This window comes from Acinonyx jubatus, chromosome B1 (genome assembly GCF_027475565.1).
Source record: "Acinonyx jubatus isolate Ajub_Pintada_27869175 chromosome B1, VMU_Ajub_asm_v1.0, whole genome shotgun sequence".
Classification (NCBI taxonomy): Eukaryota; Metazoa; Chordata; class Mammalia; order Carnivora; family Felidae; genus Acinonyx; species Acinonyx jubatus.
Window position 1 is genome coordinate 198,475,412 of NC_069382.1, and position 69,115 is coordinate 198,544,526.

Genomic DNA, 69,115 nt, shown 5'->3' on the forward strand with positions numbered 1-69,115 from the left:
TTAAGGTTTTTTGAAAGGGACCAGTTACAAAGTAAACATACCAAAACAAGACAGCCTTTTATTAAAAACCTGAAAAAATGGTCTTAGCTGGGAAGACTACTCGCCATATAGATATAAATTCTCCTGATAGTGATCTATAAATTAAACAAAACCCCCGAATTCCAAAGAATGGTTCATTAATCTGGGGAAGGGAGAGCTCGCAAGGACAAAACGATACCAAAATTAAAATGTGCATACTTAAGAAAATGAGCAACACGGCTTTACCTGCTCCAAAGGATACTGAAAAGTACGAAAGCCACAAGAACAGAAACGGGAGGAGCTGACGTCGGAAAAGGCAATAAACTAGAAAAAGGCAGAAATAGGCCCTGGAACATCCACGATTCTGGCATTTGATCCAAGTGGCCGTTCTGGTTGGTCCATGCAAGGGGCCAGCTAGCCTGGATCCCCACCTCACACCGTACCTCCAAGTGACTTCCTGGTCAGTTAAATACTGTGACGCACACTGAGAAAAATAAATGAAAATAGCAACAATCTTGGTGTGGGAGAGAACTTTCCAAGCATGACCTCAAAGGCCGGGGCAGAAAAGATTCTTAGTTTTATGTACATAAGATTTCAAATTTTATTTTAAACATCATGTTAAAGCAGAAAGAAAAAATTAATTAAAAGGCAGATGATAAATAAGGAAGAGTCATATAGACCATACGTATATGCTCAGGCTTACCGTCCTTAATATGTAAAAAGTACGTTTAAAACCAACAAAATATCGTAAAATCGAAAGGCTCCGTTAGGCAAAAAAACCAAGCAGGGACAGTCATCACAGAACACATAGAAACAGTCTCTAAATGGATGAAAAGACCCGTGCAGCCTCAGCGGGGGGCAGAGAAGGGTGCACCTGCCCAGGAGGTGTCAGGGCTCCTTACCTCTCAGACTGGAACCAGGACACTGCAGGGAGGGGCGAGGGAGCAGTGTGGTAACAGAGACACCCCGCACCCCAGGTGCCGCGTGCGGGCCAGGCCTGTGTCTGCTTCTGCATCAGCCCATGTCAATGCCGACAAACCGCAGAACTGGCAGACTTTGGTGCGTGCGGTTTCACCAGGGACACACGGGGATCCGCCCAGGCGATCTGGCCCCGCCTGGCTCTCACCCTATGCTTGTCCACCCTGGCGCCACCATCTGGGACTCACAAACCCCACCCTCAAGGCGCTGGTCCCAGCGAGCCGGCCTCCAGGGGCGGACCCGTGCACGGAGCCGCTCGGAGCAGAAGCCCTAACGTCCGCGTCCCTCAGGAGGCTTGTGGACTTGAACCTTCGTGCTGCTGGATAGGGGAATGCCCGAGGTGTGGCTTTAAGCGGGAAAGGGAGTGCGGCAAGAGGATGACCCCGTTTCTGTTAGGGGAATCACACGCACACGGGCGAGTGCAGACACAGAGGGGGGCCTCGGGAATGGGGCGCCCCAGGGATGAACCACCCACCAGGCCCCAAGAGGTGGGCACAAGTCCGTCAACGTTCGTGCCTCGGAGTGGCGGGGGCCGATCCGGCCAATCAGGACCACGAGGGACCGAATCCTTTGCCCTCTGGCCCCAGAGTAAATGAACACATGGCCAGGGGTTATCTCTGAGAGTGGAGTTGTTTTCTTTGACGGTTCCCAGTGCCCAAGGGCCACATGTCGGCCGCACGGCCGGATTTCCAGTCTGTATGACGTGCCAGCTGCCGTGCTTCAGGGACAAAGACATTCCTGATGGACGGACGTGACAGCAAATCCTCAGAGAAGCTGCACATGTGACACCAAGAGCCAATGTGTGGTGCCCTTAGACGCAGCACCCTCGACCCGGACGACCCCTTTGGGGCTGCTGGCAAAAACCACCCACCGCCCGCCGGGAGGCATATTAAATTCGGGTGCCATTGGATTGCTTCCTGCTTAAAACCAGGACACCGATTCTAGTGAGCGCCTGCTCCGTGCCAGCCCCGTGCTGGGCCAACGATGTTGGGACGGCCATGCAGGGGACCTCGTGCCCGGGCCACCCCGCACTTCCTGACTGTTTGGCTCATGGCGGTGATTTAGGCGTTTGGGGGTCAGCGGGCACGGTAACACGACTCCCCTCACACGGTCGTCTGAGGGTCCAAGGAGGTGGGCACAGCAAAGTCCCTGCACGCAGTAAGTGCTCATCGGAAGCTGCCCCTGTTACCCACTGATGTGCTCCTGGCTGCCCTGGGGGCTCGGGGAGTGGGGCTGAGGCTTGAGAAGTCAGGGTCACCACCCAGGGGGTTTCCGAAGCTGGAAACAGAGCTCAGGGCCACTCTGGGCTGTTTGGGAAGGTAAGACTCCGTCCTCGTCCGCTTGGTACCACCTGTGCTCCGCGGGCGCCTGGGTCACGTGGGCCTGCTGCGCTCGAGCCAAGGGGCAGACCCCCGAAACGGAGAAGGGCCCCCAAGCCCGTCACCTGGAGCCGGGACACAAAGTGACCGGGTGGGTGTCTGGCAACCTCTGACCTGGCCCCCGCCGGAAGGAGCTCGCACTCACGCGCGGCATGCGGAGCTCCGAGCCGCTGGCTGACTGTGCCACGGATCACCCCCCCCCCCCCCCCCCCCCCGCCCCGAGCAGCAGACCACTAGACAGCAACGTGCACGCGGCCGGCGGGTCAGGACTTGAAACTGACCAGACCGGTGTCACGCATCTTTTTTCTTTGGAAACACTTCCTTGATGGAAACTTCTATGTTCGCATAAAGAAGCCATGAAATAGATTTTCTTCTCCTTAAACATGTAACACTACGTCATCTGGGTATGATTAAAATACAATTTAATCACCTGATAAAGTCACATTAGTTAACAAAAAGCATCACGCTGGCATCATTAAGCGTTCAGTGAAGCAGAGCTTTGTAGAAAAATCAGAATGCAAAAGGTCATCCGACCAGAGAACCTCTTAATAATGAGCGGCTGGCGGCCTCGTCCGGCCCACGCTCCGGGGCTGAGCCCTCCCAGTGAGGTCGGGAGACGGGACGGGCACAGGACCGTCAGACGAGTGTTCAGAAGGCGGCAGCCATTTCCAGTATCTTCCGGAACCAGCATTTGAGGTCAATGTCCTCATCAGCTGGATGAGCTCACTCAGACTCAGCTGAGCGAGCCAGTGCGCCTACAGCCTCGACTTCAGACTTTCCACGTGGGTCTTACTGGCAGAAAACTCTGCCCACCAAGATGCCCGCTCCAGCACTTGGCCCTCCTGAAGGACGGCGGTCCAGAGGTTTTTATAGAGCTGCGAACAAGGAGCACACGCGTGAACAACATGCAAGTTTCCTGAGGACGGCCGAGGGGGCAGACGCAAACCCCCTCGTTAGCTTTTGCTGAAAACACAGGACGTTCTGTCACCTTTTAGAAAACTTTAAGGGGATCTAATTCACGCAAATCTTTGTCTCTAACCGAAAGCAAAGGGTAGAACGCGTTTACGAGGACGGCTCCTCACGCCTCCTGCCCAGACTCTGCAAGCGTGAGCTAGCCCTCGGCCCTGATGTGCCCTGTCCCCACGCAGCTGCCGGCGGGGCAGGAGCCCGGCGTGCGCTGTCCCCCTCTGTCCGGCTTGCCGCCTCCTCCGGGACCTCCACGCTCAACTGCCTCCCGTTGGGCAGCCCCGCGGGACGAGGAGAGCGGCTGCCATCCCGGACGAAAGGCCGTGAGTGTCGCGGGAGCTGGTGGCTGGTCCCTCGCCCACCCCAAACCGGGCTCCCAGGCTGACCTCCAGCCCGCGGAGACAAGGAAGGGGCCTACGCTGTGCCTGGCTGGGATCGACAGATTTTACTTGGGAGAATCACCTGCAATGTGCCTCCGACACTGCGCTCTGCCCCCTCCCAGACACACACACTCGGGCTCGCCTGGTGACGGGCTCCGTGGCCGCTTGGAGCTTTGGGCTTCGCTTAACGATCGTCTCTAATAACCTCTGGCGGCTGTGTTCGTTCACTCAAGACGAACGTCTCACGTGGCAGCACCTGGCTAAGGTGTGCGCCACAGAAACCACCCCGACAGGTGAGCCTCGGGTCGGCTCTGGTTCCCACCGTGGAGTCCCCACACCGCGGGACGTGCCCCCGGGCACCGGTCGCTCTCCTGCCCGTCAGCCTGGCTGCCTCTGCAGGGCAGCCGCACGGGCTCGAGTGGGCCAGCCGCACTGGCGCCTTCTGTGAGCGCCAACGCCCCCCTGTGCTCGGGGCCCCGGGGGCGGCCACGTCCCCGCGCTCCGTGACGCCACCGCCCCTGCCGTGTCTCCTCTTCACGCGCCCCCCACGGGCCCGGGCCAGCCCTCTCCCGTGGCCTTGTCGGCACGTCCTCCTCCGTGCGCCTGAGGGGGCCCTGGCCACACCGGGGACCCATTTCGGCCTCCTGCCTCCTCTCCAAACGGTAGATCTGTCCCCAAACCCTGGCTCCGTTGCCCCTGGTGGGGCAGCTGTGGGCAGGCCACCTGGCTTCTCCGGAGGGTGGGTTTCTCCCCGGCACGATGGGCGTGCGACATGCACCGTGTGGGAGGGGGCCAGACGCCCAACCCTGCAGCGCGAGGACCGCAGGCCTCCATGGGGGGCCACTGTCCCCTGCCAGCCTGAGTCAACGGGGGACTTCTGTCCTGCCCACCCCGGGGCCCAGTGCACCATCCCAACCCCACGCGTGGCCTGGGCCGTGCCCCTTTCCCGGATGTGATCTTGCAAAGAACCGAGTCCAGCGTTCCCCTGAGCACACGTGCAGGGGTGCTGTCCCCTTTTGTCCGATTTCCATCGAAACAGAGCCTGGGTCAGCGGCACGTGTCCCCACAGAAAACACATGGTCTTGGGGGCCGGGGGTCAGGCGGGAGTCATTCCTATTCCACTGCTCACAGCCGCAAGACCTCAGGTAAGTGACTTTAACACACTGAAACGTCCCCGCGGTAACACAGGGGCAAACACGGGGCCGCCTGTTGATAGCGCAGTGCTGGGAGGTGCTGAACAGACCTGTGAGCATCAGCCAGCACACAGGGTTATGAGCTGGCTCAGTAACAAGCACAAGGATCACAGGGCAGGACAAGGTGGGGCACACGCCTGGGGGTGGGGGCACTTTGGTTGGAGCCAGAGAAGACCTGAGAGGGGGCATTCTGCTTGGACCCAATGAATGGAAGTGGTCCAGGAACAGCAGGTACAAAGGCCCTGGGGTGGGAAAGCTCACACACCACAACAGAGAGGGATGGTGAGGCTGGAGTCCAGAGGGCCGGAGGAGCACGGCATAAAACGACCTCGGAGAACCAGGCAGAGGTCAGGCCGCCAGGCTGGGGGTGTGGGAAGGGCCGTGCCTGCAGTTTCCGGTATGAGGGCTCAACAGAAGAGCAGCCCGACGAGATCACTTTAAGAAATCATCCTGCAGCACGGCGCGACAGGACAGATCGGGGAGCCGAGGGGGGCTGCCGGGAAGTGAAGGAACGAGGGGTGAGCGCCCGGTGGCCAGAAGGGGTCAGGAGCCAGCACGGCAACAGGCCCCCGGGGGTGTGAGCGTGAGGGCCGCACGAGGGCCTGTGCTGACCCGGCGCCCCGGGCCGACGAAGGTGGTGCGGCCGCCCCCATCTCAGAGGAAGGCGGGCTGGGGGGGCAGGATGGCTAAGTCACCCCAGACATCTCCCGGCCGCTCCCTCCACCGCCGCCCGAGCGTGACAAGTCCCCAGAAGGCGCCAGGGCGCTCCGGGCCCACGTCAGCATCTCGGGCTCTGCCACAGCCACCGCCGGCCCCCGGAGCAGCCCCCGCTCGCGCTCGGACACACGGCGGTTCCCGCCGGGCCGCAGGGGGACAGCTGCGCTCACCTCGCCGTCGGCTCTGCCAATCGGTGAGTCCAGGATAAAGTCGGGAGGGGCGATCACGTCCACCAGGGCAACGGCGTCGTCTTTCAGCTGTTGGGAAACAAAGTCCGTATGCCTGGCAACCCCTGCAAATCTCCATGGCGACCCCTAAGAAACAGAGCCCGGGCCGCCTGTTGCCACGACCCGCTAGCAACGCTGACCACAGCAGGCGCGCGCGCGGCTCGGCCAGTAACGCATTATCTTTTCGTTGGCCTGGACTACAGATCCCCCGGGGGCGCGTCTGAATATTTTCACCACGTTGCTAATCACTCAAGACTTCCAGCGTGTTAACTGCTTTTCAGTAAGGTAGGGGCCCCTCGTAAAAGCGTCCTGCAGGCTCGCTAACTGGCAGCCGTCCTCCGAGATTTGTGTCTGAATCCTGACCCATCTGGGCAGCTGCCGCCGCAGCAGAGGAAAGTATGTCCGGAAAAAATGTGACGGGGAAGGTGTTTATGGGGGCCCGGGAAGGCTGTCCCACGAAGGCTGCCGGTGCACAGCGCTTTTATGACTCTCCCCTCGTGCAAGTCACCTTTCACTGGGACACGTGGAACTTATGTGAGGAGCCTCCCAAGAACTCTCTTGAAATGCAGAAGCGTTTCTTCCCCAAAATAACCGTGAAGTGTCCCGGCTGCACTGACCGGAGCCCTGGAGTGGGGCAGCCTCTGCGATGGAGGCAAGCAGGCGGCCAGCGCGAACAACGGAGTCCGCGAAGCAGAGGAAAGGAGAACACCCGCGGGGCTCAGAGGCTGCTCTTTAGCGCCCCCGCCCGTCTGCCCCGCGGCTGCGTGCCCTCTGCCCCTCGGGCCTCGGATGAACAAGCCTGGAGCCGTCCGCGGAGCGACCCCCTGGTCCAGACAAGGAAACGGTCCGGCTCGGGGGCCGTGCGTGGGGCCTCCGTCTCACCGCGCACCTCGGCCGAGGCCGCACACCCGCCCACGATGCCCACGTGAACCACCGGGCGGGGCTGGCGCCCCTCCGCCTGCCTGACCCGGGCCTCCCCGAGCGAGAATGGGGACCTGGCCCTGCCAGGCGGTGGAGGGAGACGAGGCGTCGGCTGCACACCGTGCACGTGACCAGCTGGCCTGCGGGGGTCACGGTCACCGGGCGGGGGGCTCGGGGGGCTCAGCTGTTTGAGAGCAGAGGAACACCCGCCGCGCTCTTTGTGAACGGCAGCTGGCCCCCGCGGAGCCCACACAGGAAATCCCTGTGGTCGCTGGTTCTGCTCGAGGAACAGTAAACGTGGCCACAGACGCTGATCCAGAAACCAGGAGGCAGAGGGACCACACTCACGAGGGGTCCGGGGAGAGGGGTCACCTGGAACTACATCAGCTCCGAGCACGGAGAGGGGACAAATGAGGTGGCCCGTCACCGGCCATTGAGACGTCTGATAAAATGCTGGCAGGGCCTTGACTTAACTGCCCAACGTCAGGAAGACAGAGGACGCAGCTACCTGCGGGGGCCCGACAGGGCAGCACCAGCACGTGTGGCCCTTTAACTGCAAATTGGTTCAAAGTAAGGACAGACACCCTCAGCCACACCGGGCACACTTTCACCTGCCAGCCGCCCACGGGGCTGTGGTGATCACAAGGGACAGCACGGCCCCAGGACACGTCCACCCCCGTAGACGTTCCCACTGGACGTGGTGCCACACGAACATAAAGCGGGGGCTGGACCCACCTGACCTTTCTGGATGACAAAGGTCAAAGAGTACAATACACAAAGAAATAACGAGGCACCTGGGCGGCTCGGTTAGGCGTCCGACTCCTGATTACGGTTCAGGTCACGAGCTCATGGTTCGCGGGATCGAGCCCCAGGTCGGGCTCCGCGATGCGCTGACAGCACGGAACCTGCTTGGGATCCTCTCTCTCCCTCTCCCTGCCCCTTCCCCACTCGCTCCTGTGCACTAAGTACCTAAATAAAGAAGTAAATAAGCCACGAAATGAATTTAAGCTGGCCACCGAGTACCTTGGAAGGCTCGAAAAAAGAATTACCAAGGTAGCTGTAAAACAGCGTATTACAGAGTCTGGATTCTAAGACGCTCCCTGAAAATCACTCTTTGCCTAACATTTTTGACACGGGCATATTTTCCCATTCTGGCCCAAAGTCGCACGCACGCTCGTGTGTGTGTGTCACCAGGCAGTGGTTACCTGGAACGCGGGTGAATCACAGGAGGGTGATCGCGACTCACCTGTGCGCACAGGGCCAGGATGGCGTCCTCGATCATTTTACCCGCCTGCTCACCAGAAAAGTAGCCACCTGTAAGCAGAGGGCGGGTCACACTGGGCACGGGCGCCCTGCGGCCACATGGGCCCCTCCGGGCGCCCCGCCCCGCCCCCGCCGCAGGAGGGCTCCCTGCCACCCAGGCCCGGCTGCAGCCCTTTCCCAGGAACACGCTGGCCGGGGCCAGGGCTCCCACGTCCCTGTCCCATCACTGCGCATGCGCCTGGAGGCCGCGGCCAGCGGTGGCGTCTAGTGGGCCCAAGCATGCGGCCTGTGCATTTGAGAGCGCATTTGCTGCAGAATCTCTTCTTTGCCTTTTGTGATGGAAACTGCCCGTCACTGGGAGTTGTGTCGTAAAGCACGCGGTCTCCTGCCTTGCACCTGCCGCACCCCGTTTGAACCGCCCTCCCCTCTGCTAGCCTCGCCTGAGCTCTCGTGGCCTCCGGGGGCAACACCAGCCCCGAGGGGGAACCTGGTTCTTGGCAAGGGGAGTAGGGCACACAGGCTGACTCCTGGCCAGGCCGGATGCACGCACAGGACACTTACAGACACAGCATTAACGTGTCCGGAGGGAGACTGGGGAAAAAGGTCTAAAGTCTCTCCTTGGAAGGACAATAATGAAAACAGTTGAGAAGCTCAGGCTTGCCCCATGTTCACCAATCTCCCGGGAATCAGCCCACACACCACCTCCTCCAGGCTGCCCTCCTGGGTCCACAGGCTGGGCGTTCCTGAGGGTGCCTCCCAGCAGCCTGGGCTTGTGTCTATGTAGGACCTATGGGACTCGAGGGGTGGGTAACCAACTCCCTGTCTGGCTAACGTGGGCCTTCTGGAATATTCTCTGAACTGGAAGCGGACTTCAAAGGGACCCTGAGTGAAAGCGAAACTACGTCGGCAACATCGTCCTGATGCCACTTTTCTTGCCACGGGGCTGGAGCTCCTCATCTGCCCACAGGCTCACACAGCCTGTGAGGACCGCTCAGGACGAGGAGCCAAAGCCTCCCGGACAGAACAGGCTGCACTCCGGGGCGGGACGGGGCGCGACAGGGCGGGGAGGCGGGCTCAGGGGCGGCCGCAGGGCCTCACCTCGGTAGAGCAGGGCCGTGTGCTGGTTCAGGGACCACAGGGCGTAGAGAGCACTGAGCCGCCGGAGCACGGCCCGCAGCGGGGGCGGCACGCTGGGCTGGTGCACGTACTCGTGGAACGTCCGCACCACCGTGAGCTCCAGGAACGCCAGGGCCAGGGAACGGCAGCGGTACACCTTAAAACAGAGCACGGCCCGGGGCCACCGACCCCCGTGAGCGGGCGGCCGGGGCTCCCGTCACAGCGGTTTCTGGTGGAAGAAACCCTCGGGAGCACAGACGAAGGTCTGAGCTCCGGCGCACATCCAGACCCGGGGACGACGACAGCAGGTGAGGCGGTGCACGGAGGGGCTACACGGCGTGAGCAACGCCCCAGCGGGAGCGCTGCGGACAGGCCCGCACGCCAGAATGCCCAGCTCGAAGCTGGCATTTATGCTCTCCGAGGCCTCGGGAAAGCCGGCGTCAGCAGCCCCGTCTGGAGCACACAGCCACAACTGCGCCCCCAGGAGGCACGAGGGCACGCCGTGGGTCCCCTTCCGCGCCCGGAGCCGCGGAGAAGTCGCCGGGTGACCCGGGCCAGCCCCTCGGGGTGACGCTGTGCCCCCTCTCCCGGGCTGCTGAGGAAACCGATTCTCCATCCCACTCACACATCTGTCCGGAAGTTCGGGGACGGCTGACGGGCGGCCAAGGCGTGGGGCCGCCCCCGGCCGGGTCTCATCTGCGGGCACGGTGCTGACACTGGCTGGGTCTGTGAAAGCAGGAGGTCACTGCAGACCTCTGGTCCCGGTGTCTCCTTTTTTACCCAGCATCCGAAGTACCTGCCGGTCATTGTTAGCTTTGCTCGTCAGCTTTTCTTTCTCCATCTGCACTCGATCATCCGACCGGATTTTTTTTAACCCGAAAAACTGCACTGGCATCACCTGACCTGTTATAACCAGCAGGTGGCGCCTTCGCACGGCAGCCTCGGGGGCGGGGGGGGGGGGGGGGCCGCGTCTACGCGGGACGGCTCCGCTGGCTGGGCGTCGGCCACTCCGCGCGTCACCTGAGAATCTGCGCAATGACGGCTGTGGAGCCCACGATGTGGGGGCCGCACGTGCTAGGTCCAGATGGCTGGGGAGGCAGGACGCCTGTGTGAGGGAGGCGCGGCCCAGGGGGAGAGGCCTGTGGCCTCTGAGACTCGGTGGGCCAGAGGGCAGGTCTGCTTCCGTTGGCTGCGGCCCCAGACCCCCCGAGGACCGCTGCACTCAACGTCAGGGGCCCTCTGCTCGCTTGAGTCTGCCCCCAGGGACGTCTGCCACCTCAGACACATCTCCGGTTCTCAAAACTCAGGGGCGGTGTTGACATCTTCGTGGGTAGAGGTGGGGGCACTGTGGAGCACCACACAGAGCACAGGACAGGCCCCGTCCCACCGAGAACTGTCTGCCCACGTGTCCACACTGTGGGGGGCCCCTTGCCTCTGGACGGGTCCGGATGGAGCCCCTGCTCCCCCAACCTCCACTAGCCAGGGGCGTGCGGTGGGGCCACAGCTCTGCTGTTCAGCTTCCAAGCGGTCCTCTGACCCCCCAGCGCCGTGCTGTTTAACCGTCCCCTTTGGGAGTCTGATGAGGCACACCTCGGACCCGATGTGGCCGAGGGCCACCTGTCACTACGCAGCAATGGACCTGGGACCCCGTTTGCAGAGAGCGAGCACTCAGAGGCAGGGCCGGTCACACGTGCAGGGTCAGGAGGGGTGGCCCCTGCCCCCAGCCCTGTCCCCTCTCCTCAGTGTCCCCCGTGCCGGGCTCCCCTCTCCCCCGAGCCCCACCCCTACCCCCACGACGTATAAACCAATCGGGGTCCAGGTATTCATTTCTGCTGTGCTCTGATCACTGAGGACATCTGCACATTAACGAGCGACGGATACTTCCGGCACAAAACTAACTCCTACCTGTCCCGGTGTGGACGTCGGCACAGCTGAGCCAGGGCATTTCTCTTGGCCTCGATTTCCTTACGCATCAGAGAGGCCGGCACGAGACGAGAATATGCGAGGAGCCCGTGTGTGGCCGGGGGAGGAAAGCTCATCTGCGTTTGCGAGGCAGACGGCTCCGGGAGGGGGTCTCTGCAGCCCACCTGTTCACGTTTTCTCACTTTGAGCCCGGGAGGGGATTACTCGGCCCAAAGAGGCAATAAACGCAGCTATTCGAGAGCCTACTGCGAGCGGGCAGGTGGCAGGTTAGCAGAACGTCCGCGGTCTCTGGCGGCCTCCCCCGCCGAGTCCCGGCAAGCTCGTGCTGGGACGACACGAGAGCAGCCGGCGTCTGCCCCCAAGGGCACAGCAGGTTCGCTCCCTCCGTGACCCGCCGGTCACTGTCCTTCGACCCGCGTGGCCCCGGTTCAGGTTAAGCAACTGTCGTGCCTGCTGCCTTGGGCCAGCGGCTGGGTCCCCTCCCGGGAGCCCTTTCCCTCACGGGGACGCTGTCTGTGGGTCACGCTGTACGTGCCTCCCCAGTCTGCGGTCTGTCTCCTGATCTCTGTTTATAGAAATAGTGAAAGTTGACGTAGTCTGATCTGACGGGTTTTTTCTACAGCTTCTGGGTTTCCTGTCTTAAGGCTGGTCCCACGCCCAGGCTGCATCAGCGTTCTCGGACACGTTCTTCTCACGCCGTCCTGCTGCTCCAGTCATGACACGGGAAGAGACGGCATCTTCTCTGGGACACACGGACGCCCAGCCCTGGCCGTGAGAGCTCTCGGCTGTCGGAAACGAGCCAGTGCTCGCTCTTAAAATGCTCCGTGATCCAGACCAGGTGCGGAAAATGCAGACTGCTCCTGGGCCATCACCTCTCTTCCAGGCCTCACGGCTGCTCCCCGTGCTACACCCCAGCTTCTGAGTGCCGGTCAGCTCAGCAGCTCTCCCCAGGCACCCCCCCTCTGCTGGACCCAGAACCCAGGCTGGGCCAGCTGGCCTCTCCGTCCTTTTCAGCCATGCCGCTCACTGAAATGCTGCTACGAGGTCCTTCGGTGAAGGTCTAAGGGTGAAGTATTTCTAAAACAGCTGCGCCCCTGCTCGGGGCCCGCCGCCAGGGTGTCGGGCACAGGGGCGGAGGGACAGCACGGAGACCCACCGCCACCCCCGGGGAAGCGCTCTGGCATCCGGACGGAGGTGCCTTTTGTACCCTCCTCCCCTCCAGAAATGGAGGACCTGTTCCATGTCAACAGTGACGGCCTGACATGCAGAGAACGGAGGGACGCGGGACAAGCTAACGTGCTGCCGTCGCTGTCCAAAAGACTAAGCCTGCCGTGGCCCCAGCCGTTCCACAAGGATCCTTTCCCTGCCCCCCAGTTTTGGTCATTGTGACACGAGCTACAGTTTGCTAACTGCAGCCACCTGCTGAATTCGCTTCCTTGAGGCCCTGGGGCCGACCTGGGTCTACTCTTCCAGGCCTTTCCAATCAAGACGCCATCCTGTTCCCTGAGCTCCACACCTGGGCAGGTGTGTGCGGCAGGTCCCGGGAGACACCACCCGCTTTGCTTCTGGCCGCGTCCACCCGAGCGCGGAAGCCGCCGTCCCAGTGTAACGGGAAGGGGCGGGGGCATCTGCAGATGCGCGGATGAGGACGCCGAGTTCTCGACGCAGAGCCTCACGAAGTGAGACCAAGGAGAGGGGACGCCATCAGTTCTAGAGACTTCTTGTTTCCTTCATCCATGGCCTCCCCAACAATACCCTGGGTCATGACGGGCCAGCTCCTGACGCCAGGAGGCGTGTTAGAGCAGGCTGCCTCCATACCGTGGATTCCGGAACCCAGGAGCTGGCCCTGACCGAACACGAGAACCAAAGGCACCCTGGGACCCAAGGCTCCTTGAGAAGGGCAGTAATGACCTGAGAGCAACCAAGTGCAGGGCCGGTGGGACCTCACGTGAGTCACCAAGCTGTCGCTGGTCGGCTGGGAGGGACCAGGGCTGGTGCCTGGCCCCAGAGCCCAGTGTCCCAGCTCCAATAGTGACAGCTCTGGACACTGAGCACTTTGTTTGTTTTGTTAATTTTTTTTGAATGTTTATTTTTGAGAGAGAGAGACAGAGCATGAGTGGGGAAGGAGCAGAGAGAGAAGGGGACACAGAATCCGAAGCAGGCTTCAGGCTCCGAGCTGCAGCACAGAGCCCGACGCGGGGCTCGAACCCACAAACCACAACATCATGACCTGAGCTGAAGTGGGACGCTCAACCGACTGAGCCACCCAGGCGCCCCGAGGACACTGAGCACTTTAAACACGACACCCACAATCCAGCAAGGTCCCTGCAGCAAACTAGGGTGCAGACAGGTCGTGCACCTGAGGGCACAGGGGCAGGAGGGCCTGGCCGGCCACCAGCAGGACATTCAGCTTACGGGGACAGGGCAGCACAGAAATCCAAAGCAAATTCAAAAAGCAATTTTAAGAACAAGCATACCTGACTGTTGTTTCTTGCTTCAAAGTCACTGATTCCTGATCTCTTCTCTTGGTTTACCTTCTGCACACTCTCTCGGAGCAGGTAACAGACCAGCCACTCGTATGCCGCCAGCGGGACTTCAAGACAAGACACAGAAGAGAAAGTAGCGATAGAGCACCCACGTGTGCAGAGCACTTACGCGGGCGGGAGGGGCAGAGGGTGCACAGTGATCTTCGTGGCGAGAGTGCGAGGCGGGCCCGGTTCACGGACACGGAGGCACTGGGACGGCACGGCCTCAGGCTGGGACAGGCACCAGGAGGGCACGTTCTGGCTCCGACTGAGGCCATGGGGCCACAAAGCCACTTTGGGTTGGCGGCAAGTTCTGGGTGACGAGACAGGGCGCATCGCCTCAGTGTCACTACGGATCTGCACGGACGAGAGGACGGCTTCGCGGCAGATGGCGGGCAAGTGGCGGGAGGAAGGGGTGTCTGTTCACTGGCCAGCACGGCCCTTGGTCTCCCTGGGACTAGCGGGCAGCTGAGCGGGGGCTTCTCGCTGGCCCTCCCGGGGCCTCAGCCTACGCGCCTTCCTCCCAAGGAGCTCTAGGCAAGAAAGGAGGTGCCACCACAGAGTGTAGACAGACAGGCACGTGCTGGGAGGGGCCGGAAGAGGGAAGGCCGCAGGGCGCCCCCTGGCCCGGGAGCCCTTCTGCTCAGCGGTTGCCCTCGGCGCGGGGCCCCCAGAAGGGACCACAGGGACCTGGCCACGCTGGGTCCGGCCCCAAAGCCTGGGCGAAGGGTCCTGGGGATTCCTCCTGCGTCACACAGCCCACTCCCGGGGAAGGCAGGCGGCACTCGCCGGGGCCCTGCCGCGGACACTCGACTGTCTCAGCACAACTGAGAGGTCCGTGAAAGAACAAATAAACTCACTCACGGGGCCGAGACAAAGCTCACACGCCGAGCGCACACGGCGGCCCCGGTTCCTCTGGGGCCTCCTCGAGCCCGTGCCAGAGTCCGGCCAGGTGTGGGGGCTCCGCGGGGGCCCCCAAAAGACACGCTCACGTCCTGACGCGAAGCCTGCAAGTGTCTTTCTTGGGAAAAGGCAGACGTGAGCAGCTAAGGATTCTAGAGACTCCCCTGGAGAGTGTGGGCCCTAAATCCAACAAGTGTCCTATGGGGTCAGAGGGGAGATACACATATGGGGGGGCCATAGGGCATGGAGGAGACACGGAGTGATGCGACCATGAGCCCAGGAGCGCTGGGGGCCCTGGAGGCTGGGAGAGGCAGGAAGGACCTCCCACCCCCAGCCTCTGCAGCGAGCGCAGCCCTGCCCCACCCCCTGGTCCCGGGGCATCTGGACATACCCGCCGGGCACTTGGCTCCACGAGTGACACCAGAACCCCCCCGTGTCATCACCCCTCCCCTCCCCTCCCCCCGGGGGCTTTGTTCTCACCCAGCCCTCGGTCCAGCAAGCCCCTCTGGGCCGGCCAGCCACCTTCCAACCACCTCTCTGCCTCCCCCGACACTGCCTCTGCTAGACCCCCGTTTCCTGGCCGATCCCCCCTTCCAGGGTGGGGCCCCAACCTCGGTGCGCCCAGAAAGCAAGGCTCGGCCGACTGGCACCAGCCCCCGGGCTGGCGTGGCAGGGTCTGGGTGTGGCCTGCTCTCCGTCCATGCCCCCGCACCCGGTGCTCCTCCTCTAAACCCGCAAGACCCCCCGCGGAGCCTGCCGCCGGGGAGACAGCCGAGTTCTCCCTGCTCCGTCCCTCCCGAGGGAGGGCTTGGAGCGGCGGCCCCCAGTGAGAGCGCACCGTGGGCCAGGCCCCACCCAGAGCAGCGTGGGGACGACTGTGTACTGCAGGGGAAACTGAGGCTCGGAGAGGCCAAGTGCCCAGCCGTAGGTCTCGTGGACTCCAGAGCCTGAGCTCCGTGACTGCGGCCCGGAACCCGCTGAACGGGTGGTAGGTGAGCCTCTGCCTGGTGTGCACACGGCCGTCAGAAGCTGCCTGGTGTGCAGATCGGCCAAGGAAAGGAAAGAACCAGGCCTCGTGTCAGGTGGCAGCACAGGTCCTCAGAGGCGCCGGGACATCTGCGAAACCCGTCCTCGGCACACACGCTGGCCTGCAGGTCAGAGGAAGCGGGGAGATGCGGAAGGCAGAGCCGGGAACCCCGCCCGCCCCTGAAGGAAACCCTCTGCGCCTTCCCGGCAGGCTGCTTCTGCATCGAAGGGTCTCGTGTCCTGGTCCTACAGAGCTTGAGGGTCAGGAAGATTTCACGTACTCTTTACCAAGGACGCAGCCGACGCAAGCCAGGGCCCACGTGTGGGATGTGATGACAAGGGGCCGGCCACGCGCCGCACGCTGCCTCCTCCGTGTGCGGAGAGGAGCATCGGCATTCGGGGTCGGGCGCTGTCGCCAAAGGAACTTCAGCTGCATTGTTTCCTCCTGAAAACGCAGGCCAAGGCAGTCACAGGGAAAACACGACTCTGTCCGGGCACGTGTCCTGCTGCGGGTTCGCAGGTGCTGCCTCGGGTTTCGGTGTCCGCGAGGGGCGGTGGGGGGGAACCCACGCGGAGTCCTGGGGACGTCACGCAGCTGGCAGACCGCTTGTGTTCCATCTGGTTTCACGACGGGTGACGGTTTCTGGGGAAAAATTCTGGTGGCGTTGATGTCGCAAGAGGCATTAGGTTATTTTCCGGCGCGTTCTGTAGCAACGCTGGGCTGGGGAGCTCTGCCATCATCTGAAATCGATCTTCAAGCGTGTCCCACCGTGTGTACAAGGGCAGACGGAGACCTGTAGGTCACTTACTGTCCGGAAAGCCGTGACAGAACGTGGCGACCGATGAGAAATCAAGCGGTTAGGGCAGAAGCTTCCTGGATGACGATGGAGGAGAGCCAGCTGGGAAGCCAGCCGGCCTGGGTCCTACTCTTGCCCCGGCTGTTGACGTGGGCTGGGCCGGCCGGGACCACCCGGCCCAGCCTCCTCTAGGGAGACGTGAGCAGTGCGTGCCCCGCAGGGCCAAGCGGACAGTGTGCGGCCGGTTCCAGCACCCGCAGCTGCTGCGATGTCTCGGGCTCTCGGTCCCTGGCGGGCGGGCAGGCGGGCGGGCAGGCGGGCAGCAGGTCCTGTACCCAGAGGACCCAGCGGCCCCCGGGCCCCAGGGGACGCTCACTCTGGGGTCTCCTGGTGCAGCTGCCCTCCTCCCACGCCGCAGGCGCTCAGCTGACAGCGGTCGGGGGAACAAAGGGCATCTCGCAGTGAGTCTGGGGAGGCCAGAGCCACGCGTGGCTGCGTTTACCGCAGTGGCCGACGGGTCCCGAACGCAAGCACGGCAGGAGCACGGTGCCCAGCGTCCCCACGAGAGCCTGTCCCTGCCCACCCGGGGACGCCTGTGCTTCTGGAAGAAGTTGCCTTTCCCCCTGCGGCTGCTGGGTTAAGAGTTGGCTACGTGTCCGGCTCTTGATTCTGGCTCAGGTCATGACCTTACGGTTCCCGGGTTTGAGCCCCGAGCCAGGCTCTGCGCGCTGACCGTGCAGAGCCCGCTCCGGATTCTCTCTCTCCCTCTCTCTCTGCCCCTCCCCGCTCGCTCTCCATCTCAAAAATAAATAAACGTTTAAGAAAAGAGAAGAACCTGGAGAGGCGGGTGCCGCTATTGCCCCGGGCGTGGCCAGCGGGCCGAGGCGGGCAGGGCCGGAGCAGACCCAGGCGGCCGGGCGCCCCCTCGCTCTCCCGGCGGGTGGGCTGCACTTCCAGGTCCCGGGAGGCTCAGAGGAAGAGCGGCTCCTGCCCGGCCCCCAGGACGCGTGCTCCGAGGTCCGCCTCGCCGCCAGCCCACAGAGGCAGTCCGCGAGGGCGTGGAAACCGGCGTTTCCGGGAGGAATGAAGCAGGTGCGTTCGGTGCTCGTGGGTCGGACGACGGTGAGACCAGTGGCGTTTCTGCTGTGGCTTCGAGTGCCGCGTGTCTGACACGGGACTTGACAAAAAGCTGAGCGGGGCCCCGCGGGAGGCGCAGGCCCGGCCACGAGTTCCAGCCCTGTTCCTGTGGCAGTCTCCTCCGGGGGCTTCTGGGGGCTGGTGCTGGGCCTCGGAGCACAACAGGCCGGGCCTGACCCGGGCTCGGCGCGGAGACCACGGACGCGCCGCTGGACCTTCCTGGGCCTGGGCGCCGGGGGAGCGTGGGGACGCGGAGGGGACCGGACAGAGCGGGGACGCGACCAGAGCCGCTCCGCCCCACACTGCCCCCCACCAGCACCGCCACCGCCCCGTCCGGGACACCCATCTTCTCTCGTGTTGCCGTGTTCCCATGGCGGACAGAGCGGCCTTCGCCCCAGAGGGACGTTTCAGAGTGAGTCATCACGGCGCACACACAGACCCGTCAGTCAGCCGCTCTCTTCTCCAGAGTCCCGTGTTTCCCCCAGCCCTGGATCAACGCACACGCTCCGCTGGGCACATCCCCCCCCCACCCCATGGCCACCCCGCCCGTGTCACTGAGATCTCAGACGGGCTGTCCTGGGCAGTCGAGCCCAGTGTGTGGGCCCCTGCCATGCAGAGCCCCTGCTCCTTTGCACAGGCCCGTCCCTATTGGACCATAATGCCGCGTGAGAGCAGGAACCCGGTCGCGGCCGGCTCTGCCCCCCAGCCAGGCTGTCACGGCCACACAAGACGAGCACGGGCACCAATGGTCACGGCCGCTGAGCCTGTGCAGAGGCCGAGGGGGGTGAGCACACGGCAGAGCGGGGGCCGCGGAGGTGATGCCAGTGTGGCCGGCACGTGCAAAGGCCCTGAGCAAAAGGGCCCCAGCTTCCTGTGAAGACGGCTCAGTCACAGGGGCGGCCGGCGGGCAGGAGCCCAGCTGCCCAGCGAGGCAGGAACCCAGAGCCTCTCCGTCTTCGCCCTCAGAGGGGGAGGCAGCACCCGACTCAGGAGTCGGGCCGGGGAGGTGCTGGGTGAACACGGGAACCGACCAGCCGCCTGCAGGCCCTACCAAAGCCCCCCACTGCGGTACGGTGTGCCCCCCAGGATCACGAGGGGAGGGAGATGGGGAGAGAGCGTGCTCACCTGACGACTCCAAGCAGCCGGCGACACTGGGGCACGAGAACCTCTGGTCGAGGATGTCGGGATAGGCTTCCAGAAAGTCCACGGTCCCCAGAGGGCTCTCAAGGCGAGCGCCACCTACAAGCACACCCAGGACCCGGAGTGACGGACGCCGTCCTGCCTCGCTGACCACCCCCCCCACCGGAAGGTGGTGAGTCACTGCCTGAGGACACACGTCCTTCCTGCAGACACGGGTGGATGAGCTGGCCCGGCGGGGCCCAGACGGCCCAGCTGCACCAGCAGGGGCGGGGTCTTACCCTGGAGGCGGAGCTCCAGCAGGCCCAGCAAGTAGCCGCTGGTCTGCTGCAGCAGGACGTTGTTGTCCCCTTCGTACGTGCAGTTGGGGTCGTTCTCGTTCCTGAGGTCGCCCAGGCGGTTCACTGCAACGGACCACACACTTCATCACTTCCTGCACTCGCGGGACAGTACTGCCACCATCCCCCCGCCCGACCGAGACACCGCGCTCCGAGGCCGCCGAGGCCCCGCTCCTCCCCAGCCGGGTCTCCACCTCCCAGCCTGGCCGCTCTGCCTTTAAGGGGACACACACAGCCACGCGGCCAGGCCCCCGACGTCCACGGCGCGGCGCTCGAGAAATGCCCGGCGTCGCCCGCGTCTCCCTCTCCCCTGCTGACCGCGGGCCTCGCGAGGGTGGCTGACAGGCACGGGCCCCTCAGGGGAGCTGCCCACCCCGTGGCATTTTTTTACACAAGAAACGTCAGGTATCAGAAGACAACGCTCAGCCTTTTTTTGTTGTCTCTCCCGCCAACCACGGGACTTCGTTCCTCTGCCTGTTTTACAAGGTACGCTTTCCAGACCCTCCTGTCTGGGTCTCCGTCCTCCGACGGAGAATGTTCTCCACAGGCCAGGCTGGGCCGGGAGGAGCCAGAGGGAAAAGCGGGGGCCTCCCAGGCTCACACGCTGCTGGGAACAGGGCCAGAGAGGGCGCATGAGGTTCTGTAGCTGCCGCCGGGCTTGTGGTCACCTGTGCCACCCTGATCGTTTTCCCCCGACTTGGTGCCCCAGGCCGTAGAGAGACCTCCCTACAGAAACAGTCGGGCGAGGCCACGGAGAAATAACTTGCAATTGCTATTAAACCTAGACAGGGCCCGTGACATCTGCCCCGCTGAGTCGGGTCTCGCCCATTGCGGCCTGGCGTTTACACACAGGACACGGACACAGGAGTTTCTTGTCGTCTGCACTGCTGCACGTTCAAGTTCATTATCCCACTTATGGCCCAACACGGCCAACTGTTTACAGGGACTCCAGGAGTCGTAACGACAGAAACTACAGAATGCTGCACAGAGGACAACATGGGTGAGTGACACGGCACAGCCACGGTCGCCTGTTCGTCAGCAGGGAAGGGGGAGGCGGAGGCAGCCGAGGGACGGCCGAGGGCCTCCCACGTGACAAGGAACGGGACAGATCCTCGCCGGGAGCACGTGATTATCCACAGCCCGTCACTGACATGCTCGAGCTCGGCAAGAGCCTGCAACGCTTCTGAAGGTATCCGCTGAAACAAGGCTGCCGCGTTCTGCTGTTTGGGAGGCGCATGGCCTTCTGGGAGTAACTGGATGTTACCCGTCAATTATTGCAGAACAGGGGACGCCTGGGTGGCTCAGTCGGTTAAGCGTCTGACTTCAGCTCAGGTCACGATCTCGCGGTGAGTTCGAGCCCCGCATGGGGCTCTGTGCCGACAGCTCGGAGCCTGGAGCCCGCTTCGGATTCTGTGTCTCCCTCTCTCTCTGCCCCTCCCCTGCACACGCTCTGTCTCTCTCTCTCAAAAAAATGAATAATCGTTAATTTTTTTTTTTTAATTATTTCAGAGTGGCACACGGGAAGCTCACAAATGATCATGGCATCTGCGAGGTACTGCAAGTTCTAACGGTGACGTGGCCCCCGGCCACGTGCCACAGGCCCGACACGGTGCCAACCACTTTACGTGTATTAACTCACATAAGCACCGCACGTGCCCGTGTCGCGGCACGCTTCTGTCGACCCTGGTTCGTAGGTGAGGAAACTGAGGCACAGCGAGGCTAGCTGGCGGGCCCGTGGCCGCGCGGCTCGTGACTGGCAGGGCAGGAGCTGGTCGGAGGCTGTCGGCTGCCTGCTCTCCTTACCCCACAGCAGCTGCCCAAACGACAGCCGATGCCAAGAAAAACTCTCTTTTCCTATGTTTGAGAATTTTTCACCAGAACAAAACGTGCTGCTAGTTTCCTGCCAGGTCAGTCTCCAGAAAGTTACGACTCAACGAGCGGATCACGTGCTTTGTGCTCTGGTTGTCGGCGGGCCCTTCACAGCGTCTCTCCTCAGACGTGGCGACATGAGGCCTCGGAGAGCGCAGGGATGTGTCTAGGCCAGGGGGTCAGCAAACTTGCTCTGGAAAAGGCCAGACGCTGAGCCTGAGCTCAGGCTCGACGCAGACGACTCGACTCCGTTCGTCGTGCGAATGCGGCAACAGAAAACCCATGGACGGATGGGTGTGGCCACGTGCCGATAAAACTTTATTCGCAAAAACCGGCAGTGGCTGACTTTGGGCGCCTGGCTGCAGTCTGCGGACCCCTTGAGTCAAAAGGAGGGCTACGGACGGGAAACGGTCACGCCTCTCGAGACCTACCCGCCAGATAGCCGTGTCCTCCGCACGCCTCTCGGCATTCCTGAATTCCCCGCTGTGCGGTCCACGAAGCCAGGGGCTTGCTGCCCGACACCAAGGCGTGGATCTCACGTCCGAGCTCTGCCTTGGGAGAGGAAATCGACAAGAAGAGATGAAAAGAGGCTGACCTCTTTTCATCAAGAGATGACCAGAGGTCAGAGGTCAGTTCGCCCCTAGCATCGAAGGCTCACGTCCCCTCTAGTCTAATCTAAGACACGCGACAGCTGCGGGAGAAAGGAAAAAACAAAAACCACCTTAACCTGAAAAGGGGGGTTCACCTCCGAGTGGCTACACTGTGGTACAGACAGTTCCATGGCAACGAGCAGATGGACCGGGGCTCTGTGCAGCAAATAGACGCCAGGGGCATAAGGGTGATCACAGACGCAAAGCACAGAAGCAAGGAGTCCATCACGGCTCACTTCCCGGGAAGCTCGTGAACCTGAAACGGAGCACTTGCGGAGGAAGGAAGAACCGAAGGTGGGGTGGGGAGGGCGCGCCCCTCTGAGGAGAGGGGCGGGCGGGCCCGGGGCGCAGGAGACAGCATGGGTGACAGGGAGCCACAGTCGTCTCTGTAAGGGTGTCCCGGCCAGCGTCTCGGGGCGGGTCTCACCCTTTCCTTCTACCTGACGGCTCACAGAAACAAGAGAGATGAACACGCACCCCCGCTAAATGAGATGGTCCGTTTTGCCAATGTTTTCAACTTGAAAACGTCAGGGCCACTCCCAGGCCCTGCCGTGCGTCGGTTAAACCGCTGGGTTTCGGAAAGAATAAAGCGTGAGTACTCTTTAGAACGTTACGAACGGGACGAGTCCAACGTCAGCTGCAGAAGCTTCAGTGACTCATCCCCGTGCTCCCAGGGCCTGTGCTTTGCCGAGCAGCGCACCCTGCTGGCCGCCTCCCGACTCCCGGATGTTTACGCTGAATGTTCCAAAACGTGCTAATTTGATACAGGCTTTTTAGGGTGTTGGACTTCGCACCGATCGGCAAGATTTCTGACCTGTTTTCAAACCTGTTTTCTCGTGATTCACATTTCACTCGTGCCCGGGAGGCGACGTGAGGGGCTATGGAAAGTCCGTCGTAAACCGTTTACACAGGAATCAGCCAAGGATGACTCGACACAGTGCCTGAGCTCAGCGGACGCTCAAATCTGGCATAAACCCTTGACTGTCCATTCAAATCCAGTCAGCTGGATTTAGCCTTTGCAGGATTGTTTACGAAAGGATCGGAGCCGTGAAATCTACTGAGGGGCCGGTATCGTGGATTGTGCAAACTCATCACGTTTTCAAAAGCAGAAGGCCAGCTGAGCTCACGGACTGGAATTAGGAGTCACGTCAGCCCGTCCTCGAGGAGCAGGAATACGGACGCACACCCGAACGGTCCACACCACAGCGAGGATTCTGGGGGTCCCGAGCAGGGGGGCGGGGCACGGCTAAGGACACGCCTCACGTTCGCCCCACGAGGCCGCCACGGACGGACAGATGTCGTTCGGGAAGACGGGTTGACGTGTGCCGTTCAACCTCGGCGACGGCTAACGAGGTTCGACACCACGGAGAAAAGAGAATCGCCTCTCACCTGCCTGGTGCTGCGGTCCGTTCCCATGAGGCCTTGCTGAAACTCCGCCAGGTTCAGGAAGAGCCATTTGGAAAAGTGGTCTAAGGCATACGCAGCCGCCAGGTAGGGAAGGAGGCGCCATCGCTAAAATCGACGAGACGCTCACGTTAACACGGCACGGTCCTCCCACAGAGCCCGCCCCCGCTCGCAGACAACACCCTCCTCCTCCTGAACCCACCCCCTTGGCGGAGAGCCTCCCCCCCCCCCCCGGGCAGAGACAGCACCCCTCCCTTCGTAGGGAACCAACTCCTCCTCAGAAAACGCACCCCCGCCTCGTAGGGAACCCAGCGCCCCCCGCCCACTCGTAGGGAACCCAACTCAGCCTCACTCAAAGGTGCTCTTTGTGTAGCAGGCTCAGGGGTCTCACCAACGGGACCACTGGGAGGGTGACTATCGGCCCCCCCCCGCCCCGCCGGGCTGCACAGGTGATCGCTTGTGCTTTGAATGCCCACCAGGGGCCAAGTGATGACCCCTCAGCCACCTGGGAAAGTGAGGCCCACAGGGGGCCAGGAGTCCGCCCGGGCAGGGAGGGGGTCTCTGCACGCCCAGCGCCGCACGGCTGGAAGGGCGTGGAGGAAAAAGCGGGAAAGGACCCGGCAAACGGGCACCACCCCCACGTACCGCTTACGGAACAGAGGCCCACACATCCTGCCAACCACTCTCCGTGGACTCGGGCATTTAATCCTCATTGCCACCCCACGAGGAGGTGTCATCGGTTCTGGTCCGTGAGGAACCCAGACCCCGGGGAGGCGGCACAAGGCGGCCCTGCCCAAGGGCACGCGGCCAGCCGGGTGGAGCCCGAGCCTAGTGGCCCGAGCGGGCTCCCGGACCGTGATTCACCCTCGATGACCGGCAGTCGGGCGCGCTGAGCTCGCAAAGGCCACGGGGCTCGCGGGGAAAGGAACGGCGTGTGCCACACAGAAGTGAGCCAGACATTCTGCTTCTCCTCGTTTGCTTATTACGAAAACAGGCACGCGGCCACGGTGAGAAGTGGCAGAAGAAACAGATTCCCTTACGGTTCCCTCAGGCTCTCCCTCCAACACCCCTGCGTTTCCACAGTGCTCGGCCCGGGACGGGGCCGGGCTTCGCTGCCGGACTCGGACAGGAGCCCCGTCTGACCCTCAAAGCCCCCACCTGTGAACTGGGAATTGCGCCCTACCCGGTGAAGGCCAAGCGTGCCAGGAAGGCATGTGAGAAGCGTGGAGGCCGGGCGTGAGAAGGGCGGATACCGCACAAGCACCGCGTGCTCCTGGGATAAAACCGCGCCCCCTTTGGCATCCAGGCCGCCTCGTCCCCAGGGACGGGCTGGACGAGCATCCCTCCCGCTACTCAAAATGCTGTCACCACAAACGGCCCGAGCGCCCGGCTGCCGCGGCGCATTGTTCCCGCGGGGTCGCTTCTTCGGGACGTGGTGAGGGAGCCAGAGAGTGGGGCCCGGGACGAGCCGCCACCGCCGGACCCCGCGGAGGCTTTGCGCGCAACTGCGTGGGAGCCTCACCAGCACACGCTTCTTCCAAGGGCCTCATTCGGGCTACCGCACACACGCCTTTTCCCGAAAACGCAGGTTGGAGAAGCCTCCTGCCCAGCGGCCAGGCTCCTTCCCGTCAGTTGCCCTGACCGTCGCCTGACGGGGTCTGACGGCCCCCCAGCCGCCAGAGCGCAGCGGCTCAGAGACCCACAGGTGCCCCCGCGACAGGAGGGACAGGCCGGGACGCCCGCCACAGCCGTACCTGCGTCTGATACTCGAGCACCGGTACCTCCTCCTCGTCTGTCGGCCCGAACTGACGCCGCGTGGCCGAGAAACGAAGGGCTATGGAAACGGCCAGCTTTAAGTTCACCACAGACATGGCCACGATGACGGCCCGACCTATGGAGAGGTTGTTCAGGGACGCCCCAAAGCGCTGCTTGGCGTCCTACAGGGAAAGCACACGTGGTGAGTGCGAGCGGGACTCCCGGCGGCCTCGGGGACAGCAGCACGCAGACGGCTGCGCCCAATGGTTCCCTGGGCGCCCCCCGCCGTGCACCCCCAGGCCAGGACCGCCGGGCGGGCCGGGCTGCGGAGGTGCAGGTGTCATAAGGCCCCCAGCAGGGACCCTCCGGCTGCAGGAGGAGGGATGAGTGCCCCACAGGGCGCCACCCCCAGCCGCCCGGAGCCCCCCAAGGCTTAGCCACGCCCGGCACGAAGCAGGGACCCAGCGCCGAGGCGTCTCCACTTGGTGCCAGCGTCCCGTTCCCGTGACCCCTGGTGCCCCAGAATCCTCCCTCCCCGTGGAAGACGACCTTCCTGATGGCGTCCTTTCACGTGTTCTTTCACGACAGCTAACGGCCTCACGGGCACCGTGTCAATCCACCGCAGACCTCAGGGCCCCGGGCACCGTGTCCCACAGTGGTGGTGCCGTGGGCACATCCCGCTGCCAGTCTTAACTCGTCCGGGCACCCCGACCTCCCTCACCTCTTGCCGCCTCCCCTGGCTTCGCTTCTTTCATTCTTCAGACTTTTCTTCCGCAGTTACACCCACGGTGGAACTGGCGTGGCCACCTCGCGAGACCGCGCCTGCCGGAGGGCATTCCCCACACCCCACACGCGCACGACACTTTGGGGGTCACCACGCCGCCTCCTCGCACGCAGAAACCCGGAGGCTCAGGGAGCTTCGCTCCATGGGAGCCAGAGCTGCGCCCTCTGCCAAGATCCCGGGTGCGTCTCTGGGAAACGTTCTCATGTCTCTGCGGCGTGTCTGACGCGTGGGCTCCCGTGACTTGTCCCTGGTGCTGCACGGGCCCTCGGTCGGGTCTTCCCCCCGTCCTCGGACGCTCCTCGCCCCTGCTGCTCCCACACTTGCCTCCTCTCGCGCTGCTTCGGCCTCTCCTGCGCCTTCCGCGGACCCCTCCCTCGGGCCTCCCAGCCTCTGACCCGCACCTGCTCCGTTCGTCCCCTCGTCATGTGCCTTCCGTTCCTTCGCCGTCTGGTTAGCGTCTAGCGAACGGTTGATGTTACTCTTTCCGTTTCAAAGAGACTCTGGTGTCGTGCTGATTTCTCGTCCCTAGCGCCCCTGCCACGCTTCCTTCCAATCCTGCCGTCCCGACTCCAGTCAGGTGGTGCGTGTCCTTGGACAGAGTCCTCCTCCCACGGGCCCACCTGACCTCAGACACCGGGAGGCGACCAACTGCTCCAGTGTGTCCGTGACCATCGTGTGTCTATCAATCAAAGGACTCCGGGATGTGGTGAGCCCCGGACACCAGAGAACACTGTCACCCCCATTTGGGATGGCCGCCACACGCCCTTAAACCCTTTGGGGGAACAGCACCAGCAGGGGGCAGCCTCCCTGACCAGCCCTGGAGGGCTGGGGGGTGAGCAGCGTCTGGCATCATGCCCTGGGGGTGCAGGGGACCCAAGTGCCACCTTCCTTGTTGGTGACACTGGAACCTGAACCGAGAGGGGTTTGCCACTGGCCAACCCAGCTGGGGCAGGTCTCCGGGCAAGCCCCGGGAGCGTCCTGTGCAGCAGAGGGCCTTCCACCCGCGAGCTTCCCCACCTCGAGACACCTGTACCTTAAAGGGGGTGACGTAGGTACCCTCGGGGGTGACGTCTCCAGTCTGGTTCAGGAGAGCTTGGCGAGGAATTCTCACCTTGTGGAACATGGCAAATCTGTGGGGAGATATGGCAGGACTTCTGGTGACACGGGGCTCTGGCCCTGACATCAGTCTCCTCTCCTTCCAGAAACCCAGTCAAGTAAGAGCAAAGGAAAGCCAAAAGGGTGCCAATCCCCCAAAGAAAAAGAAAATGGGAGAAGATAACAGAGACAGGAAATTTCAACGAGTTTTTCTAGCTAAGAAGCTTCAATAGAGGCTGCCTGGGTGGCTCGGTCGCTTAAGTGTCTGACTTCGGCTCGGGTCACAATCTCACGGTTCGAGCCCCACGTCGGGCTCTGTGCTGACGGCTCGGAGCCTGGAGCCTGCTTTGGATTCTGTCTCCCTCTCTCTCTGCCCCTCCCCTGCTCTCACTGTCTCTGTCTCAAAAGCAAATAAACATTAAAAGAAAATGTTTTTTTAAAAAGGTTAAATGAAAAAATGTGATGTGCGTGAGGCGGGGCTCTGGGCCAAAACAATGGCCACATATTGGGGAATCACGAGCCAGGTTCCTGACGCCGCTGGGACAAAGCTGGTCGGTCAAGAAAAAAGGAGACAACTGACTTTTTTCAGGTTCTCACCCTTCAATTTCATACCAGAATCCACGATACGATGTGAAAAATCAACAAACTAAGGTTTTGAACTCTCGTGTGACACAAAAGAACACCGTTACCGTATCAGTGATCCAAAAGCAAACAAATCCGTTTCTTCTGAAACTCTGAGAAGAGCCAACTCACTCTCACGTCACTTAGGGAAGCTATTTTTTATGGCTGTCAGGTTGGGAAAGCCTATTCCTTTGTCTAAGGGACAAGGTCAGGCAGAGGACTGGATGTTCCATAACCTGAACAAAAACCCCAAACCACCTTGTGAATATCGAGAGCTCCCATGGCGACCAATCTCATGACCAAGAGCACTTTGAGTGCCATCCAGAACGCTCTCTGGCTCACCCACGGGAGACGGCGGTTTAAAGCATGGCGTCATCGAGCCAGAGGGGAGCAGGGTGCCAGTTCCGCCCAAGCAGGGTCCTGGCCACCTCCTCCCTCCGTCTTCGTCTAGCGCCCACCCCCTCCGGCCCGGCTCACTGACACAACCACCGCTGGGCTCTCTGCCGGGCCACGTCCTCAGTGTGTCCTGCACGCGGGAGCACGGCCCTTTCCAAACTGCTGACCAGAACGGGGACGCCCCGCACAAGTCCCTTCAAGCCCCCAGCCCCTCAGAGAGATGTGGGGAGCCCTCAGACAGGGGCCCTGCCTACAGCCGGGGGGCACCCACCGTGACCCTCAAACAGGCCAGGCTCTCTCTCCCGTGGTCCCCGCACAGGCGGCCCTCAGAGCCTGCCACCCCCTCCAGAGGCCCGTCAGGACTCTCCTCTCACCCCCCTGCAGGGGGTACCGGCCCTCTCCCTGCACCACTGCAGGGCGGCCCCATTCTGCAGTGACTGCCTGCTGTCCGCGTCCTTGCTCAGCCACCTACTTCTCAGTGCCAGTTTCTGTGGGTCCGATTCACCCTCTTATGACAGGGCCATCGGGCCTGGCACCTGGCGGATGCTGAGAGAGCCACGAGGCGGGCCGACAGCAGGTGACACGCTGTCCCCTGGGTGCCACTGATCTCTACGCCACTCCCCGCGTCCAGGCCGGCCTTCCAGGACCCCGGGGAAGAGCAGAGACGGGGCTGTGCGCAGGGCGGGCAGGAGGGGCGCCCTCCCAAATTCCTTAGGAGGCGCCCAGGGGATCTGCAGGTGAGGGATGCTCGGCCCCTGGGGACCTCCAACCTCCGCGGGCCGCCCTCCCGAGCACGAGACGAAGGGGAGCGGCAGACGGGCCCCGCTGGGAGACTCTGAGGCCCTGCCGGGATCGGCCGCCTTGTCCGGGCCTCATGGGGTGGCTCCGACCGGGCGCAGTGGAGGCCACGGGGGGCCCAGACGAGGCCCAGACGGGGCCCCCCCCAGGCAGTGAGGGCAGCCATCCGCCTTTTAAGAGCGGACTCAGCGCCAGCACCCCCGGAGAGCTCCAGCTTCTTGCTTGAAAGCTGAGGAATGCTTCTTCGAGCACGACTGAAAACTCCAAGCGCCCTTTTTAAGGAGTGGAAAATCTTCCCCTGTTGTGCCACAGGAGCTGGAACAAGGCTGAGCCACATTTCTACTTGTGCAAGTATTTGCTGGAGTTCGACCGAAAGCACAATCTCACACACTCTCGTCTGGGCACGTGCGGACCACAAAATCTGTTCCAGAAACAGATGGTGGCCAGCCCGCGGGTGTGGGCGTGACAGGGGCTGTGACGTGAGGTGTGTGACCCCAGAGTGTGTGCAGCACAATGTGTATATGACACAGGGTACGTGGCACACAGGGTGCATTGGACACGATCTGTGTGCATGTGAGAGAGGGTGTGACACAGGGTGTGTATGTGACACAGCTCTCAAGTGACAGGTGATGTGTGCGTCCCAGCACGCTTTCCTGGCCCCACAGGCGGCCAGGAGGGTGAGGACAGCACTGAGGGTCCTGGTGGCTCCCAAGCTGGAATCAGCAGGCACCCGAGAGCCGAGCAAGCACCCGCGGGTTAATGACCCTGCAGAGGAGACCGCAGCCATCGGGGCCGGGCACACACTCACCCGTTGTCGACGCCGTTCAGCCCAAGCTTCTTCCCTATGTCGCCAACCATCACCCCCGGCATGGGAAGAAGGGTCTTGGGGTTCCGGATCTGTACGAGACACAGAAAGCTGCAAACGGCAACTGTTAGGACCACACAAAAATCTCAAGAATACGTTACAAAACCCCGGTGACTAAGCCGTGGGCTCCCTTCATGTCTCTGCAGGGGGTAAGTGGTGCCCTTCAGAAACGTGACCTCGTCTGGGATCTTTGCAACTGTAATTAAGTGAAGGATCTGGAGACGAGGGGGTCCTGGATGACCCAGCTGGGCCCCAAATCCAATGACAAGTGTCCTGTAAGAGACAGAGGAGGGGAGGACGTGGGGAGAAGAGGGTGCAGCCACCAGGGGCTGGGACGAGGCAGGAACAGGATGTCCCCTAGAACCTGGCGGGGGGCGGGGGGTTCGACACGGATCTCAGACTCCCGGCCTCCAGGACCGTAACCTCCTGTTGTTTTAAGGCCCCGGTGCGTGCCGTTTGGCTACAACGGTGCCGAGCCAGCAGCTGAGGAGTCCCCGCAGCCTGGAGGCCATCCGGAACATCCATGTCACGTTCAAGTCGGCCACAGGGCTGGCGCCGGGCTGTAGCGAATGACAAGATGGCCGGGTGCGGGGGGAGAACCATCCCCAGACTGGCTTTGGACGACCGGTAGACACGCTTCCCTAAGTACAGGTGCGGCGAGCCGACAGTTCTCACTGGGCGAGCTCCGTGCAGGGACACGGAGCGTCCCCCCCGAACACCTTCACGGGGGCGATTCCGCACCCGCTGTGAGCCGGCACCCTCCCCCCAACCGCCGGGGACGAGGGCGCCTGAGGCCGGCTGGCTGTCCCTCCCAGAGGGCGCCCCAGGCATCCAGCGCTCGGGTCGGCCCCACCACAGGAGGATCACCCAGCCCGAAGGTCAACAGCGTCTGGGAGCTGGAATACTGAGTCTGCACTATTGGGAACTTTTATTTTAGAGGAACACTCTTCTGCCTACACTGATCATCACGATAACGGTATTTTGGGTACAACAAAGGCTGAACCCCCAATGCAAACACTCTTCCCCCTTCCGACTCTTCGGTAAGACCCAGTGACACTTCAGGCACTACCTTTTTATAACATTTTAAAATAGAAAGTCGCTGGAAAGAAAGTGCACATGGAGAGAAGAGGCTCTAAAAGAAAACAAGCTGGTGCGTTCCGGGTCACCGCACAGAAAAATACCGCCAGGGTGGTTCCGGTTCACGGGGAAATCTACGATGGTGCAGTGGCCCCAAATACCACACCGACCTCCCAGTGAAGGAAAGGAGGCGGACTTGAGTCCACGGCAGAACGCGTTAATGTCAAACTCCTCAAATGAACCTGATCGCGTGGATTTCCGTATCACGGTGCCACAGTCTGCGAAGGCTCCCCGCCTGGTATAGAACCAACCTGCGACAAATCGCGCCGTATCGGCCGCGACCTGTGAGGTGCGTCACAACCCTAGAAGAGTCTTGTGATCACTCCTTTGAAGCTCTCTCCCTCCACGGGGACAGGGAAGCGCCCCCCCCCCCACCCCACCCCCGCGAGCCCCGGCCTGACGGACACTCGGCCTCAGAAATGCTCCCCTGGATGGAGGCACGACACAGTCCTGCTGAGTCCCTAGAGCACGGTGCGTAAAGAGTCCAAAACACCACGGCGCTCCCGACCACGGCACAGAAAGACTGAACAGGGCCGAAAGCTAGCCAGTTTCCCCCTAGAAGTTCAGGTCGGGTACAAACACACACACCCAGAAATAGCAGGGGGCGGCCTGAGGTGAACCTGGTCTGCAGTGGCTCCGACGTGAATTGGAAAATAAGGACACGAGCAACAAGGGAAAAAGGAGCTGGAATTAAAACCCTTTGCGCCTCCAAGGACACGAACAAGAAAATGGGAAGACGACCTACGGAATGGGAGACAACCACCTACCGGATAAGGGGTCGGCCTCCGGGACGTGCGGAGAGCTCTCAGACCCCAACAACAGAGACAAACTGCCCACTTCAGAAATGGACCGAGGGCACCTGGGGGGCTCAGTCAGTGGAGCATCCGACTCCCGATTTTGGCTCAGGTCACGATCCCCGGGCTCGGTGCTGATGGTGCAGAGCCTGCCTGGGATCCTCTCTCTCCACTCCCCTCCTGCTTGCACGCACTCGCACTCTCTCTCTCTCTCTCAAAATAAACAAACTCAAAGAAAGAGAAGAAAAGAGACTGAACGTATGGCACCGATGGACGGCCTCCTGACCAGTGACACTGGAGCTCTGACCCACAACCCGCAGCAAACAGTGCAGGCGGCCAAGCAAGACGCCTGTGACGGTCGGTCAGAGATGGGGTCACTTAGCTCGGCGGGGAGCTAACAGCTTCTCCTCTTGTCCTGCTGCCAGCCCAGCACCAGCCTGAGAAAACCAAGCCCATTCCCCTGGCCAGACTCAGTCACTGCCCCAACCTCCCAAGGGACAGTGGCCAAACCTCCCCCTCCAGGCAGCTCCGAGCACACAACCTTTGCCTTTCCCATAAGGGAGGTCTTGGCTTATTTCCACAGGGCAAGGGACTTGAACAGACATTTCTGCAAAGAAAACACACACGTGGCCAACTGGCACACGAAAAGATGTTCAGCATTGCTGGTCACGAAGAAAATGCGAATCACGAGGCGCCTGGGTGGCTCAGTCGGTGGAACGTCTGACTCCTGACTGTAGCTCAGGTCGTGACCCCAGGCTCGTGGGATCGAGCCTCCCCCCACCCCACCCCCGCCCCCGTCGGGCTCCGTGCTGAGTGTGGAGCCCGCTTGGGATTCTCTCTCTCCCTCTGCCCCTCTCCCCTGTGCACACTCTCCAAAAAGAAAAAAAGAAAAAGGAAACGCACATCAAAAGCACAACAGGGGCGCCTGGTGGCTCAGCCGGTTAAACATCCGACTTTGGCTCAGGTCACGATCTCGCGGTCCATGGGTTCGAGCCCCGCGTCGGGCTCTGGGCTGACAGTTCGGAGCCTGGAGCCTGCTTCGGATTCTGGGTCTCCCTCTCTCTCTGCCCCTAACCCACTCGCATCCTGTCTCTGTCTCTCTCCAAAATAAATAAATGTTAAAAAAAAAAAAAAACAAAAAAACAAATACCACCATGCCCACTCGTGTGCGTATTTAAGAAAAAAAGGAAGATACGTATCGGCGAGGATATGAGAAAATCCGAACCCTCATGCGCTACCGATGGGAGTATAAGTTGGCAGAACCGTGGAAAGCAGTCCAGCAGTTCCTCCAACAGTTAAACCTGGAATCACCCCAGGACCTGGCACTTGCACTCCTGGGCGTGGACCCCCGAGAACGGAGAACACGTGGTCAGACAGACAGGTGCTCATGAACGTTCACGACAGAAACAAGGTGGAAACAGCCAGAATGCCCACCAGCAACCAGGTGCACGAACTGCGGTCCATGCACACCAAGGCTTACCGCCCCCCCCTTCAAAAGCACGGAAATTCTAACACATACTGAGCACGTTCTGACAATGTGGATGGCCTTCAGAAAACAGGCTGAGGCACAGAGGTTCATGTTGGAGGGTTCCTTGCGTGTGGAACATCCAGTGCAGGCGAATCCGTGGAGGCAGAGAGCAGGCGAGCGGTTGCCGGGGGCAGGGGGGTGAGGAAGGGTGCGGGGAGCCTTCCCGGAGACGGAAACGCCTTAGGACTAGACACGGGTGCGGATGCCCAACACTGGGAAGGCACCAAAGGCCCCTGAATTTCGGTTCACTTCGTATTACTCGAATTTCACCTCAATGAAGACCAAGGGACATGGCTTACTTTCTTCTCTTCCGAGAGGCCCCTCACCCGGAAGGTCTTAACAAGAATGCCAGAGTGGGGTTGGGGTGCAGGGCAGCGGGGCTTCGGTCAGGATCCAGGTGGCCAGGACAGGAAGGCCCGGACAAGCTTCCGGAAGCTCCGGGTTCAGGGACACCGCAGCAGCCCCGGGCGGTCGGGAGACAGGCCCCACCAGGGAGGCAGGAAGCCCAGGCCTGGCTATCGGTCCCAGGCGCCCCCGTGGCAGTAGCTGCTGCGTGTGGCCCGGGAACAGGAGACGTCAAGGCCCCGGAGTCAGACTTTAGGTCGGCACGGGAGGCCACATCGGACGTGCTGGGTCAGAACCGCAGGAAGGCGGGGCCGGGAAGCCCAGGTTTGTGAAGAGTGTCTGGAAAGATGGCGACGTGGCCGCCGGAGGAACAGGACGACTCTGCCTCAGATGACCTCAGGTCTAGACCAGGGTTGACCAAGCCCGGGCCACCGCCATCGGGGGCTGGATAATTGCCTCTTGGGGGTGGGCAGGCCGTCCTGTGCGTTACAGGGCGTCCGCCGCGTCCTTGCCGCGTGCTCACTGGACGCCAGGGGCGCCCCCGCCCCAGCTGCGATGAAGGCGTCTGCCGGTGACGCCGAGCGCCCGTGGGTGAGACCACCCCGCCGAGAGCCCCCTCACCTGCACCAAGAAGGAATGCAGGCCGTGGCAGCGGCCCCCGGGCGTGTACAGCTGGGCAAACACCACGGCGTGGGTGGCCGTCTTGCCCATGTTGCCGACCCAGAATTTGGCGGCCTCGAAGTCCGGGGAATGTAGGATGAACTCCTGTGCAAGGGGGAAAAGGAAGGTTAGAGCCGTAGTCCAAGTTGCAATGAACAAGTCAAACACGTGCAGAATCCCACGTTCTCTGCTCAAAGTCCCCGAAGAAGAGCAGAACCGAGTGCACGCTTTAGCTCCCGTGTGGCACGAGGGGGGCCCGTACACGGAGCGTATCCCTGGGTGTTGTGACTTAACGAAGACACTGGTACGGAAAACCACTCCGGGGTCAGACGATGAAATACATGCCAACTTCTCCGGAAGCCGGCCGGTGCCCACGGAGCGGTCACCGCGACACTCGTCTTCCGCGGCCCCTCCTCTGGGTGCTCCTCCCTGACCCCTCCCTGGGCTCTGACCAACGACAGACCTTCTTTTCCCACGGTCTCCCCCCGCCTACGAGCTCCATGAGGGCCACGTGCCCAGGAGCACAAGGCACCTCAAGACATCAGGGTGAGTGAACCCGGGGGTCACGGGAGGGGCCGGGAGGCTTGCCGGGTATTCAGCAAGGCAGGAGACGAGCAGGGGAGACACGGGGCAGGGGCCCTGGCTGGGGGCCGGGAGGGTCCATGAGTCGGGTGGGGTAGGGGAGCCTGTGAGCGATTCCAGGGTTGGGCAGGGAGCTTGACAGCTGGACAAAGCCAGAGTGTGACGGCGAGCTGCCTCCCGTGTAACCTGCAGGCCACTGCGGGCAGAGCCCAGCGGGTGTCCTTCTCCCCGCAGGTGGGAAGCTGTGAAGGGCACACGGGGAACCCCCTCGTGCCGCCCAGCGGTGTGCACGGGGTCATGGCCTCCAAGCGCACCGTGTGACTACCTCGCAGATGTTGACGCCCCACTGAAGAAAAGCGGGGGGATGGGGGACTGGAGTCCCCCCTCTGCAGGCGACCTCCCTGCATGTGGCATACCGCCACCATCCCCTCCAGGTCTCCATGGCCCCCTGGCACACCTAACTTCTTGCGGCTGTCCGTCCGTGTCTCCGCTCCGACACGAGGGATCCCCCAGAGCAAACATTCACGTGTCACGTTCACCGCTAGCTGCCCGGTCCCTGAAAGCAGTGCCCGGCACGTAGCAGGTGCCCGACCAGCGGCCCACAGAGGACTTCGGGCTCCCAATCTCCCCCGCTCCGACGTCTTGCTCACTTAAGTACAGGTGCCGAGAGGAAGCAGGTCAGAAGCAGGCTGCCCCATGGACGGCCAGGCTTCGCCCAGGCCCCGAGGCCACGTGGGATCCGCCCTCTCCACCTCCCCACTTAGCACCGAGAGCCCTCGGCACCAGAGGGCAGAGAAAAGAGACGGGGCCGGGCCAGCAAAATCTGGGTTCGGATAAAGGTACCTGGTGGCTAAAAGGCCAATAAAAAACCGAAGAGGGCTGTCGCTGATGGCTCTCTGCCATCTCTCCGCCATTCTCTGGCACACGGGACCACGGGCACTGCACCACGACCACCTTCCCCTTGGCCCTGCCCTGCCCCGCCTCAGCCCCCCTCGGCTTCATGCCTCCGCTCTGCTGGCACACAGCCCCTCAGCACACAGTGTGCACGGAGCCCACATCACTGAACGCACGAAGGAAGGAATGAAAAGCAAATACACAAGCACAGGGCTTTACTTTCCGTTACACGGACTCTTGCAAACCACACTACCGACAAGGGGCAGGCGAAGGGCTCCTGGAACACTAGGGCAGGTGCAGAACAAGCAGCGGGGACCACGGTCCTCGGAGGAGCGGACGAGACTGACCCGGCGGTGGGAGAGGGGCCAGGGGGTGGGAGCGGCACAGCACAGAGGGCACGGGCGGAAGCTTCCCGACCCGTGTGCCCCATCCTCTCCCTGCCCTCCCTTCCCTCCGCGCCACCAACCACCCGATAAATCATGATCCCATTTGCGGACACGTGTCTCCCCGAGAGCGAGGACAAAGCCTGCGAGTGCACCGTGCTGGGACCGACACCTGCACAGGGACGTGCTAGACGGAGACGTGGACATGGGAGGCAGCGGCCAACGGTGCAAACGCCACACACGTCTGCACGCAGGCCACGGGATGCAGGAGGGCGGTGGGGCCGGAGGGGCCAGACACGGGGGCAGGAGTGGACGAGGCAGGCCCCGGCCGGCGGAGCCTGGCGCGCACAGGGGGCAGGGGCAGCCAGCAAAGACCAGCGCCGGGGAGACTCTTCTTCACGCTGTTGGTTTTGTAAACGAACCGGGCCGCGTCCGAACCCCAGCAGGCAGGTGAACAAAGAAAGGAACCTCTCCCCCCAGGAGCCGCCACCCTCCCGGGTGAGGAGTCTCCGTGTGCATGGTAGAAGCACACGTGTCTAAGGACGGGTTTCTGGGCGTAAGGACACTGCATCACACGCGACGCGCACGTTAACACCTACCTCCGTGGCGGGGTCGTAGTGAGCGGTCGTTCTGATGGCCTTGGCGTTACTCCCGTGACTTACTTCAGTCACAGCAAAACATCCAAAAATCTAAGGCGGGAGCACAAAACAACGTAAGGCAAGAAAGGTTCCAGGAGGGACCCGCTGTTGTCCTTCCTCGAAGGACAAAACCCCAGGTCAAAGCACTAAATCCCCACTCCCCCCATTAGGGACACCACGTCCCCCAGCCTGTGAGGACGGCGGGTTAGGTGAGGTGACAGCCGCCTTGCCAGGGCCGTGGAAGGAAAGGGAAGGCCTCGCTTCGACGGCAACAAGCTAAATGCACCGGGTGCTGGGGTTTCGGCGCACACGGCCCCCCGGAACCTCCTCTGGCACGCAGCCCTTTGCAGAGACATCTGGGGACCACGGGCTCACGGTCCGCCGGGACTCTGAGCTCACCTCCATGTTGAGGATCTTGGGAAGGTATTCTAAATGTCTTTCGGAACCAGACTTGTAAATCGCCAATCCAAAAACCTGAAAATATAGAATCATCAGAGAAACCGGTGGCAGTCAAGGAGTCCTGAGGTCCCGGGGCCTCAGGAGCCACACGCGCTTTGACACCCGTGGCAGGGAAGTGGGGGGGGGGGAATGGAATCCGCGTCTGGTATGCTCAGCAGAAGCACTTCAGATGCCTTCGGGAGGTCCCGAGGGGCCGCGGACAGGGGAAGACGGCAGGGGACAGGGGAGAGGAGGGAAAAGGGTGCACACGGGCCACATGTCCCACCCAGCCACACACACCTCCCCACCTCTGCCCGTGTGCCGGGGGGGGGCACTGGCATCTCCCCAGACCTGCTTTCCCTTCCCTTCTTGTTTTTGGCTTTTGGGGGGGGGGGGTTTGGCATAAAAGCAAAAGAGTCCCCCAAAGTTCCTTCTCTTCTGGAGTTTTCACTGCTTGGCACTCCCGTTGAGGACTCACGTATGCAAATTTGCACACACAGCCGGAAGAAGCTGGACTTCTCCCTCAAACATCACGAGATCTGCCCACACATTTTAATCTCTGGTTTTGCTTCCTATATTATTTTTTTATTTTTTAATTTTTTTTAAATGTTTATTTTTGAGAGAGAGAGAGAGACAGAGACAGTGTCAGCAGGGGGAGGGGCAGAGAGAGGGAAACACAGAATTTGAAACAGGCTGCAGGCTCTGAGCTGTCAGCACAGAGCCTGACACGGGGCTCGAACTCACAGACGGTGAGATCATGACCTGAGCCAAAGTCAGACACTCAACTGACTGAGCCGCTCAGGCACCCCTCCTATATTAGTTTCTAGAAATCTCTTAAGAGAGCAACGGCTAGCTGGCTCCATGGGTACAAACAGCACGTGACTCTTGGTCTCAGCGTCACGAGTTCAAGCCCCAAGAAAGTAATCTCTTAAAGAAACCTCCCCCAGACACACACACCCCACGAAACCCTACGAGCGAGCAAACACCAGCCGCCGCCACACCCCGCGGGCAGCATCTGCCCCTCGTGCGCTGAGGACTCTCTCTTGCACCTCCTCCTCCCACCCGGCCCTGGACGGCGCCCTCCCCCGCCTCACGTGGGGCGTGAAGGGCTCGATCCCCTTGGCCTCCTCGCCGCCCACTCACCAGCAGGTGCAGCAGGAACTTCTGAGCCAGGGACCAGTCGTACGTGCCCAGGCAGGTGATCAGCGTCAGCACGGACAGCGGGTTCTGCACCATGTCCTCCACGCGGAGGAGGGCGCGCCCCAAGACCCGCTTGCAGCGGAGGAAGGTCAGCTCTCGGTGCTTCTCCAGGGAGAGCTCGTGGCCGCGGGAGCGGGCGAACAGGGGGTCGTCCTCCAGGGCCGAGAAGATGCTCTTCTGGAAATGCGAGAGACGGGAACGGCCGGCTCGAAGGCGAAGAACGGCCGTGCGCCGCGCTCTCGCTCAGGCTCTTCCCGAGGCCGCTGGTGCCGTGGGACACGGGCGACCCCTGCAACCCTGGGGCGGACGAAGGCCCCTCCGGCCGCGGGCACGGGGACCTGAGGCCTCAGAAGCTTAACCAACCTGTGTTCGCCCGGGGCGGGGGGAGCCTCCAAGGACACGGGCCAGGCCAGGGGCCAGCTAGGGTGTTTAGGGTCCTTAGGGGCCGCACGGCCCCCTGTGCCCACGAGCCAGACGCCCGGCGCGCTGCCCGGAGCCTCACCTTCAGGCGCAGCATGTCCTCGCCTTCCAGGAACAGCGCCAGCTCCTTCCAGCAGAAGGAGGCGCGCGCGCGGTAGGCCTGCAGGGGTCCCCCGGGCAGGTCCGGCAGCAGGGAGGCAGTGTCGCCTTCAGACGGGGCCGCCATCGCACCGCGTCAGCCTGCGGGACGCGGACACCGGAGTCGGCCGCCGTGCCCGCTCGGCCGCCTGCAGCCGCGCGACAGGCGGGACAAACACAGACGGACTCGGAAGGGCCGGCAAGAGTCGGTCACCGCCCGAGACCTCGTGCGCCCCTTCCCCAGAGAGAAAGGTCAGGAGGCAGCCCCGGGCAGCTGAGGCCAGAGGACGCCTCGCCCTCTCGGGGCCACCGGACCCACCCCCGAAGGCCATCGACCTCGCGGTCCGGGAAGCCGCCCTCTGGAGTCCGGCCAACACCGGCCAGTCCACTCTGGCCGCACAGGACGGCCCGCCAGGGCACGGGACACCTGCCAGAGAGCCTTTGAACACAGCCTTTTGCCCCGAACTCTCCCGACGGACACACATCTGGCTTCCCACCCACGAAGCGGGCACCTTGCAGCCCAGCCCTCCTGACCAAACAATCCTCCCGGGTCTTCTCAGAGGACTGCTCCTTTCCCGCCGTGGATTCCCACTGGATTCGAGGAGCAGTGGGAGAGCGGAGTCCGGGGCGTGGACACCCCCGCCCCGGTGGATGCCATCTAGGACGCTGGGTGCAGAGTTGCTCAATTTTGCCCAGAAGCAAATGGGAACTTGATGAAACAAAACAACCTCATGTGTTTGTTTCCATGTGAGAGGGGCAAGGTGGGATGGGGCCTTCCGAGCACCCGAGTGGCTGTTGGGGACCGCGCCCTGCGGACTATCTCTTCTGGAACCCTCCCCCAAAGCGCAAGCCCACGCTCACGTCCCTGCTGAGGGATGGAGAACCTGAAGCTCGGCCGGCACTTTCTGGGGCTCCCGGGACTGCAGAAGGGCAGCTCCCAAGCCCGAGTCCCCCTCCACAGGCACCACCTTGTGATGGAGAAGCATCAGCACAAACTAAACCAAACGCAAGCAGACGTTCAACAGTGAAGACAGGAGCAAAAATCACCAGAACAGAAAAGAGGAGAGCAACAGAGAAAACCAACAAGAGGCTGGTTCTCCGGAAAGACTGACAGAATCGACAAACTTTTAGCTAGGTTGAGCCAATCCAAAAGGGGACATTACTACCGAGCCTAAGGAAACAACAATGATTCTGGGGCACCCGGTGGCTCAGTCGGTTGAGCGTCCGACTTGGGCTCAGGTCATGATCTCCCAGTTCGTGGGTTCGAGCTCCGTGTCGGGCTCTGTGCTGACAGCTCAGAACCCGGAGCCCGCTTCGGGTTCCGTGTCTCCCTCTCTCCCTCTCTCTCTCTGCCCTTCCCCAGCTCATGCTCTCTGTCAAAAATAAATAAACATTAAAAAAAAAAATTTCAAAAGGGAGGGGTGCCTGGGTGGCTCAGTTGGTTGAGTGTTCGACTTCGGTTCGGGTCACGATCTCGTGGCTCGTAAGTTCGAGCCCCGCGTCGGGCTCTGGGCTGACGGCTCAGAGCCTGGAGCCTGCTTCCCCTTCTGTGTCTCCCTCTCTCTCTGCCCCTCCCCCACTTGTGCTCTGTCTCTCAAAAATAAATAAATGTGAGAAAAAAAATCAATAAACTGCCCACAAAGAAAAGCCACAGGGCTTCAATTGTGAGTTGTAGCAGAGATTTAAAGAAAAATACCATGTCCACAGTGTTTTCCAAAAGACAGGAACAGGGTGACCCATGAGGCCGGCGGGAGACAAGGGAGTCGTGCCCCAGGAAATTAAGGCCAGGTCAACATCTGAAAGTCAATCAGGGTAAGACACCACGCCAGCAGAATAAAGGACAGACATTCACGATTGTGCCAACGTGTGCCGGAGAAGCATCTGACAAAATCCCGCACCCTTTCGTGAGAAATTCTCAACAAAGCGGAAACAGGAGGAAACTCCCCCCACCTGGTAAAGGGTGTCTACGAATACCCACAGCTGCCCTCACACTTCAGTAAGGATTCATCGCCTTTCCCTGAGCATCGGGACCAAGACGAAGATGCCCGCTCCGCCTCTCCTAACCAACATAGTGCTGGGCATTCTAGCCACCACAGTTACGCAAGAAAAATGAAATCAAAAGCATTCTAATCAGAAACCTCTCTCTTATCTGCAGATGACATGATTTTGTGTATAGAAAATCCTAAGGAGCCCACTAAAAAACCATTAGAACAAATTAGTTCGCTCAGCTTACAGGCTACAAAATCGACCGTATTTCTATATACCAACGATAGCTCCAAAATGAAATTAAGAAAAAATTCAACTTACAACAGCACCGAAAACAATAAATTCAATTAAAAAAAAAAGTGTAAAGCATTTTTGAAAGAAACCTGAGACCGGAATAAACGGAAAGGCACCCCCCTCATTCATGAATCAGAGGGCTTGATGTCGTCGCAAAGCCGACACTCCCCAAGTGATCTGCAGAGCCCCTGTGGCCCCAGTCAAAATCCCAACTGGCTTTGTTCTGCAGGAATTGAAAAGCCGATCCTAAGATCCATGTGGAAATTTAGGGAACGCGGAATAGACAAAACCGTCTGGAAAAAGAGCAAAGTTGGAGAATCCATTCTGCCTGATTCCAAGACTTGCTGAGAAGTAACACTGATGAAAACATCGTGGCGTTGGTAGAAAGTCACATGTGTATAGACAGACAGAACAGAACTGAGAGTCTGGAAGTAAACCCTGAAATGTAGGGTCAACTGCTTTGGGACAAGGACGCCAAGACAACGTCATGGGGAAGGAACAGTCTTTTCTCAAACGGTGCCAGCACCCCAATGTCCACGTGCAAAGGAATGAGGGCCAACTCTTACACACACACACACACACACACACACACACACCCCACTGAACTCAGAAGGGACACAGACTTAGATGTAAAAGTTAACACGAAAACCTCTAAGAAGAAAATGTAGGAGTAAATCTTTACAATCTGAGGTGAGCCAAAGCCTTCTTGCACAAGCTATAAAAGTAGCTAACTTAAACTTCATCAAAAAACAAAAATAAAATCTTCTGCTTCAAAGGATGCCAACGAGTAAGTGAAAAGACAAACCAGAGAATGGAAGTTATTTGCAAATCACGTATTGATGAGGGACTTCTACCCAGACTGTACAAAGACTCTTAGTAATGAAGGCAAATAACCCAATTTAAAGGCCTCAAATAGAGTTTCTCCAAAGACACCACAATGGCCGACAAGCACATGGAAAGACGCTCAATATCATGAGCCATCAGGGAAGAGCAAACTGAAACCATAGTAAGACAGCACATCATAGCCACCACGATGGCCACGATCAACAGGATAAATGACAAGGACGGATGAGGACGTGCAGAAATTAGAGCCCATCCACCTTCTTCAAAAGTTTAAATATACGGTCACCACGTGACCCGGCAACTCCGCCCCCAGGTATACGCCCAAGAGAAATGAAACATCCGCACAAATCTGTGTGCGGGAATGCTCGTAGCGTCTTTATAATACCCCCAAAAGAGGAAACAACTCCTACATCCATCAACTGATGAATGGATAAACACAATGTCTTCTTCCCAGAGGATGAAATACTCTTTGCTACAACCCGATGAACTGATGAATGTGGACGATGTTACGTTAAGGGAAAGAGGGCACACACAGAAGGTCATCCGTGCCGTGACTACCGATGCAAACTGTTCACGTTCAGCACAGGTACATACGTAGAGACAGAAAGGAGATCAGCAGCTGCCAGGAGCCTGGAAGGGACTCCTAACGGGGCCAAGGTTCTTTTGGAGTGAAGAAACATCCTAGAAACATCTTTTGCAGTGAAGCAACATCCCTACATAGGGATGATGGTTGCACAACTCTGCAAATACAGCACTGAATTGTACAGTTGAGATGGATGGATTGCATGCCGAGTTAGATCTCCACAAAGCAAGACTATTTTGAAAGCAAGGCCCCGAGGGCACCTGGGTGGCTCAGTCGGTTAAGCGTCTGACTTCGGCTCAGGTCATGATCTCACCCTTCCTGAGTTTGAGCCCCGCATCGGGGTCTGTGCTGACGGCTCGGAGCCTGGAGCCTGCTTCGGATTCTGCGTTGCCCTCTCTCTCCGCCCCTGCTCTGCTCATGCTGTTTCTCTCTCTCTCTCGGTCTCAAAAATGAGTGTTTAAAAAAAAATTTTTAAAAACAAAAAGAAAGTAAGGCACAGCTCTGGCAGAATCCAAGTGCTCAAAAATACAAGCTATAAAGTCCAAGGGGAACTTCGTCTTTCCCGACTCCCCTGTCCAGGCTGCATCCCTGTCTCCTCGTGCTCCCTCCCTGTGGTCCGGGACACCACACCGCTGTCCCTTCCTGCTCCCCTCTGGCCCCTTGCAGACCCCCAGCCTCGGCTATACTCTCACTCTGCAATACCTGCTGAAATTGTCCCTAATGCACGGAGGAGGCTTCACAGACCTGAAATGAGACCCCCACACTCATTTGGCAGTTTCCTGGACACCCCTCCCCTCTCACGTTCTAGACTTCCGCAAGCTCTGAATGTTCAAACCCAGGGCTCCCTGACCCAGCCCTTCCTTCCACAGACCCAGGTCCACACTGCCAGTTCCCACGGGTTACCAGAGCTATCAAACCTGAGTGCCACGCTGGACTCCCCTTCTCTGCTTGCCCCCAAACCTAGTTGGTTACCAAGCCCTCCACTGCACCTCTATAATGGCTACGGAATCATTTCCCTCTGCGACTATTAAATCGATCACAATACTGTCCAATCATTGAGCAATCACTGAGTGCAGGTGGGCGTTAAGAAGTTACATGATCTCTGGGGCACCTGGGTGGCTCAGTCGGTTAAGTGTCTGACTTCGGCTCAGGTCATGATCTCGCGGTCCGTGAGTTCGAGCCCCGCGTTGGGCTCCGTGCTGACAGCTCAGAGCCTGGAGCCTGTTTCTGATTCTGTGTCTCCCTCTCTCTCTGACCCTCTCCCCATTCATGCTCTGTCTCTCTCTGTCTCAAAAATAAATAAACGTCGGGGCGCCTGGGTGGCGCAGTCGGTTAAGCGTCCGACTTCAGCCAGGTCACGATCTCGCGGTCCGTGAGTTCGAGCCCCGCGTCAGGCTCTGGGCTGATGGCTCAGAGCCTGGAGCCTGTTTCCGATTCTGTGTCTCCCTCTCTCTCCGTCCCTCACCCGTTCATGCTCTGTCTCTCTCTGTCCCAAAAATAAATAAACGTTGAAAAAAAAATTTTTTAAATAAATAAATAAACGTTAATTTAAAAAAAAAAAAAGAAGTTACATGATCTCAACGGTGCTGGTGACACCATGTATTAGCAGTACTCTTAACTCTCCAACTCTTAATTTTCCAGACGAGCAGACCAGAGCTTGTTAGCGTGAAGTCGCCCAAGATCTACAGCTCGTATCGCACCCGGTCTCAAATCGCATGACCCAAAGCAGCCAGTAAGATCCCTAGGTCCCCATGCCACCAGTGGTCACCAACATCACCGCAAGATTGTGCAGCTGTTACCAACCAAGGATTCCGAAGCCACAATGCCTGACGTGAGATGCCAAAGTCAGCGCTGGCTTCCGAGTTGGGTGAACTCAGCCTGCCGCCTCACCTCTCTGTGTGTCAGGGTGACCACACGGAAATGCTAGTCTGCTGTCTAGCATCCAGGCTGCTGCAATTCACAGGGGCACTGGAGCAGTCCCCGGCAGGGAATCAGTGCAAGAACAACAGCCGCCTTCGCTCAGTTTTCCTCTCGGGGGCACAAGAGGTGACTCTAAAATGCGGATCTGCTCTGATCATCCTCCCTTTAGGTGACAGCTGTGGGGTGACCTCGGGGGGGCAACGTCCGCACTCCTCAAACTGTCTCGCACGCTTAGCGGCCGGGTCCCCAGCAACCCACCGCGGGGATGGATTGTGTCCCCGGATCTTTGCACCTGCCGACCCCACCCAGGAACTCCCCGTGGTTTCAAAGTCAAGGCCTTTGTTAGCAGAGAAACCGCTTTAGCTTTGCCAGGCCTCCAGGATCTGTGAGTCACCTTCAACACATGAAGGTCTTTTTGGAAACTCCCTTTATCCCTGACACCCGTACCCCCCCCACCCCACCCCCGCCTTAAAAGTATATACTCAATTGCTCCCACAATCCCAGAGCAGCAGCCCTTTCTGCTTGTGGGCCCTGTCCCCAAGCTTTAATAAACCTCCGTTTTGTTTTGTTTTTTAAATGCATAACAAACATCTCAAGAATTTCTTGACCCTTCATTCCCGGATCCCGTATCACATCAAATCACATCAGAGTCAACTGCATTTGGCAATTCACCGCATAGAGAACAAGAAGTCAGAAGGTTTCCGTTGAAAGGGAACTGAAAGATGGGCAGAGTGGTCGTGGGAAGAGAAGGATGACCCCCCCCCCCCCCGCCCGTCCAGCTCGGGCCAGGCACTCCGTCCCCTGCCACGCGCGCCCCGCGGCCCCAGGGAGTCCGACCTTCGATCTCGCTCGCCCTCCCGGCAGCTGGTCCAGCGCACACAGCGGGCGCCCAATAAATGCCCTCTGAAGCGCGCGCACGTCCGCGGGCGAGCGCTTGCAAGGCCTGGCCCACGCGCGCACCGCCTCCGGCCCACCGTCCGGCCCTGACGTCATCACCCCGCGCCGCCCCCACGCCCTCGGGGCTCAGCGAAAAGGCGGCGCGCGGGGGAGGGTGGCGGGGCGGCCTCCGGGCGCGGGCGGGCGCTCCGCCCCGCCCCTCTCTAACTGCATTGGGGTATTTGCCTAACGTGCAGGCACCCGGGGCCGACTCCAGAGCGCCGGCCTGACACCCCCGGGCGGAGCCTGCGCCTTTTCCGGTGACCGAGCTGGAGCAGGTGCCCGAGACCGCTCCAGACCCAGCCTGCTGCCCAGTCCCCGCGAGCGTCCCCCGGCAGCGGCGGCCCGGCCGCGCGCGCTAGTCCGCAGCCCCGCGCTCTGCCCCCACCCCGCCTCGCTGCCCCGGGCCTCTCTCCTGCCGACGGGTCACCTGCACCCAAATCCTGGTCCCGGGCTGTTTGGGGGGGGGGGGGGGAGGTCCAAGCTAAGACACGCAGGGCATGGGAGCCTGCCTCATAGAGCTCGAACCCGATGTGCAGGAAACGTAGATAGAAACGTACGTTTCCTACCAGAGGAAACGTAGGCAGAATCAAATGTCCTTATAGCCGGGAACCCATTGACAAATCCCTGAGGCAGGCAAAGTGTGACATTCCCCCAGGAACTCCACGTGGTTTCAAAGTCAAGGCCTTTGTTAGCAGAGAAACCGCTTTAGCTTTGCCAGGCCTCCAGGATCTGTGAGTCACCTTCAACACATGAAGGTCTTTTTGGAAACTCCCTTTATCCCTGACACCCGTACCCCCCCCCCCCACGCCTTAAAAGTATATACTCAATTGCTCCGACAATCCCAGGGCAGTCAGCCCTTTCTGCTTGTGGGCCCTGTCCCCAAGCTTTAATAAACCTCCTTCCTTTTTTTTTTTTTTTTTTAATGCGTAACAAACATCTCAAGAATTTCTTGACCCTTCATTCCCGGATCCCGTATCACATCAAATCACATCAGAGTCAACCGGATTTGGCAATTCACCGCATAGAGAACAAGGAAGAAGTCAGAAGGTTTCCGTTGAAAGGGAACTGAAAGATGGGCAGAGTGGTCGTGGGAAGAGAAGGATGACAAGTTCAGTGCTGAGATGTGTGACATTTAAGATGCCGGTGGGCGATTTTCGTGGAGATGCTCAGCTGACGCTTGGAAAGTCTGTCTCTGTTCCCACCGCACGTTGCAATACCTTCTCATTTGTTCCGTGACAACGCGTCTTCACAGTTGTGAAGCTGTTACTCCCATCCAAACCAGACTTCTAGTTGGGATATGTGGAAAATGTTGCGGTTCGGAGCTGACGGCCAAGAAAGAATTCTTGAGATGTCTTCAGTGCAAAAAAAGTGGTTGTATTTTTTTTTTTAACGTTTATTTATTATTGAGAGACAGAACATGAGCATGGGAGGGGCCGAGAGAGGGGGAGACACAGAATCGGAAGCAGGCTCCAGGCTCCGAGCTGTCAGCACAGAGCCCGACGCGGGGCTGGAACTCACGAACCGTGAGATTATGACCTTAGCCAAAGTCAGACGCTTAACCTACTGAGCCCCCCGAGGCGCCCCAAGAAAGTGGTTGTATTAAAGCACGGGGACAGGAACTGTGGGCAGAAAAGAGCTGCCCTGGGATTGCGACAGACGACGGATTATGTACTTTAAAGTTGGGTGGGGGTTAGGGACTTTTGGAAGGAAGGCAGAGGCAGCTGAATCCAAGGGAGATCGCATGTACGGATCTTCCTGAGTGGAAGGGGTCATCTGTAGGCTTGAAGTTATGGCAGCCAAGGGGTCTCAGCACCAGGTGGAGAGACAAGGGAGAAAACAGCAAAACAGGATTTGAATAACAGAAGGAAAAAGAAGTTCATCAGGTGCCTGGGTGGCCAGCTGAACATCTGCCTCTTGATTTCCACTCAGGTCATGATCCCAGGGTCATGGGACGGAGCCCCATGTTGGGCTCCACACTGAGCATCGAGCCTCCTTGGAATTCTTTCTCTCCGTCTGCCCCTCTCCCCTCATTGTCTCTCCCTCTAAAATAAATAATAATAATAATAGAACTAAAAATAAGCCCAAATAAGAGTCCTTTGGTAGTTGATAAAAATCCTCTCCAGTCCAAGAGTTGAACCGATCATTGAAAGAAAGACAGGGATCTTCTAAAGAGCCAATCTGAGTGTTCATGTCAGTTAGAAACCCAAAAATATTCCTGTGGCCATCTGGAATGTACACACAGCATTCTGTGTTTATGAGAGTACGAGTTCCACCTCGCGCAACTGTTCAAACATCTAACGCCATTCTGTTTTGCAACACAGCCTTATGCATTTGTGTTATCTCGGTGTTTCTCAGGGAAACGCTACTCTGTGTCATTTAGGACTTTGGCTGCATACTTACCAGGAGGTTCCACGTACCAAACAACATCCTCCGGTCCCAGAGAGGGAACAAAGCTGGATGCTCCGTGGTCATGCCTTAGAAACAGAGCATGTCCACTGTCGTTTTAAATTTGGAGGGTTAGCTATGTTGGTAATGGTTTTGATAATGGGTCCGGGCAGGCAAAACCCAGAGTACAGCGGCCTGTACTATCCAGCCTGGGGGAAGCCATGGCCACAGGTTAGAGCTGCACAGCCATTGGGCCCTGTTGGGAGCCAGCCATCTGGTTCTGGGCCTCCTTGAGCTGCAGTGAGGATAGCAAGGGTCATTCGGGTCTGGAAGCCAACTTTTCAGGGGACTGTGAATGCCAGGCCAAACATAAAATAGTAATTAATTTTTAAGGCTTGAGCCATTTGCTGAGCTATTTGTGCAATAAAAGACAGTCCGTTATGGGACGTCTGGGTGGCTCAGTAAAGCATCTGACTTCAGCTCAGGTCATGATCTCGCAGTTTGTGAGTTTGAGCCTCGCATCAGGCTCTGTGCCGACAGCTCAGAGCCTGCAGCCTGCTTCAGACTCTGTGTCTCCCTCTCTCTCTGCCCCTCCCGTGCTCCTGCCCTGTCTCTCTCTCAAAAATGAATAAACATTTGGGGGCGCCTGGGTGGCTCAGTCGTTTGAGCGTCCAGCATCAGCTCGGGTCATGATCTCACAGCTTGTGACTTCGACCCCGCGTCGGGCTCTGTGCTGACAGCTCGGAGCCTGGAGCCTGCTTTGGATTCTGTGCCTCCCTCTCTCTCTGCCCCAACCCACTTGCATTCTGTCTCTGTCTGTCTCAAAAATAAATAAACATTAAAAAAAAAAAAAAGAAAAAAAATGAATAAACATTTTTTAAAAATTTAAAAGGACAGTCCAAAGGACTGAGGGAGTCCAAATCGAGGGACGATTTCTCTTAGCAAGGTTTTTGTCACTTCAGTGGTCTTTTCTGTTCTACAAGGAAAGGCCTGTACCCATCTAGTGAAGGGGTCTTCATAAAGCAATAGGTACTTGTATCGTTTACAACATGGCATGTGTGTAAAATCTAATTGCCGGCAGTCTCCAGGATATGTCTGCTGCCTGGGAACTGGCCTTCAAGGGGGCGGGGGGAGTGACTTGCACCCTCTGGGTTTGCTTGCCTGCGAGTAGCACATGATTGACAGGCCCGCTTCGTGCGAGTGGTTAATTCCCTCGAAGGTGTTGTTACCCATCTGTTCCAAGGCCTTTTCACCCAAATGAGTAGCCCGGTGTAACCCCTGCATTATCTTCCTTTGGTTATTTTTGGGGGTGTGAAGATTTTTTTTCCCTGATTATTAACAAGCCAGTCCTGTGCATGTTTTGAGTATCCTCGTTCCTGGGCTGTCCGAATAGCTTGGAGTTATGGACTTCATTGGACTTAAGACCGGCGTAAGACTTAATATTTATTCTGTGCCATCTCTTGTCTACATAGCCTGACAAATCATTTCCTTCAGATCCTACATTCTTATCCTTCTGATGTCCTTTGAGGACAATTGCAGCTACCTCCTTAGGTAGGCATACAACCCCAAGAAAAGTAATCATTTCAGGCCTCTATGTGGGGAGCCAGGGCTTGGTTATAATCCCTTTTCTTCCACAGTGCTCCGTGGGCATATAGGACTAGGAAGGCATACTTGGAGTCGGTATAGATAATAATTTTGAGGCCCTTTGCCACCCGTAAAGCACAAATGACTGTTACCAACTCTGCGTTTTGGGCAGACGTATTTGCTGGGAGGGCTCTGACCACAACAGTCTGCATCAGGCTGGCCACAGTGTGCCCAGCTTTTCTTACGCCCTTTTCCACGAAACTACTGCCATCGCTTAAGCCAACTGTTGTCTGCATTTTCAATACGGGAGTCTTTTACGTCTGATCGGCTAGGATAAACGATAATCTGTGAGCAGTCACGTTCTGACGCGGAAGTACGACCATCAGGCCCAGGCACAAGGGCAGCTGAGTTGAAAGTCTGACAGGTTTTAAGTATTATTTCAGGGGTGTTTATAACCATAGCCTGGTATTTAATAACTCAGCCTCTGGTCATCCGTTGGTGGCCTTTGGTCTCTAAGATACCCTGGACCTGATGTGGGGTCCTCACCGGCAAGGACAGTCCTGTAGTGAGTTCTGAGGCTTCTGCTCCCAGGAGGGCTGTTGTATGCTCGGCTAATGCTTCTATTTTCAACTCTACATCAATAGAGGTGACTCCTAGGACAAATATGGCTAAGGGATAAAACCATCAAGAAGGCCTCTTTGAGGGCTAGCCTTCATAATATCCTCATTATGAGGAATCACTGGCAAGTGGGAGCCTTGTCTCAGGACCTAAGGGCATTCCCGAGTGCACCGTCCAAACCAATCACAGGGAAAGGGGAACCATCCATTGTCTCCACAAGTCCACAGTTATTCCCATGGAGGGGGGTCCGCTTTGGTTTTTAAGGAGCAATTTTATCATCCCAGCTACACGGAGTTGGTCAAGGTGACAGGTGAGTTATACGATTGCTGGGGAATCCGCCTCATTTTCCAGCTGTTCAAATCATCATATGCCCGTGGGGGCCTGTGACCCCCACAGAATACAAGCATGAAGACTGCCTGTACCTGAGCTTCTGTGGCAGATTCTCTTAAGTGTACCTCAAGTTGTCGAGCTGAGGCAAACAACAAACATTCAAAGACAAACCAGGACGAGAACTTAACATATGCATGATTTTCCTCTCAAGTCGCCCTTCTTTCCAGAGAGAGTCAAATTAAGACTCTCTTGTTTGCAAAAACAAGGCCAATTTTAACAAACGTGGCCTAATTATTTACCTAAGCTCAGCAAAAATAGCGACTGGCCATATAGATCTCTTAAAACAATTTTTTTTTAATGTTTATTTATTTTTTTGAGACAGAGAGAGAGAGATACAGAGTACGAGCAGGGGAGGGACAGAGAGAGAGGGAGACACAGAATCCGAAGCAGGCTCCAGGCTCCGAGCTGTCAGCACAGAGCCCGACGCGGGGCTCGAACCCATGAGGTGCAAGATCATGACCTGAGCTGAAGTCGGACACACAACCTGCTGAGCCACCCAGGCGCCCCCATGTAGATCTCTTAAAGTTGCCTTTGCTGAAACTTTTATAAGGAATCTCAACTGAACTTTTAATAGCCTCTCTGACCCAGAAGCCAAGCCAAGTACTTACCATCAGACAGGCCTGCAATACCTGTAAATGTGGGTGAATTCCTCTTCACCAGGTCCCCAAGATATCCTGAGGTTCCTGCACCTGCCAGGAAGTGACATGCTGTACTCACCTGGTGAGGCTGCTGGGAACTCTGTAAGCAAGGTATCAGGCCAACATTTCCAAGGGACCCTACTGGTGCCATGCTTCAGAGAGTCAACCTTGGTTCCCTAACGCTGTTCGGTCATATCTGACACCATGTATGTCCCTCTCAAATATGGCACTGCAGTCAAAGCCTTGTATTTCCAACGGTGTCCTGTTAAATAAGGTTACGGATCATCAGAGACCTGATAAAGTAAAACACAAAAATTGGGCAAAGAAATGAGGAAACAGTTCCGCGCACATTTTCTTACCAAGAGCAGACCAACAATCTAAGAAAATGTTGTATCCGAGAGAAGGCAGACTTTCAATCTTATTCCAGTAAACTTTAAAAATCCATTCATTTCAACCTTACTCCATCCTGAGCACACGTAAAATTCCTTTCCAAAGATTTCCCTTCACGAAACTTCCACGACTTGCCTTTGCGTTCAGATTTTGCCCGAAGCCCTTTCTCTCCCAACAACCAGTCTCGTTTAGGATAAGATTACTTTCTTTTACCTTCAACACAAATGTATTTCCACACCTTACATCTTTCTTACAGTTGCTTCCCTTATTTCCGTCAGTCTCAATTACACTTGGCAGAATTTTAATGCTTAGGAACCATAGTCTCCGGGGAAAACTAAGTAGTAACCAATCGTGAACTGTTACACCAGAATTCTTTAGATGGCAAATTTGTGGATACACGTAAGCACAAAGCATGTTTTCCAACAGACCCAAATATCCTTAGTTTCTCTGCAATAAGGAGTCAAAAGCAGATAAACCTTACGCTCAGTAATCAATGCTCTAGCATTTTATCCTAGTTACGAAAGACTTAGATGTCCAATGGATTCAAGCCCAATTTATCATCCAAACGAAACTTTGAAGCTCAGGTTACCAAAGACTTTGAAAACTACCCTAACAATTATCCATGAAAACTTAGAGACAAAAGCCACCATTGGATCAAGTCATCCTTTTGCTAATTTCAACGGAGATCACATGAGCTTATTTGACCTTTAGCAAACCTAGGTAGAACACGAGTTTCGTATTTAATGCTGATAACTCTAACGACGTGTCCATTTCAAACTTAAATTAGATGGAATTCAAATTATGTTCAACCTGGGTTCACTTAAAAGTCAATCGATCCAGGGGCGCCTGGGTGGCTCGGTCGGTTAAGGGTCCGACTTCAGCTCAGGTCACGATCTCGCGGTCCGTGAGTTCGAGCCCCGCGTCGGGCTCTGTGCTGACTGCTCAGAGCCTGGAGCCTGTTTCAGATTCTGTGTCTCCCTCTCTCTCTGACCCTCCCCGGTTCATGCTCTGTCTCTCTCGGTCTCAGAAATAAATAAACGTTAAAAAAAATTAAAAAAAAAAGTCAATCAATCTGTTCCCCATTGTCATTTTTTTTTTTTTTTAACCTGGGAACTCCGGTGGGGAAATCCGAAGTGGGCAGTCCAAGGGGGTGCTCTTTGCTTCTGGTCCTCCAGGGTGGGAGAAGGAGCCAATGTTGCCAGAGGCACGGAGTCCGAGGGTGGCATAGAATCAGTTATGCAGGCTGCACCCCAGGTGGTGCAGAAACAGGAGACAGAAGAGGGGAGGTGCTGTCAGGAAGCAGAAAGAGAGTTCCTGGTTTTCAATCAGCTCAGACGGATGAGCAGAAGCTGTGTCCCCCCCCCCCCCCCCCCCGCCAAAGTGGAACTATGCCATCCAAGTTGGGCTGGAGAAGACGGGGCATTTCCCCGAAACAAAGGGAGATTCGGCAGCTGCTTAAAGTCCCCGTCCTGAGGCAGACTCACCAAACAAAGACAGTGGTTCCAATTACAGCCATCAACCCGGGAAATGAATGAGGGAGAAGCCCCCACATGTATTAGGAGGAGGAACAGTGAGAAAGGGTCAGCGTCCCCTTTGTCAGGGATGGCCTGTATTTCGTCCAGCAACCTGGGTTTATTCGGAAGAGGGCTGTTTAGATAATAAGAGGCCCTTAGGCCCTGATTTAGAGGCATGAAGGCCTGGACCTGGGGTACCTCGGGCCATTTGCCCTGTTCCCTGCTCTCTTCTGCAGGGTCCCTACTAAGGCCACGCAGAGTTAGAGGACATTAGTCCTTCCCCCAATTGTTTCCAGGGGGTTAAAAGGCATCCCAAGAGAGAGTCCTTGGGGACCGAGGAGGAAGCTCCCACGCTCCTAGAAAAGTAGTGAAGGTCTGTTACCAAGAAAGTCCCCCCACCCCCAACACCTGGGTGGAGTCCCACATGCAGGACACGTCAGAGGTGCCTGGTGTCAAAGTGACCTGAAGCGTCACTGGAACAAAATCGCTACGATCACCGCCTGTAGGAGGGAGGCCAGCCCCCCCCCCCCCCCCCCCCCGCCGCGCTTCCCCATTGCCTTCTAGACTACAGTGGGTGCCGGTGTATGGACTGAGTTTGCCTTGCTGAGAAGGCCGTGCTGAGCCTTGGCTTGAATCCTCCCCTCAAGACCGGAAGAGCCTTAGATCACAGACAACTTCCCTCTTTCTGTAACCTCTGAACCCCGTGCCTGTGTTGAATGTCGCAGTTCTCATGTTCCATAGCCATCGTCTTAGAGGTCTGCCTCTATGGTCGCCCTGAAGGTTTCTCAAATGCAGGGTCTTAATTAGCTCTGCATTCTCAATGCTTAGCGCACCCAGGTCGGCTCCCCCCTCCCCCAGACCTCCCACCACATATCAGCAACGGGTGAGATCTGTAATGATTCATCGCGGGTGCTCTAACCAGGCTACACCTGTTGGGAAAGAGTTAGGGGTTGTAGCTGCCAGAAACCGGGGCGAGGCAAGAAGTGCTCTCTCTTAGAGCCTCCAGAAACTGCGAGAGGATAAATTTCTGTTGTTTGAAGCCACCCAGTTTGTGGTTCTTGGTTCCAGCAGCCCCGGGAAAGGAAGAAAGCCTCATTAAAATGGAGTGAGGTGGCCCTGAAGGGGGAGCACCCACACAGGTATCTCTGGCCGCAGCCAGGATCACCAGCAGAGAAGAATCATTTGAACAAGAGAGGGCATTTTGCACGTAGGAATTCCATCTCCTACTTTTAAGAGAAAGAAGGAAGATCCCCAGCCCACCCCAGCAACCACGCGGAAGCATGGCTTGCAGCCCGGGAGAAACTGTCCAACCTCAAACCTCGTGTTCTTCTCCCCTGAACTTTTGTTTAAAACTCCCTCCCGGTTTCCTCCTAAAACCTAACACATCCGCTGAATTTTCCTTCGTGTCTCCAGACTTGGCCCTGGCTCACCGTAGCTTGCACGGCCGGGCCTGCAACTTCTCTGCTCTTCCCGAACAAACTCGTTTTGCTAGTAAAATGGGGGGGGCTCTTCATTTTTTAAGATTGACCGTAGAGACAGCATGAAAATCAAGCACACGGTCCAAGACTAAAAGGGATGGCGTGAACGGCTGTGTCGATGAGGTTCCATGCCTCCTTTAGGTCTCACTGAATTCCACAGGAACGGGTACGTGCTCGTGTCTCCGACAAATCACCCGCTTTGGGTCGGGGTTCCCTTCTTCTGGATTCCCACAGAGACTCTAGAGCGAAGGGCAAAAGTCCCAACAAGAGGGACGAAAGCACACAGAGGACAAGGGCTATCTGGGGCTTCTGGTAACGGACAGACTCTGCAGGCTCTGCTGGAGATGTGGGTCCCCCTCGGCGGGCCCGGGTCCTCCCGGGGACACGCGGGCGACACTGGAGGACCGGCCGTCCCCAGCAGGCCCAGGACAGGAAGCCTGCAAGAGGCGCGTGCCCGCGCGCTAGCCCCTGCGCGCTCCCGGCGCCCCGCCCCGTGACGTCACAGGCCGCGCCGCCGGGTGCGTCATCGCGGCGCGCCGCCGCCGGGAGCTTGGCGCGGTTGGACTATGGCTGAGGTGGGCCGGGTGGCGGTGCGCGACCCTGGGGAGCTGCTCCCGGGGGGCTTCTGGGAGGCGGTGGCCGTGTGGCTGGAGAAGCCGCAGGTGGCCAACAAGCGGCTGTGTGGCGCCCGCCTGGAGGCCCGGCGGAGGGCCGCCCTGCCCCGGGTGTCGCCCCGCGGCCGCAGGCCCAACGCGGGCCCCGAGCAGGAGGAGCCGGGAGCGGCCGGACGGGGTCCGCGCCCCCCCGAGGGGGGCCCGGGTCGCGGGCCCGAGGAGTCCCGGCACCGGCGCCAGCAAGGGGAGGGCCCCGGGGAAGCAGCCGCGGCGCCCCTGCTCATAGAGGGCCCCGGGCAGCCCGACAAGGCAGGAGCCGGGGAGGGCGATTTCTCCGCCTGGGATCTAGATTCTCTGTGGGACGATTTCTCCCGAAGCCTCGCCGGCGGCAGCCACGAGTTGCTGGCCTTCCTCACCGGGGCCCGTGCGGGATCGCAGCCAGAGGCGCCGAGCGAGCTCGACGTGGTTCTCAGAACCGTCATCCCGAAAACAAGCCCGCTCTGCCCGCTTGCTGCTCCGAGGAGAGAAGTTGTCGTGCAAGGTAGGAGTGTTTCCGGTAGCGAGGGGTGCCGGAGATCGAGGCGGACGCCAGTCAAAGCGGCAAGGAGAGAGACGGATTTTAATTACAAATATATTGTTGCAGTAGGGAGAGGTGTCGGGCCCGAACTGAGCTCCACCTGCATTTGTGCAGAGTTGACCGGCGTTTGAAAGGGAGAGGGCGGGAGTAGGGAGGTGGTGGCGGGCTCCGCAGAGTGAGAGAAGTGACAGTTAAGGAAAGACAGAGGATTGGGGTGAGTCCGTGCCCCTGAGGCCTTCAGATGTGGACTTCAGCGTTACCAGATCGGCTTCGCTGCAGGGGAGAGGCAGTGCTCCTCTACAAGGAGGGCCGGGTTTTTTGTTTTTTTAAGTTTATTTTTGAGAGAGAGAGCACAACGGGGGGAGGGGGAGAGAGAGAGAGAGAGAGAGAGAGAGAGAGAGAGGCACAGAATCCGAAGCAGGCTCCACGCTCCGAGCTGTCAGCACAGAGCCCGATGCGGGGCTCGAACTCACGGATTGTGAGATCATGACCTGAGCTGAAGTCGGATGCTCAACCGACTGAGCCCCCCCAGGCGCCCCAGGACTGCCGGCTTTAGGACTGCTTTCTCCCTTGTGCGCCTGGCACCGTGCAGGCTCGGGATGCAGCAGTGGATGGGACATACGAGCATGTGTGACCTCCTGGGCGCTATGGTAAATAGAGCGAGGAAAAGCCACGGGGAGAGCAGCAGCCTGCTGATTTTTTACTGTTTTTATTGACGCTTCTGCTAAAATGCTGACAAACCCTTTAATTGATTATCCCTGTGTCCCGCTCCCCCAGATGTCCTCAACGGAACTGTAACATTTTTACCTTTGGAGGAAGATGACAAAGGGAGCGTAAAGGTTGAGACAAACAACGTGTATCAACTCCGGCTCGGTGGGAGCAAAGAAGAGTGGTAAGAACTGAATAGTGGCTTCCTCCTCCTCCGGCACTTTGTTTCCAGGCGGGTGTTTGAGCAGCTGCAAGATTCAGGCCCCGCGAGAACTGAAGGGGCAGCTCCGGTGTGAGAACCTTCCTGGGAGGCTTTGTCCCTTGTTGGCCCCTGTGTGGGGGTGGGGCGGTCACCGCCTGGCCTGAGTCTGTGTTCTTCATGTTCCGTGAAGCCTTGAGAAGTAGTAGCAACCGGTTTTAGCGTCCAGGTCAAAGAATTGCAAATGCTTCCATTTTATTTCTTGCAACTTGGGAACTTGAGTGAGTGCCAGCTTCCTTGTTTCCTTCCTGCTGAGGCTCCCCCATGGTTGGGATGGAGTGGGTACCCAGTGGTGCTTCTCACACGAGTGGTACTTGAGCAGGACCCCCTAGTTCCTTGTGGCATTTGGGCCTGTCCAGCAAGTGTCCAAACACCTGTTTGGTGTTTTTTGAATGACCGAGTCAGAGGGAGGGTAAATTCACTTACCGCTCTGCCGCTCATGTTTTCCCGAGAGCCATATCTGGAGAGTACAGATACTTTCCAGAACAGCCTTGAGGATTGTGTCTGTTTCATCAGACGGGGCTTTGCACGTGGCTTTGTAGAAAGGAGAGGAGTACAGTGGGAAGCCTGGTTTTGCAGTCAGAAAGGTCAGAAAGGGCTGGGTTTCCCCCTTAGCAGTGTGGCCTTGGGTATGTCGCCTCTGTGGCTCCCAGTTTTCCCGTCTGAAGTGGATTTAATAATTCTTGAACCTCTGAGGAGGGGCCTAGGCTTCCTGGGGACCTGTTGCAGGCAGAGAAGCTTGCTGGGAATTCTTAGGACCTGGGTGAAGCCTCTTTGTTTTTGGTTTTTGTTTTTATATTAAATATAATTTATTAAATTGGTGTCCATACAACACCCAGTGCTCATCCCAACAGGTGCCCTCCTCAATGCCCATCACCCACTTTCCCCTCTCCCCCACCCCCCATCATCCCTCAGTTTGTTTTCAGTATTTAGGAGTCTCTTACGGTTTGCCTCCCTCCCTCTCTAACTTTTTGTTCCCCCCTTCCCTTCCTCCATGGTCTTCTCTTAAGTTTTTCAAGATCCACATATGAGTGAAAACATATGGTATCTTTCTCTGCCTGACGTATTTTACTCAGCATAATACTCTCCAGTTCCATCCACGTTGCTGCAAATGGCACGATTTCATTCTTTCTCATTGCCAAGTAGTATTCCATTGTATACATAAACCACATCTTCTTTATCCATTTGTCAGTTGATGGACATTTAGGCTCCTTCCATAATTTGGCTGTTGTTGAAAGCGCTGCTATAAACATTGGGGTACAAGTTCCCCTGTGCATCAGAACTCCTGTATCCCTTGGGTAAATTCCTAGCAGTGCTATTGCTGGGTCATAGGGTAGGTCTATTTTTAATTTTTCATTTTCATTTGTTTCCATATATTTTTTAACTTCTTCTCTAATTGCCTGGTTGACCCATTCATTCTTTTGTAGGGTGTTCTTTAACCTCCATGCTTTTGGAGTTTTCCAGACTTTTTCCTGTGGTTGCTTTCAAGCTTCATAGCATTGTGGTCTGAAAATATGCATGGTATGATCTCAATTCTTGTATACTTATAAAGGGCTGTTTTGTGACTCAGTATGTGATCTATCTTGGAGAATGTTCCATGTGCACTCGAGAAGAAAGTATATTCTGTTGCTTTGGGATGCAGAGTTCTAAATACATCTGATCTAATATATCATTCAGGGCCCTTGTTTCTTTATCGACCGTGTGTCTAGATGATCTATCCATTGTTGTAAGTGGGGTATTAAAGTCCCCTACCATTGGGGCGCCTGGGTGGGTCAGTCGGTTAAGTGGCTGACTTCGGCTCAGGTCATGATCTCGCGGTCCATGAGTTCGAGCCCCACTTTGGGCTCTGTGCTGACAGCTCAGAGCCTGGAGCCTGTTTCAGATTCTGTGTCTCCCTCTCTCTCTGACCCTCCCCCATTCATGCTCTGTCTCTCTCTGTCTCAAAAATAAAAAATAAATGTTAAAAAAAAAAAAATTAAAGTCCCCTACAATTACCACATTCTTATCAACAAGGTTGCTTATGTTTGTGATTAATTGTTTTATGTATTCGGGGGCTCCCGTATCCGGCGCATAGGCATTTATAATTGTTAGCTCTTCCTGACGGATAGACCCTGTAATAATTATATAATGCCCTTCTTCATCTCTTGTTACAATCTTTAATTTTTTTTTTTAATGTCTATTTATTTTTGAGACAGAGAGAGACACAGCACGAGCAGGGAAGAGGCAGAGAGAGAGAGGGAGACACAGAATGTGAAGCAGGCTCCAGGCTCTGAGCTGTCAGCACTAGAGCCCGATGCAGGGCTCGAACTCACGAACTGTGAGATCATGACCTGAGCCGAAGTCGGACGCTTAACCGACTAAGCCACCCAGGCGCCCCTCTTGTTACAGTCTTTAAAGTCTAGTTTGTCTGATACAAGTATGGCTTCTCCACCTTTATTTTCACTTCCAGTAGCATGATAGATAGTTTTCCATCCCCTCACTTTCAATCGGAAGGTGTCCTCAGGTCTAAAATGAGTCTCTTGTAGACAGCAAATAGATGGGTCTTTTTTTAAAAATCCATTTTGATACCCTGTGTCTTTTGATTGGAGCATTTAGTGCATTTACATTCACTGTTATTATAGAAAGATACGGGTTTAGAGTCATTGTGGTGTCTGTAGGTTTTCTGCTTGTAGTGATGTCTGTGGTCCTTTGTGGTCCTTGCAACATTTCACTTACAGAATCCCCCTTAGGATCTCTTGTAAGGCTGGTTTAGTGGTGATGAATTCCTTCAGTTTTTGTTTGTTTGGGAAGACCTTTCTCTCTCCTTCTATTCTGAATGACAGACTTGCTGGATAAAGGATTCTCGGCTGCATATTTTTTCTGTTCATCACATCGAAGATTTTCTGCCATTCCTTTCTGGCCTGCCAAGTTTCAGTAGATAGGTCTGCCACTAGTCTTATCGGTCTCCCTTTATAAGTTAGAGCGTGTTTATCCCTAGCTGCTTTCAGAATTTTCTCCTTATCCTTGTATTTTGCCAGTTTCACTATGACATGTCGTGCAGAAGATCGATTCAAGTTACGTCTGAAGGGAGTTCTCTGTGCCTCTTGGATTTCAGTGCCTTTTTCCTTCCCCAGATCAGGGAAGTTCTCAGCTATGATTTGTTCAAGTGCACCTTCAGCCCCTTTTTCTCTCTCTTCTTCTTCTGGAATTCCTTTGATAATGGATATTGTTCCACTTGATTGAATCACTTAGTTCTCTAATTCTCCCCCTCGTAATCCTGGATTTTTTAATCTTTTTCTCAGCTTCCTCTTTTTCCATAGTTTTATCTTCTAATTCCCCTATTCTACCCTCTGTCTCTTCAGTCCACACTTTGGCTGCCTCCATTCTATTTTGCACCTCATTTGTGGCATTTTTTAATCCATCGGGAGTATTTTTTAGTCCCTTGATCTCTGTAGCAATAGATTCTCTGCTGTCCTCTATGCTTTTTTCCAGCCCAGCAATTAATTTTATGATTATTCTAAATTCTTGTTCGGTTATATTGCTTAAGTCTGTTTTGATCAATTCGTTAGCTATCACTTCTTCCTGGAGTTTCTCTTGAGGCGAATTCTTCCGTTCCATCGTTTCGGCTACTTTTCTGTCCCTTTTGCCTTTTAAAAGCTTGTTGTGTGCTCTGCCCGTGCTGGCACTGCTGTATGAAAGGAGGGTCCCACGCCGTCCGGGGCCTGGCCCTTCAGGAGGTTGTTACTTGCTCTCTGTTGTTGTGACTTTGGTTATTTTATTTCCTACTCATAGTGATGGTTTGGACCCTCCAGCAGGTGTGCTTTGATTCGTTCCTTGGAGTAGCCCTGGAAAGGAGAACAGGAACAGACAGGAGACGAAAACACGCACACACACACAGAACAAACAAACAAGTAAACAAAAACAAAAAACAAACTAAACACAATCCAAAAGCAGAAAACCAGAAACACCGACTACAAGTAAAGAACAGGGTGGAGGTGCTGACGGAAGAGAACAGACAGACAGAAGTGAGAGGAGTGGGGGGGGGGGGGGAGGGGGATAAACATTGACCAGGCAGAGAGACTGAAAGGCTTAGTCCAGAGAGAGAGAGAGGAAAATAAGGAAGGAGGTGGGGCAAAAGAAAGGAAGATACAGTTACCCAGACAGAGAAACTATACGGCTTGATTATTCCAGAGAGAGAGAAAGGAGCGTAAAGAAGGAGGTGTGGAACACGTGTCAAGAGAATGCGTTAAATTTGTCTGTTTAGACAGACCAATAACCAGAGTAACCAGCCTGGGGGAGGGAAGAGATGAGGAGGAGAAATGGGGGGGTGGGCAAGAATATATGTCTATATCCAGAAGTGACCTAGAGTTAATCCAGGCCACGCTGCGTCGCTGGGCTGGGGGAACCGTCCGCAGGGTCTGTCCAGCTCCGGGAGATACGCGGTCACCCAGTGCGGAGGGGCGTGGTGTGGTGTAGGCGGGTCCCGCCTTCGCCGTGGGCCCCAGGACTGATCCCTGAGGCCCCACAGTGGTGGTGGTTGCGGGGGGGGGAGGGGGGGAGCAGCGATCCCCCAGTGTCTTCTCCGCGGACCCGGTAGACCCCGTTTGAGTCGTCCTCACTGTGCCACGGGCGCAGATGGGGGTGGTCCTCGCTCCACCAACTCCCCTGACCCTGCGCTTGGCTAGGGTTCCACGTCCCGCTCCGTATGCTCTGGTGCTGCGGGAGCGCCTCTCCACGCGGCCTGATACGTGGTCCCGGCTGGCCGTGTCTGTGCCCCCGCACTTCAGGGAGGACCGCCTTCTACTGTGGACCTTGCTACCAACCTCCCCACCGAACCCGGGGGCGGCGGACGCAGGCAGGCTTTGTCTTTTCCCACAGCGCTCCCGGAGGGGGCCGCTTTCTCCTACTGCGGACTGCGCCCCTGACCGACACCGAACCCGGCCGGCTCCCCTCCTCCCCAGGTGCGTGAACAGGGAGCCGGCCCCGGTCCGATGAAAGCCCCACAGTTAGAGATGGGATCCCTCTGAGTCCCAGCCCGAGGTTTCTCTCTTGTCCAGATACAGTCCTACGCTTCCCTAGCCGTCCTTTGTCTTCCCTTTGTCTCTCGGAAGAAGGGGATCCCTCCCCTCCGTGCCTGCACGGCCCGTTTTATCTCCCCCAGTTCACAGTCACCCACTTACCGTTTCTCAAGTTTCCCCATTTTCTTCCCGGTAGTTTCAGTCTCTTTTCCTGCCAGACTCTTGGGGTTCAAAGTCCTTTGGCTTCAGCACTTCTTTGTTTGAGAGACACAGGAAGTGTGGATCCCCTTACTTCTCCGCCACGTTGGCCCCCCCTCCTCAAGAACCACGGGTGAAGCCTCTTTGAATTTTCAAGAGACTGCCCGAGGCGGGGGGACCTGGCCCCAGGCCCTTGCCTCAGCGAGCGCAGGCGCCTTGGGGAAAGCCATGTCTCCCGTGGCGGTCGCCTGGGGTGCTGATGGCAGAGCTGTTAGGCGAGCACTGAAGGCTCCTGCTCGGGTCTGTTGTGAGGGCGCCCAGCGGGGCCCGGCCCTGGCAGTGCCCCGTGCAGGTGATGCGTCGTGGTCACGTTCTGGGCTGACGTCCTGAGGACTCGGGCTCGGCTGCCCGCTCCCCATCTTTCCAGGTTGGCATTTCCTGTCCTTGCCCCACCGGGCAGCCGTCCCTCACATCCCCTTGGGCACTGGGACCAGATACCGAGCATCAGTTGAATGGGAGTTGGTGGGGCCGCCACACGTGCTCCCCACCGGCACCCTCCGTCGCGGCAGTGTTGGCGTGTGCCCGCCGCGTGCTCAGCACTGGGTAGAGCGGTGAGCGGGTCTCGTGGGGCGACACATCTACACGCTCTGCCACCGGGTAGTGCTGAGTGCCGCGAAGTACCATAAAACAGGTGAAGTGGGTCTCTGCCTTCCCTAACGAGGGGACATGGGAACAGTGTCGTATCCGGTCCACGCAGGGTGCGTGGGGAATGCCTCCGAGGAGGGGACATCGCACGTGAGGCCCGAGCGGGTGAGGGAGTAGCCGTGGGGACTCTGGGGACACCCAGGGAAAGAGCACGAGGCCCAGGGAAGAGCAGGGAAGGGCCTGACAAGGTGTGCGGGCCCCAGCGGGAGAGCTTCCAAGGTGAAGGGAGTGGAAAAGGGGTGCAGCCCTAGTCCTGCCCAGGCTCTCGCCGCATCGTGACCTCGCGGGGGTGCATCTGTCGTGGAGAATCGGGGCCTGTTACTTAGGAATGACTCGTGTCCTTCCGACACGCACGCTGGCAAAAAGCCTGCAGGTCCCTGCTCCCTCTGGGGCAACTGGCCGCTTGCCCTTGTCCCCTCGCGCCCTCCCCAGCCCTGCCCCTCTCATCCGGCTGCCTGTGCTTCTGCTTACTCTCAGGGGCCCCTTCTCTCTCTGCCTGACCAGCTGCGTGCTGCTCTCCCCTTTATTGTGCCGCCAGCGTTGGGTCCTCAGAGGGGTATTGTGAGCTTCTGCTCGTGTGTTCACGCAGACGGGGAGGGCCTGCTGTGCGGCCTGTGTGCCGTGGGTCCCCGCACCCGGAGCTGTGGGCTGGCCTGGGCCCGAGACACACGGAGACAGTGAACCTGTGAGCTGCCCGGGGCTGTGCCTGTGCTTGGCTTTGTGACTGAGCACTCAGCTCTTGGGCCAGTGAGTTTTAGGGACCGGTGTGCTCGCATTTGAGTTGCCCTTGTGAAAATGTGGAAGATGAGAATGGGAGGAGAATCCTTGGACGTTGGGAAGCTGGCTAGTCAGTGTGTGAGGCAGACGGTAAGAGGGGCTTTGTTATTGGTCGTCGATCCTTGTGATGGGATTTGTGGGATGGGCAAAGGCATCTTTAACCTTGGTGGCAGGAGAAGACTTCCTGCTTTTAAAACGTGCGTTTTTCTCCATTGGATGAAAGTTCTGCAACTCGTTCCAGATTTTTGGGTTTCAGGTCAAATCGTTATGTTAAGGTCAAATAGCTGTGTTAACATGCACTCTACTCTTGAGGGAAACGGTTAACGTACAAATAGGACTTGAAACCAGCCCTGCTCATTCATGTTTCTCTTATTTTTAAAGGTTCATATCTATTTTAATTTTCTGTCCAGAAAGATGGCATTCAGACGGAACTGTTTATCCCAAACCCGCCTGGCTGGGGGAAGAGCTGCTGGCCAGGCTGGCCAGGTGGTCTGTGGGGAGCAAGAAAAGTGGGTTTAAAAGCACCCTGTCCCTCATTTCCATCATCGAATACAGCAAGACTTACCAGGCGCTTAAGGAGAAGCATAAAGACATGGTCAAGGTAACTCTGGGGAAAACACTTGTGACTCCCTTGTTCCGATGGGTGGCGGTGACCAGACAACAGGTCAGGCGGGTAAGGTCGTTTCTCCCGTAGACCTTCCAGTTTATCCCGACGCAGACATCACGGCGGAACATACCCACCTACGGGCCCCACTGCAGGCACGCTGTACTTCGACATTTGTATGGATGCGAACCGCCAAAATATTGACAGATGTGTTACGGAGAAGGATCTTCTCTTTTGCGCTTTGTGAATTTTTTTCCAAGCGAATAAAAGGGAATATTTAATTGAAAATACTTAAAGATTAGTTACTAAATTGCCACATTTCCTTAGGATGTACTTAAGGATGTTTAAGGAGAATATATAAAAACTTAAAGTACGAAAGCATATATTTTCCGAAAGGACATACATCTCAGATCACGTCTATCACTGCATATTGAAGACATGAAAAGAAGGTAGCAGCAGACGTCTGTGTTCACACCCAGAGGAAGAAATAAAGCGTCACTAATGGGGCCGAACTTCTCTTGTGCCCTTGCCAGGGTCCGGCCCTGTTCCTGGAAGGAACCATGACCTGTCCTTTCCATGTGTGGTTTTTTTTCTCAGTTACCTGTGGTCGTGTAACAGGGTGCCCCAAAGGTCACAGGCTGGAGGCAGTGACCCTTCATTAGGGCACCTGGCTGACCTAAGCTGGGGACCCTCCTCTTCCAGATGCTGGTCTGTGAGGCCTTCATTATCTTACTAACTGTTCGGTTCTTTCAAGAAAGGACCTTCTGTTATTCCAGCCTTTGAAATTGTCCTGAGTCACGCAGACTGCCCTGCCTAATCCCCCATGCCTAGAAACAGAATCCAGAACAGGACAGAATGTGTAACCTTGTTGTTGGTGTTTCCTCTTCTGCCAGATGTCCTCTGCACGTTGCTAGTTTCGATGATGGGGTGTCACGCTTGTGCAGCTGGTGTTGCACAGCTTTGAGAGCACCTGACCGTTGTCCTGTGTGGCGGCTGAGGTTTTCCCCTCAGGCTTTGTCCCTGCTTTACAGATAGGGAGATGGGGACCAGCTGACAGCCAGTCACCAACAGACGAGAGGGCTAGAGCTCTGACCTCCTGACCCTTTCGCTCTCCTCGCCCGGCGCCTTGCTCATTTTCCTCATCTACATAAACGTCAGGGATGGCATGGCCGAGAGCTTTCCCCTGATGTCCTGTGGTCTCATCTGAATGTCTTACATGTGTTGTCCTTGCTGGAAAATCCTGCCTTGGACGGCATTGCCCTTGACGGGTCCTGTGATGCATCCAGGGTACAAGTTTTATGTGTCTTGATGCGGACCTCTTACTGCAGCAGAGTGATCCTAAGTGTCTGCTTTGCAATGAGCTTATTTTTTTAAGTTTTACAGCCTGATGAGTTTGACTTGTGCCTTATGGGGATACTTAAGTATAGCAAGATGGCTAGGTGCTGGGAGAACAATTTACATACGCTCTTACTGATTTCTCAGGTGTGGCCTGAAGTTACTGATCCTGAGAAGTTTGTGTATGAAGATGTGGCTATTGCTGCCTACCTGCTGGTAAGGACCGCTGTCGTCATCTAAGCTCCTGTGGGGCGGGGCAAGGTTGCCACTGGCAGAAGCTGTCAGCGAGGAACAGCACGTACCGAAGGGAACAGCATGTATCGAATTCCCTGCCTTGGGGCGTGTCTGGTTCTGCTCGCCAGGTTGGTAACAGGTGCAGCGGTTGGATTTTGCGTGAGTGTGGAATGAGTCTGAGTCGTGTGAAGCCGAGCTGTGGGGACTCCAGCTTAGCAGGTGCCTGCTTGATTCACCGTCGCCGTGGACACGCTGGGCGGCCCTCGCCGCTGGCGGGGCCCATGTGATAGGCACTTGCCTTCCAGTCCTGAATCTTCCCTTAGCTAGCTCACCAGTCTTGATTTTAGACTAGATAATTTCCAGTTTCCTTTCCTCTATGATTCTCATCGCCTGTTTAGAAACAGCATATCTTGCCTTGATTATCACAGTAGATAGTCTTGAAGAACACAGAGAAAGCATGAGGACACCAACAAACAATAATCTATAAAGCTCTTGCCCAGAGATGACCACTTTCATGCGGACTCTTGATGGAAGAAGAAAGCTTCGATGCCCCCACAGCATCAGGCAAGAGCAGGGGCCGACACCCCTTCCGCTCCCTCCGCTCACCTGTCCGACACCCACACAGAAGCCCAGGGCCACAGACGAGGCCTCTCTACCTGTTTTGGAAACGTGATTTGTTATCCCACGTGGGGTTTGTGTCTGAATTACTCTTGGAAGAAGTGAATCAGGAGCTGATTGTTTTTTTGTTTTGTTTTGTTTTTAAATTAGATTCTGTGGGAAGAAGAAAGAGCTGAGCTGGGCCTGACAGCCAAGCAGTCCTTTGTTGACCTAGGATGCGGAAATGGTCTCCTGGTTCACATCCTGAGCACCGAGGGGGTAAAGTGCACTTCCCTGGCCGTTTTGGCTCCTTTTCTAAAGTGTCTTCCGGTCCAGCACAAGGGCCCTCGAGCTCTTTCTCTGCCGGTACGAGCCGCATCCAGGGTCTGCCTGGCTGTCAGACTCGTGACTGAGGAGAGCCGGCGGCCCTCGTGCCACGTAGAACAGGGCTCGCGGGCGCGCCTGTAGAACGACAGAGCCCACAGCACGGCGGTTTCTGCTGTCGGTGCCTCTTCGGGACGCTGGAAGGGGGTGGAAGGCAAGGTGGATTCTGCCCTCCAGAAGCTTAAGTCCAGCTCGGAGGACAGTGTTTACACTGTGATGTAACACGGCCATACCGAGTCTTGCACCATTTTCTGGACCCGTGAAGTAAAGGCAGGAAGTGCTTAGAGCAGCCCCCGCCTCCGGGAGTGGTTCCGTGTAAGTGCGAGCCATGACCCGCCCAGGCTGGTGCTTCCAGCTGGCGTCAGCCTTCCTGTGGAGTCGCCGAGCAGAGTTGCCTTAGCTTGGCAGCTTCACACTTCGTCACGGGGACCACGGCTGATTTGTTTTTATTTTTAATGTTTATTTTTGAGAGAGAGACAGAAAGTGTGAGTGGGGCAGGGGCAGAGAGAGGGTGACACAGAATCCGAAGCAGGCTCCAGGCTCCGAGCTGTCCGCACAGAGCCCGACGCGGGGCTCGAACCTAAACTGTGAGATCATGACCTGAGCCCAAGTCGGACGCTCAACCGACTGAGCCCCCCAGGCGCCCCGCCCCGGGAGCTGATTGAACTGATTTCTTCTGAGGGTAGCACTGTTTCCTGTCTCAGAGACGTTCTGTCCACAACTGTAGGAACTTAAAACGGGGCTGTTACAATGTACCTTTAATTGCGCTATAAAAAAAAAAAACAAGGTCGTGGCACCTGGGTGGCTATGTTGGTTAAGCGTCCGACTCTTAATTTGACTCTTAATATTGTCTCGGGTCATGATCTCACAGTTTGTGAGTTCGAGCCCCATGTTGGGCTCCGTGCTGACATCTCGGAGCCTGCTTGGGATTCTCCCTCCTCTCCCCTCCCTCTTTCTCTCCCTCTATCTCTGCCTCTCTCCCTCTTGTACGTGCTCTCTCTCTCAAAATAAACAAAAATTAATAACAAAAATAGAAAACTGAGTTTGTAATTCTAACAGCTGTGCCCAAGTTGTCTGTGGGATGTCGGCACATCAGGTGGTGACTGCAGGCTGGTGGGTGAGGAGGACGGGGTTCCTTGTGCATCCCCTTCTCCGCCTGACTTGGAAATAAGCACGGTTGCCCTGGAGAGCTGGCGGGCGCGGGCACGGCGTGCCTGGTAAGGAGCAGCCGAGGAGAACGAGCCTTGCCTGCTGGCAAACTGCAGGGGCAGACGTGCTGGGGTCTGCACTTGACTCTGGGGCCCTGGCCCTGGACGTGTGCCCGCTCCTTGACTGCATTTCCCCTTCGTGAAGACTCCCGGTGACCCTTAGCAGGGCACAGGTTCTTAACCCGTGCCTTGGAGGGGCACGAGTGTCTGTTGGCGTTGCCGAGAAACCGCGGGCGCCTTCACCGCGGAGGTTGAGGGTCTCTTGTGCTTCACGCCAGTGGCAGTACCTGCAGAGTCGGATCTGTTCTCGCCAGTTTGTAATAATGCGCTGCCGTTAACCTTTGATTTCTGAAACTATTTCAGCACCCAGGCAGAGGGATCGATGTCCGAAGAAGAAAGATCTGGGACGTGTATGGACCTCAGACTTGCTTAGAGGTACTGGCTTTGTTCACTTGCTTGAGCCCAGCAGGTTGTCCCCCGGTGACCCTTGTTTTGCCGAGTGTCCAGGGGCCTGGTGCGTGTTACCCAGTCCTCACACAGGGCCAGGTGTCCATCCCCTGTTGTCCCCGCCGCCCGCAGGGCAGGACACCCGCATATCTGTTTGTCCTACCTCCTGTTCTCGACTGTGTTTTTGGATGACAAGTTACGTTATGTAAATCTTTGTGCAGGAATCTTAGGTGATAAATCTTAATCCACTTAAGACAAATCTGTCATAGGCTGAACTTTAAAACTTTTTTTTTTTTTTTTAACATTTGTTTAGTTTTGAGACCGAGACAGAGCACGAACAGGGGAAGGGCAGAGAGAGAGGGAGACACAGAACCCGAAGCAGGCTCCAGGCTCCGAGCCATCGGCCCAGAGCCCGACGCGGGGCTCGAACTCCCGGACCGCGAGATCGTGGCCTGAGCCGAAGTCGGATGCCCAACCGACTGCGCCACCCAGGCACCCCTAAAACGTTTTTAATGATACTCTCGTGTTGGTTTTCAGAAAGGTTTTCTTTCAAATACTTTCATTTCAGGAAGAATTTCGCGTGCCGTAAGATACGCATTCAGGAAAACAGAAGAAGCTAGAGATTTGCGTATTTACCAAATATTTGAGTGCTGCTTTCCTGCCGGGCACTCTCAGGTGTTGATGCACGTGCTGCCCTCACGGGGGTGGGAGGCACCCCCAGGTACAGCGTGGGTACGGGGCGCCAGCTGTGACGTGTGGAGCAGGGTTGAAGACCTGAGCGGGGCGGGGAGGACGAGGGCGCCACTGCGGGGCAGGTCCTGCTGTGTGCGTGGTGGCCCCAGGAGGGCCGCCCTGCAGGAGGGCTGGTGGTGAGAAGTCCGGGGAGAGAAGGTCAAATGCAGCCGGCTGGGGGGCCGCGGACAGGGGCGGCACATCTGCTCTGAGCCCATGCCTGTGGGGCCAGGGTGAACCCAGGTCACTCCCGCCTTGCTCTGGAGTAGCTCCCTCGCCCTGCTACCAATCAGAATGTGTCCCAAGGGGGAAAGTGACCGGCCCCCTCAGCACTCCCACGTCAGGTGCGGATGGTGTCGGCATCTGGTCGAGGCCTCCGAGCTGGCCGGCCGGCGGGGTGCTCAGCGGTGGGGTCCATGCCCTTCGCTCCTCCCCGCCACCCAGCTCTGCTCAGCTGCCCTGGTTGCCTCAAGGCCTTTGTCCTGGACTTAAATGCGGGGTGGGACAGGACACAGGTTCTCCTCCCCAGAGGGCAGAGCGCCGACAAGACTCTTCATGTGTTGATTTCCGGGAGAAGAGCCTGGCACCCCAGAGCTCACGGCCTCGGCAGGTACTCTCTCAGCCCTCCCGCGGCCCCGCTGCCCTCACGAGGCAGGGCTCAGCTCTGTCGTTCCATCTACAAATGGGAAATAAAAGTGACACCATTTCTGTATTTTTCTCTCTGCCTCACTTTTAAAGTTGAGAATAATATTGAAAAAAATACTGCAAAAAATAAAAAAGATCAGCCTCCGGAGGGAGGTTCATTGCAGGCTTTGCGCATGTTTTCCTTGTATGTTTGT

At 57.7% G+C, this 69,115-nt stretch overlaps 2 protein-coding genes across 5 annotated transcripts in view; one reads left to right on the forward strand and one right to left on the reverse strand.

Moving 5' to 3' along the window:
- Positions 1–2,780: 2,780 nt before the first annotated feature.
- On the reverse strand, positions 2,781–44,905 carry ACOX3 (acyl-CoA oxidase 3, pristanoyl). 3 transcript variants are annotated; one of them, XM_027072341.2, is made up of 18 exons: positions 44,802–44,905; positions 38,283–38,440; positions 37,724–37,957; positions 36,542–36,616; positions 36,104–36,193; positions 33,607–33,750; positions 29,125–29,213; positions 26,440–26,536; positions 24,622–24,804; positions 22,853–22,975; positions 21,245–21,365; positions 18,888–19,010; positions 18,595–18,708; positions 13,559–13,674; positions 9,141–9,315; positions 8,026–8,093; positions 5,802–5,888; positions 2,781–3,250 (listed from the first exon to the last, which is right to left on the reverse strand). In XM_027072341.2, exons 2-18 carry the CDS (start codon positions 38,424–38,426, stop codon positions 3,131–3,133), a joined length of 2,103 nt encoding a protein of 700 aa, XP_026928142.1. In that variant the 5' UTR covers positions 38,427–38,440; positions 44,802–44,905; the 3' UTR covers positions 2,781–3,130. The 3 variants fall into 3 exon arrangements, with proteins under 3 accessions (XP_026928142.1, XP_026928101.1, XP_053073628.1); XM_027072300.2 differs by having other exon boundaries at positions 5,802–5,945; XM_053217653.1 differs by lacking the exons at positions 22,853–22,975; positions 24,622–24,804; positions 44,802–44,905 and having other exon boundaries at positions 5,802–5,945.
- A 9,510-nt stretch (positions 44,906–54,415) lies between these two features.
- Positions 54,416–69,115, forward strand: part of TRMT44 (tRNA methyltransferase 44 homolog) — a 29,808-nt gene continuing 15,108 nt past the window's right edge. For both annotated transcript variants that reach the window (XM_027072156.2, XM_027072206.2), the window contains exons 1-6: positions 54,416–55,055; positions 55,869–55,983; positions 63,117–63,336; positions 64,822–64,890; positions 65,677–65,784; positions 67,461–67,532. In XM_027072156.2, coding sequence (XP_026927957.1) covers positions 54,467–55,055; positions 55,869–55,983; positions 63,117–63,336; positions 64,822–64,890; positions 65,677–65,784; positions 67,461–67,532 — 1,173 coding nt within the window. In that variant the 5' untranslated portion in view covers positions 54,416–54,466. The remainder of the gene's footprint in view (positions 55,056–55,868; positions 55,984–63,116; positions 63,337–64,821; positions 64,891–65,676; positions 65,785–67,460; positions 67,533–69,115) is intronic.

What these genes read in the sequence shown, in the direction of transcription:
- ACOX3 (XM_027072300.2), bottom strand. Translation starts at nt 38,426, where the DNA reads ATGGCGGCCCCGTCTGAAGGCGACACTGCCTCCCTGCTGCCGGACCTG. An exon ending in GCTGGAGCTCCGCCTCCAGG is followed by an intron (nt 18,709 to 18,887) that starts GTAAGACCCCGC and finishes GTGTGCTTGTAG; the next exon opens with GTGGCGCTCGCCTTGAGAGC. An exon ending in CGGCTGCTTGGAGTCGTCAG is followed by an intron (nt 13,675 to 18,594) that starts GTGAGCACGCTC and finishes CTTGTCTTGAAG; the next exon opens with TCCCGCTGGCGGCATACGAG.